The 66173-nt window shown below is 34.2% G+C and overlaps 1 protein-coding gene and 3 pseudogenes across 1 annotated transcript; all 4 read left to right on the top strand.

Moving 5' to 3' along the window:
• The first annotated feature begins 15533 nt into the window (after positions 1-15533).
• On the top strand, positions 15534-18575 carry LOC120170773 (annotated as a pseudogene).
• Positions 18576-33882: 15307 nt separating this feature from the next.
• On the top strand, positions 33883-34569 carry LOC120170745 (V-type proton ATPase subunit E-like). The gene has a single exon (XM_039178626.1). The coding sequence runs from the start codon at positions 33889-33891 to the stop codon at positions 34567-34569; it is 681 nt and encodes a 226-aa protein (XP_039034557.1). The 5' UTR covers positions 33883-33888.
• Positions 34570-35505: 936 nt separating this feature from the next.
• On the top strand, positions 35506-36194 carry LOC120170772 (annotated as a pseudogene).
• A 10480-nt stretch (positions 36195-46674) lies between these two features.
• LOC120170742 lies at positions 46675-47322 on the top strand (annotated as a pseudogene).
• Positions 47323-66173: the final 18851 nt, after the last annotated feature.

Here is a 66173-nt window from a genome sequence, read left to right as displayed (position 1 = left end):
ATGCATTTCTCATTGCATTTTACCCATGGAGCTAACAACACATCATAATGGCCTACCAAACTATGCATCAAAGTCAAAACTTTGCCTAACGCACGAATTATGGAAGGCAAAACAGGAGTTAATTGCACTACAAGTTAAATGCTCAAATACCCCATAGTCATTAGTGCTCAAACCTATGTTATCCAAGAATAACAATTATTCCTTTAATCATTGAGGTAAGCTTGTTCGTGTCAAATATTATAGTTTTTAAGAGTTTTTTAAGAAGAAATTTTCAATATATCATGTCAGTCCTTTTTTAACAAGTAACAACATTACAACAATAATAGTAAAGAGAGCAAATGAAAAGTTTAATGATGATAATGTAAATTTTTAAAATTTTGTAGTTAAAGTGATTATACCTGAACGTTCAGTGACCCATCAATATACTTTACCCTATTTTGTATTTTATAATCACAACTTAACTAATAAATCAAACAAAATATAAAAACATCAAAAAGCAACCATCTTTCCGTCTTTATATATATATATATACATACATACATTATGTGTAATTATAAGTATCTACAACATCTAATGTTGTTCTTAAATTTTTAATTATGATTAAATCCCAAAAGGCTTAATATAAAAAATAAGTGCTGAAATTAAGCCTTGAAAAACGTTTTAGTGTCTAAAGAATTTTTTTTAAAACAGGTGTCTAACATTTTCTCATTTATACTTTGAGGGGCCCATTGTTTATTTTTTTTTAATTTTTTAATAATAAAATATTATTTTAAATTAAAAAAAATCTTTATAAAAACCAATTTTTATTGAAATTATAAAAACCCTAAAAAACTAAAATCTCTCATTTTAACCCCATTATCGATCGTCGGCGGCCATCTACGACCACCATAGTCATCGCTGAACGGTCACCCACCCGTGGCCACTCACGTATTAGTCAATTGTCATCCTTACCATGACAAAAATCCCTAAATCTAAAACCCAAAATCCAAATCCCTAATTCCCAAATTCAATTAACTAAGCCAAACGGTCGCCGACCATTGTCGTCGTCATCAAACGGTTGAGTTTTGATAGAAATTGCATGGTGTTTCGAATGGTGGCGGCGATGTAGCTTATGGACGTCGAAATCGGTTTGAATCAAAGAAAAATGGTGATGGTATCCGACAAACCTTTGAATGCTTCTCCATGAAAAACGGTGGCATATTACGACAAAAGGTTAACGGGGGTTTGATCTGGAATCGACACCGATGCAAACACCGATGGCAATCAACGCCAGTCGGCCGACATCTATGGGAAAGGGTGTTGAAAACATTTTGATATTTCGATATAACAAATTAAGTTAAATGAATTTTAAGATTTTCCAAATGATTTTCTAAGTATATTCGATAGAATTATTCGAATATCAAACATTACTCAAATCTTTCAAAGATCATTTTTAATCCTTACTCAAAGTGTAAAATTAAGTTTTAATCTTAAAACAATTCAAAATAATTTACAAAGTATTTCGAACCATTTCAAAGCCAAAAAATTCCAGATTGCTCAGAGGGAACCGATTCCCCCCCAAGGGGGTATCGATTCCCCTTGAATGGTTTGGCTCTGAGAATTCCAGTATGCTCGGAGGGAACCGATTCCCCCCAGGGGGTACCAATTCCCCCTTGTAAAACGATCGAAATATTTGAATTTTACATTTAGGGAACCGATTCCCCATAGGGGGTACCGATTCCCCCCACGCTCCAAACTGTTTTATTAATTGTTTTCACACTAAAACGGCTATAATATTTTCTCTAATCATCCTCAACATTCAGAAGTGATTCAAGGTGTATTTAAGCAAGCTTAGAAGCCATTGATCAACAACAAGAAACATCAAGCAATTAAAATCAAGAGAGAATAAAAGAGAAAGCATCAAACCTCAAGTTTGAGCATTTCAAGCCTATTTTTCATTCAATATTCATTTTGTTTTCAAGAACACTTATTGTGCTCAATTGTATTTATTCTTGAGTGTTCTTTATTTGTTCTAGAATTGTACAAACATATTTTCCTTGTGAGGTTTTTCTTGTAAGTTTGCAAATTTGTATTTCTCTTTGAGAAAAGAGTGTTCTCAAGAATTGGGGTATATTCTTGAGGGAGATGTAAGGTTATCTCTTTGGCCTCAAAAGAAAGAACAAGTTAGTGAATTTGTTGGAAAATCCTTAGTGTGGATAGCTAAGGTAGTGGACGTAGACTTTGGTTGATAAAGTCGAACCACTTTAAATCGCTGTGCAATTTCATTCAATTTTCTGCAAAAGCTTCCACCAAAATTTTTATTACCAATTCACTCTTGGCCGATTCAGTCAATCGATTAACTCAACAATTGGCATCAGAGCCTAACACATTTGAAGGTTTATTCGCCTCTTGAGTCGATTCGGGAAGAGTTATATCAATAATCAAAGTCATCAATGGCCTCCGCTTCAAACTTCGACTCCGGTCTCGATTCGATGCCCGTCAACAAGCCTCCTTTCTTCAATGGAGCTAACTATGCCTATTGGAAGAATAGAATGATGTACTTCATTCAAGCAAGTGACATGGGAGCATGGAATACTGTAGAAGAAGGATACATCAAACCTCTCATTCATCCAAGGTTGTGGAGTGAAAGAGAGAAAGAATGTTCAGCTCAACTCCAAAGCCATCCATATCATTTTTTGTGCTCTTGGACCAGATGAATACGGAAGAGTTTCATCGTGTACAACCGCCAAAGAAATATGGGACAAACTTCAAGTCACTCATGAAGGTACCGATGAGGTAAAGAAATCTAAAATTAGTATTCTAACGCATAGCTATGAAAATTTCAGGATGGAACCAAATGAAGATATCAAAGCTATGACGGCTAGATTTTCAACGATTTTCAATGGTCTTAAATAATATGGAGAGATCATTTCAAATGAAAAGCTTGTGAGGAAGTTAGTCTACTCCATCCCAAAATAGTGGCAATCAAAGAAGACGACAATCATCGAGTCTAAGGACTTAACGTCCTTAACTCTTGAAGAGCTAACTGGGTTACTCCTCACTCATGAAATGATGCTCGAAGATGAGGTGGACCTCGACAAGATTGACGAGACACCAAAAGAGAAAGAGAAGAAGAAAAACATTGGAGTTGCTCTCAAATCCACAAAAGATGAGAGTGATTCGAATGACGATGACAATGACGAGGAAATGACATTGTTTGCCAAACGGTTCAGAAAAATGATGAGACCTTATCGAGGAAGAAAATTCAAATGAAATGAAGGCCTCAAAAATAAATCGAAAGAGAAGGACCCAATCATTTGCTACGAATGCAAAAAGCCAGGGCATGTCAAATACGATTGCCCACAATTGAAGAAAAAGGGTCAATCAAAGAATAAGCACAGGGCTCATGTGGCTACATGGAGCGATGAAGAAAATTCCGATGAAGAGGAACAAGAAGTAGCTAACTTGTTCTTGATGGCATTTGGGGAATATTCTAAGGTAACCTCTAACTCATCCGATTTTGATGATTTATCCTATGATGAGTTATTAGAGGAATATAATGGGTTGGCTTCGGATTATGAGAAATTATTTTTAAAATATAAAAATGATGTTTCAAAATTTAAATATGAAAACAAACTCATATCCAAAACCAACAACGATCTTGAAAGTAAAATCAAAGATTTGCAAATCAAACTAGAAGAGTTTGAAAAGAAAAATTTAGATTTGTAAAATTTACTTTCAAAGATCAATGATGATCATCAAAAAGAAAATTGATGATCTTAAAATTTTTGATCTTAAAAAACTTCTTTTGAAAAAGAACAAAACAAAATAAAAAAGGTGGAAATTCAAAATCCAACTTTGTTAGAAAATATGAACCCAAAAGAATTTGGGTACCAAAAATCAAAAATTATCTATGTTTGTAGGGAAAGGAGCATTGCTACAAGGCAAGGGAAACAAATTCAAATTCATGGTACCTTGATAGTGGATGCTCAAGACACATAACCGGAGACAAAAGCCGGGTTCATTGAGCTTAACGCCAAAAAGGAGGAGAAGTGACTTTTGGAGACAATTCAAAAGGTCACATTGAAGGTATTGGTACAATAGGTAATACCTCTTCCATACAAATTAAAATGTTTTATATGTGAATGGATTAAAGCATATCTATGAGTATTAGTCAATTATGAGATAAATGATTCAATGTCTTATTTGAAATTAATGGTTGTAAAGTCATTGACATTGCATCTAATCGAATTGCTTGTTGGTCATAGAATAGGAAACATACATGGTGCATTTAGATTCTTTTGATATGACTAATTTATGCCTAGTTGCTAAGGATGAACATGATAGTTGGTTATAGAATAGAGACTAGGACATGCTAGTATGAGTGTTTTGCAACGGTTAATTCAAGGAGACCTAGTAAGAGGGTTGCCTAAGCTAAATTGATAATGATAAAATCTGTGATGCTTGTGCTAAAGGAAAACAAAAGTGAGTTTATTTTAAATCTATTAATGATGTATCACTAGTAGAGTTTTACAATTGATCCATTAGATCTTTTTGGGCCAACTAGAACTACTAGCTTGGGTGGAAAACAATATGCATTTGTCTTGGTAGATGACTATTCTAGATATACTTGGGTTCTATTTTTAAGTACTAAAGATGAAGCATTAGAACAATTCATCCGTTTTCAAAAGTAATCCAAAATGAAAAAGGTTACTCTATAACTAGTGTTAGGAGTGATCATGGAACTGAATTTGAAAATCTTGGATTTACTGAATTTTGTAACTCTAATGGTATTAGCCATAATTTTCAGCACCTAGAACCCTCAAAAAAATGGAGTTATTGAGAGGAAAAATCGAACTTTAGAAGAAATGGCTAAAACCATGCTTTGTGAAAATAATTTACCAAAATATTTTGGGCAGAAGCGACAAATACCGCTTGTTATGTTGTAAATCGAGTAATGATTAGGCCAATTTTAAAGAAAACTCCATATGAAATTTTCAAAAATAAAAGCCTAACATTAGTTATTTTCATCCTTTTGGATGTAAATGTTTTGTTTTAAACAACGGTAAAGAAAACCTTGTCAAATTTGATGCTAAAAGTGATGAAAGAATTTTTCTGGGTTATTCCTTAAATTCTAAAGCCTATCGTGTATTTATAAAAGAACTTTAGTTGTAGAAGAGTCTATACAGTTGTTTTCGATGATAATCCCCTTCCGAGGAAGGATTCTTGTCCAAGAGATTACAACTATGTCAAGGATGGTGAAATTATAGGTGATCCATCCAAAGGGGTAACAACTCGATCTTCTCTTAGAAATATTTGTAATTATGTTGCATTTATCTCATGCATAAAGCCTAAGAATATTAAAGAAGCATTAAATGATGAACATTGGATTATGGCTATGCAAGAAGAGTTAAATCAATTTGAGAGAAGTAAAGTATGGACATTAGTTGAAAGGCCTAGTAATAAATCTTTTGTAGGTACTAAATGGGTATTTAGGAATAAGCTTGATGAGAGTGGTAATATAGTGAGAAACAAGGCTAGACTTGTTGCTCAAGGGTATACTCAAGAAGAGGGCATAGACTATGATGAAACATACGCTCCCGCAGCTAGGATAGAAGCAATTAGAATGTTATTAGCATTTGCATGTTTCAATGAATTTAAATTATATCAAATGGATGTTAAAAGTGCATTTTTAAATGGTTTTATAAAAGAAGAAGTGTATCTGGAACAAACTCCAGGTTTTGAAGATTCAAATTTTTCGGATCATGTTTTAAAATTGACAAAAGCTCTTTATGGTTTACAGCAAGCTCCTAGAGCTTGGTATGAAAGATTGTCAAATTTTTTAATTGAAAAAGGTTTTTCAAAAGGGAAGGTTGACACTACATTGTTTTTGAAGCATAAAGGTAAAGATTTATTAGTAGTTCAAATTTATGTTGATGATATAATATTTGGTTCTACTAATGATGTTCTTTGCCAAGAATTTTCTAAGCTAATGCAAAGTGAGTTTGAGATGAGCATGATGGGGGACTCTCATTTTTCTTGGGACTCCAAATCAAGTAAAGAAAAGATGGCATCTTCATCAATCAAGCTAAGTACGTCAAAGATATGCTCAAGAAGTTTGGACTGAAAAATGGGAAACCTCATGACACTCCAATGAGCTCTTCAACAAAGCTTGACTTAGATGAAGGAGGTAAATGTATAGATGTTAAATTATATAGGTCAATGATTGGATCTTACTTTATCTAACTGCAAGTAGACCGAACATTATGTTTAGTGTTTGCTTATGTGCTAGATTTCAATCATGTCCTAAGGAATCACATTTACTAGCTGTTAAGAGAATCTTTAGATACCTTAAGGACACTCCTAGTTTAGGACTTTGGTATCATAGAGACTCTAGCTTTAGCTTGCATGCTTTTTCTGATGCGGATTATGGAGGATGCAAATTTGATATGAAAAGCACCTCCGGTACTTGCCAATTCCTTGGAAATATGCTAATTCTTGGTTTTCAAAGAAACAAAATTGTGTTGCATTATCTACCGCTGAAGCCGAATACATTTCAGCTGGTAGTTGTTGTGCACAAGTTTTATGGATGAACACACAACTTTTTGATTATGGAATTGAAGTAGGTACCATTCCTATCAAGTGTGACAATACTAGTGCTATTTGTCTCACTAAAAATCCCATCCAACACTCTAGAACTAAGCACATTGAAATAAGACATCACTTCATTAGAGACCATGTCACTAAGGAAGATGTGGTTCTAGAATTTGTTGATACTTTGCACCAATTAGCGGATATCTTTACAAAACCTTTAGACAAGGAACGATTTTGGACACTTAGGAGAGAATTAGGTTTGACCAACCTATCTTCACTGAGTGTTTAAAATAATTTAGCACTTTTAATAATAAATGAAAAATGTTTATAATATAATTTTTGATTGCATTCATTGCTATTAGTTAGGGGGAGTTTATGATTCTTGATGAAAAATTAATTTTATGTTCAAATATCATTTAAAGATTAATTGAATTGTTTGAACATGATTAATTTTCATATATGAGTTGCCAATACCACTAGAGGAAATTAATTTAGCATTTTGGGTGTTTAAAATCGAATTTTAGCATTTTGGTGCAGAGGGAATCGATCCCCCTTGAGGGAGCTGATTCCTCCTTTGAAGGGGAACCGATTCCCCCACAGGGGAATCGATACCCCCCTGGGGTTCTGGTTATACACGGGTAGAACCCTTATTTTTACTCAAAACCCTCCTTTCTCTTCACGTCGTTTCTTCCCTCAACTTTCTCAGTATCTCCATTCTTGCCTCAAATCATCGATTTTAATCGGAATTCACTTCAAAATCATCTCCTAAACTTGCAATCATCATTAAAATCGTGCAAACAACATCAAAATCCACTCAATCTCATCCTTCAAGGTAAAATTTTCTAAACTCCTTATTTATTGATTTTGAACATAAGACTTGTTTTAATTAGTTCTAGGATGAACTTTAGATTGGGCATTGATTATTTAGTGATTAGAAACTAGATATTACAACCAATTTCATCAAAAACACAAGAATTTTCCAAATTTTTAAAATTTTGAAATTAAAAAAAATGTTAATTTCAAATTATTGTGTTTTGATTAAATTATGTTGTTGTTATGAAAACTATACATATATTGTTTCTCAAAACCATATTTTTCAAAAGTTTTTCAAAAACTTTGCCCATTAGGATTGATTTAGAGAATCTTGAAATATTGAGGACTCAATTGAGTTTTGGATTGATTGAATTGCATACATGTGTTTCTAAATTGTAGGTTATCAATTCTATTCTGATTTCCTAAACCATGTCCAATCCTAAACGTGATAGGTCATCATCTAGTCGCTCACACACCGTCAACCAAATCCACATCCAAATCCTCCTCATATTCCAATTTCTAATCCTAATCCCATTGATCCTAACTTGACTATCCAAAATTCGTGTTTCAATCATCCTGGTCCTAGAAATCATCGTTTTTGGTATTATCAATATTTCGACTCTTACAAAATCCGGGAAGAACGTATCCCTTCTTGTCAAGCTATGTTAGCTATCAATTTTAAATATCTTCCTCTTTTACAAGAGTGGAAATTTGATAAACTATTTGACCTTGAACCCATCGTTTGCCATCAACTTGTTCGTATTTTCTATTCTAATGCTGTTTGTGTTAAAAACCAAACTGAAACCGAAACCATATGAATTCGTTCCTATCTCCTAGGACAATTCTATATTGACTCGGCTTACATAGCCAATACATTCGGACTAGATAATGATGGTATTTCAAATGAAAAACAGGTTTTAGGATCTCGTTATAAAGAAGGGATAGTGCAAGTGTCTTAGACCTTCATGAACATTTTCTTCATCTAATGATTTCTTGGTGGTTTAGACCATCCGGAGGTCGTTATTCTACTCTTAGAGCCTTAGATCTTTGGTGGTTACATTTTTGAAAACAATATTAAAATTAACCTACCTCAGATTATTTTTGCTGAAATTGTTGAAACCGTAAATCTTGTTCCTAACAAGAAACTCTGTTCATCTCTTGTTTACGGTTGCATTTTAAGTAATGTTTTCCAAAGCTAGGCTTAGAGTCGGTCTAGATTCCATTTTTCCCCTTAAGAAACAAATTAACCTTCTTTCCTTAACGAGAGCGGATGGATTAAGGATAAGGAAACCGGTGAATGGGTTCGATCTTCTGCAAATACTCCGGGAGCTAGTTCTTCACAAGCTCCACCCGAAGCTGACGAAGATCTCGAGCTTGAGCAATTAATGCGAGACATCGATGAAGCCGAAGATGAGCCTGAGCAGCCCGAGGAGCAGCCCGAAGAGCAAGCACAAGCATCAAATGCCTCCATATTTCCAATCCTTTATGGAGACATTCGATTTTCGATACGCGACCATGGATTCACGCTTTTCTTCTATAGAGTCCACTTATCCACAATGGGAGCTCAACAATTAGAAATTCTTCGGGAGATGGTGCAAACAATAAAGCAACCAACGCGGTATTAATGACCTCACTAACGAAATGGCGCTATGCGAGCTCGTTTCCTCCTTCTGATCTGATATGTGATCTATGTTTGCTTTGATCTCCAAACTTATGTTTTAACATTTGAATATTTGAATGTTTGAATTTGTGGATTGATTGACTTTGAATTTGTTTTGGATTTATGGTTAGAAATTATCTATTTTGGTGTGATTAAATTATTCATTATTGCATCATTTACTTCATGATTAGATATATGACCAATTTGCCATTTCACATTAATTATGAATCTTGATTATGAAACTAATGGCTAACGTTTCTCTTGCTTGTGATCTTAGCAGTTATTAATATAATCAATTGGCTAAATGATTCAAAACCTTGTTTAAATTCTTTAAAAGGTCTTTTGATTTACAAAAGGGGGAGAAGTTAAATGTGTTTTAAAGTGTTAGTGTTAAAGTAAGGGGAGTAATTCAAACTTGATTTCAAAATCTTAAAATTACTAAAATGTTTTGTTATATCAAAAAGGGGGAGATTGTTGAAAACATTTTGATATTTCGATATAACAAATTAAGTTAAATGAATTTTAAGATTTTCCAAATGATTTTCTAAGTATATTCGATAGAATTATTCGAATATCAAAACATTACTCCAAATCTTTCAAAGATCATTTTTAATCCTTACTCAAAGTGTAAAATTAAGTTTTAATCTTAAAACAATTCAAAATAATTTTGCAAAGTATTTCGAACCATTTCAAAGCCAAAAATTCCAGATTGCTCAGAGGGAACCGATTCCCCCCAAGGGGGTACCGATTCCCCTGAATGGTTTGGCTCCGAGAATTCCAGTATGCTCGGAGGGAACCGATTCCCCCCAGGGGTACCGATTCCCCCTTGTATAACGGTCAAAATATTTAAATTTTACACTTAGGGAACGATTCCCCATAGGGGGTACCGATTCCCCCCACGCTAAACTGTTTATTAATTGTTTTCACACTAAAACGGCTATAATATTTTCTCTAATCATCCCCAACGTTCAGAAGTGATTCAAGGTGTATTTAAGCAAGCTTGGAAGCCATTTATCAACAAAAAGAAACATCAAGCAATTAGAATCAAGAGAGAATAAAAGAGAAAGCATCAAACCTCAAGAGCATTTCAAGCCTATTTTCATTCAATATTCATTTTGCTTTCAAGAACACTTATTGTGCTCATTGTATTTATTCTTGAGTGTTCTTTCTTTGTTCTAGAATTGTGCAAACATATTTGCCTTGTGAGGTTTTTCTTGTAAGTTTGCAAATTTGTATTTCTCTTTTAGAAAAGAGTGTTCTCAATAATTGGGGTATATTCTGAGGGAGTTGTAAGGTTATCTCTTTGGCCTCAAAAGAAAGAACAAATTAGTGAATTTGTTGGAAAATCCTTAGTGTGGATAGCTAAGGTAGTGGACATAGACTTCGGTTGATAAAGTCGAACCACTCTAAATCGCTGTGCAATTTCTTTCAATTTTGAAAAGCTTCTACAAAATTTTTATTGCCAATTCACCCCCTCTTAGCCGATTCAGTCAATCGATTAACTCAACAAAGGGAAATGGCTAAGGGGAAATAGGGAAATGAGGAAACATGGGGTTAGGGGAGAGAGCGAAAGCTACTATTCTTTTTTATATATAATTTTTTATTCTAAAATAAATTCGTAAAATTACCATAACGTGACATGTGTCACTTAACGAATATATTTAAAACATTAGACATCTATCTTTAACAAAAATTATTTAGGCAATAAAATGTTTTTCGAGGCATAATTTGGACACTTATTTTGTATTAAGCCTTTCATAACTTCTCCCTTTTTATTCCAAAGTTGCACTTTTTAACTTGGGAAAACAAGTCTCTAAATATGCAACTATGAAATATCCTCTCTTATGTTTGCATACTGTTGAACTAAATTTTGATTTTGATATAAATAAGTATTATAATATTTTAAATGTTAAAATTTGTAATTTCACAATTTTATATATAATTTGTCATAAACGTTTTTAAATCATTTTTAAGTGTGAAAAATATCACAAGTGTTATAGTATATTCACATTTTATAAATATCATTTTTAAGTTCGAAACACTTGATTGTTAGCTAAAACATTTCTAGTCTAGAGACCACTAAGGAATTCTCGATACCAAAATTCTAGAGGACATTTTGGCATAGATACCAAGGTCATAGTCTCAAGATTGAAGGGTGGGTATCGATACTGAAGGCTTAACGACTATAAATTTGACTGTTGGAAGATTCAGTCTCGATACCAAATGTGCATGTGAGCATTAAATGCTCAAAATTAATTAATCCAACGGATTATTCAATCCCCAATGACTCCAAATGATTAGATTGATGTTAGAAGACATAAAAGGAACCAATATTCAAATGGAGAACACAAGAAAGTCAATTGCAAGATCAAACTAGCATCAATAATATTTTAGAGCTAAAATTATCAAATCTTTGTAACACATGATCTTCATTGTTAATTTTGCTCAAGTGTGATTCATGGTGAATGCTTAAATTTGTAATTTCTCTTTGGGAGAGTGTGTAAACAAGGTTTTGGGGTATAAACCTTGTGTGTCTTTGTAAGGTTACACTTATCCTTAAAGGTTTGCAAAACTAGTGGATTGAGAAATCCTTAGTATGAATAGCGGTGGATGTAGACTTGGTTTAGAAGTTGAACCACTCTAAATTGTTATGCAAAGTTTTTTATTTTCAATTGATTCCACCAAAATCATTCAAAGGCTAATTCACCCCCTATTGGCATTAGACGTATAGACTAACATTTGGTATTAGAGCGGGTCACAATCAACAGTTTAACAACCTTGTGAAGATCCTAGAAAAGCTCTATCAACTTATTCAATCAACCGATAAAGATGGCTTCAACTTTTGGCTCCTACAATGTTGAAGATTCTCACTCAATCCATTAGCCACCCTTCTTCAATGGAGTAAATATTCCTATTGAAAGAATAGGATGTTTTTTATCCAATCCATCGACCTTGTAGTTTGGGATGACATCATCGATAGTTCTCCCATGCCTCCAAGAAATCGAAAGAAGTGGACAAATGAAGATAGGAAGCTTGCCCAACTCATTGCCAAACCATGCACATCTTCTTTTGTTCTCTTGGCCCGGATGAGAATAGTAAAGTATCTTCATGCACTAATGTTAAGGACATTTGGGATAAATTATAGGTGACCCAAGAAGTCCAAGATTGGTATTCTAACTCTCAATAATGAGAACCTCAAGATGAAACCCAATGAACATCAAGACATGTATGATCGGTTTACCACGATATCAATGACTTCAAGAACTTTGGAATGGTCTATCCCAATGAAGAGATTGTGAGAAAGATGTTTATCTCATTGCCTAATATTAGTAAGGCAAAGCCAATGCCATTGAAGAAGCCAAGAATTGGAGTTATACACTCTCGATGAGCTCATTGGATCATTACTCACTCATGAAATGAAGCTCCAAAGAAGAATAAAGAAGAAGAAGAGATAAATAAGAAAAAGAATGAGGTGGAAATCGCCTTCAAATTCACCAATGAGAGTAATCAAGACTCAAGTGAAGAGGTGGATGAAGACGAAGAGATGACCAATACCTTCAAGAAATTCAAATGATTCATGACATCCAAAGAAGACTAGAAGCATAAATCGAGCAAAAAGAAAGGTCCCCCGGTGTACTATGAATGCCAAAGAACGGGACATGTCAAATATGATTGTCCTCTTCTAAAGAAGAAGTGATCAAGTAAGAAGAAAGCTTTTGTTGCTACTTGGTGTGATGAGGACATGACTGATGATGAAGAAGATGAAGTAGTCAACCTTTGCCTCATAGCCATCCAAGAAGATTCAAAGGTATCCTTAACTCATCTAATCCAAATTCCTATTCATTTGATGATCTACAAGATGCTATGATAAATTATTATTAGAATGTTAAGTCACGATTTCAAAACACACAAAAATATTCAAAATTGAAGATTGAAAATGACTCACTTTCTAAGACTAATAGTGAACTTGAAAACAAAGTCAAGGATTTGCAAGATAAATTAAATATTTTGAGAAAAAAATTTAGACTTGCAAAATTGCTTTCCAAAGTTCATGAGGACCATCAAAGAAAATTGATGATATTGAGAAAGAAAAAGCTAATTTTGAAAAATTTATTAAAAATAAATTTGAAAGAAAATATTACTTAAAATCAAATTTTGTCAAAAATAGTTTTTACAATATACATGCTTATTCCCCCAAATATTTCAAAGGAAAATAGTTAGGAGTATATAGGTCCCTAAAGGACTCACTGCTACTAAACACAAGGATATCCTATCTCCATGGATACCTAAGATGACTAAATTGCTTGAAACTGACATTAATGGACCCAAGAAGATTTAGGTACCAAAAGTTGCTTAATTGTCTATTATAGGTGTGTTGAAGCAATGGTGAACAATGTCAAGGCATTAAGAGGCTCTAGACACACTAAGGAAGAACACTTGATGAAAGGGAGATTTAATAATCAATCTTAATTCAAGTAGTAAATGATTTTATTTCATGCAATTTTTATACTTTTATGTGATTACATGTGTTTTTGTGCTTGATTGTGTATCCCAAGTTCTAGAAATGATATATTTTATGGCCTTGTATGCTTAATTTAATGTTCTTTGGCCTTAATTAATCCTTGTGGTATGTTTTGGACCTTGTTTGTTCTAATTAGAAAACTCATTAAAAAGTCAACAATATACACTCTAGTAAAGTACCTAGAAGAACACTAAATTTTAGTATCAAATTATATCTTTTAGTGCTTAAATAAGTTTCTATTGTATTCTATAGTCTTAAAATCATTAGGTGCTTAATCCGGAAGCGTTTGAGAGACAAAAATGTCAAATTGACATTTTCAAGCTTTTAGTCTCGAGACCAGTAAATCGATATCGAGACTAAAATTTAAGTAGCCAAAATCAATATCAGTACCCGCCTTTTAGTATCAATATACATGTAAGGGGTCTCGAGACCGCATGTCTCAAGTATCGATACCGGGGGGTCTTTTCGTGTGATTTTGAGTATTTTTATCTAAAAATAGCCAGAATCCCTATTTTTTTAAACCTTAACCGGACATCTCTTAAAATTCTCCCAAATCCTCTATACTCAAACTTGTTTGTACTTAAATTTTTACTTAAATACTTCAACCTTATATGGTTCAAGTGGATTTGCATCAAGGATTCATAAAAAATCATCATTTTTCATCAAAGATTGAGGTAATTTTGTATAAACCCATTTCCCCAAAAGTAGTGCTTTAAAATCATTTTAATCATGTTTTTAAGTTGCATTTAGTTCTAGAAATGATATACATGTTGTTTAAACTTCATATTGCATAACAACATGTTTACTAAAAAAAAATTCAAAAATTCTTTAAAAGGGGTTGTTTAAGTTTTCAAATATGTGCAATATTTTATCAATATAAACGAAGTTGATTGGTCTATTGGGATATTATATGCTTTTTCTTGTAGGAGGTAAACCTATTCAACATTTTTAGCCTAGAACCATTATTTTAGGTTTGTCCCCAAGTGTTGACAAAATTCCCAAAAGAGCATTATTTTTGCCTTAGCCTTTGTTTTGTTAAAAAATGCCTCCTATAACAAACCCCAAGCGTCCTAGGACTAGTAGAACTATCCTCCAAGGTCAATTTTCTAATCATCTACCTTTGAAAATGCTTGTTTTAGCAATCTCGATGCTCTTTACTTGTTTAATAGCTTTTACAAAAATAAGAAAATATGTCCTGTCCGAGCGTACCATAACCCTAATTTTCTCATGTCGAAGTGTATCAATTTCCTATCTTTGAAACTTTCATCTTTTGGGATTGGTTAGACTTGTTTTGCATTTCTCCCAAGATTCATCCAAATCTTATTTGTGATTTCTTTGTCAACGCCATTCTCGTCCATGTCGAAGGTAATGAGGATATAGTTATTGGGATCGAGTCATATCTTATGGGCAAACTTTTACTCTAAGTCCATCCTCCATCGCTGCCCACTTAAATATCGTTGATAACAATGATGATCCTTTCAAAGAAGTTTTTCCTACTAATTTTGAGAGGTTCCCATATGATAACCCTACTCATCTTGATTTCCCGGATCGTCTCTTGCTACTTTTATCTCTTGGTTTTTTTGTCCTTCGAGTGGTAAGGCTACCTATATGTGCACTTGCAACTATGGTGGTTTATAACATTAAGAACAATATTCGCCCAAACTTTGCAAATATCATATTCTTAGAACTTGTCGATGTTGTCGTAAAGAGTCCAACTATTCCAAGACATTTCCCTATGCTTGTATTCTTAGCTATATATTTAGGGATAAGCTTAGAGTGTCTGCCACCCTTAACCTTCCTATTCCCCTCGTTAGTGTCATCGATATCAAATTAGCCCACATGGCAATTGGGATTTTGATGCCATGTCCGGTGAGTGACATCCTTTTAGACCTAACTTGGACGACATCGAGGAGCAAGAGGACGAAATGACGAGACATCGGTGTTGCCGCCTCAAGAGGAGTTACGATGAAGATGTTATATGATCACGTGATGCAAAGACTTGGGAGCATAGATACTCGCTTGGATGCACTTGAGAGCGATGTTCGCTCTATACATCATCACTTGTTGTCTCCTTCTCCTTCACCACCACCTCCGAAAGATTAGGCTTTTATTTGTCATTTTAGGACATTTGCTTTTAGATTTGGGCTTATGCACTTTATGACTTATTTTTTGGAACTTCATGTTATTTATGTTTGACACTTGGTTTGTTAGTACTTTATGGATTGATGTTTGAAATATTGATTGATATTATGCTTTTGAACTTGATTATCTTATGATAAGCATAATTTGACTTTTGATTATTTTATGTTGAATATTTAAGTTCCCTATTACACTAACATATTTTCTCTTTTGAAGCTAAATTGATTTTGCTTTAACAAAAAGGGGGAAATATGTACACGTGTAAATTGTTAGCCAAAAATTGTTTTTCTAAGGGGAGACTTATTTTTCACAAAATATGACAAATCTTTTAAAGGCAAATTTTCACAAAAGTTTTGTTATATTAAAAAAGGGAGATCGTTGAACTAAAATTTGATTTTGATATAACATAATTATTATAATATTTTAAATTATTAAATTTTGTAATTTCATAATATTTATATAATTTATCATAAATGTTTTTAAATCATTTTTAAGTGTGAAAAATAATCACAAGTGTTATTTAGTATAGTAGCATTTTATAAATATCATTTTAAGCTCGAAACACTTGATTTTTAGCCAAAATAGCTTTGTTCTCGAGGCCACTAAGGAAGTCTCGATACCAAAATTCCAGAGGACATTTAAGTATCGCTACCAAGGTCACAGTCTTGAGACCAAATGGTGGGTATCGATACTGATTCAAACAGTATCGATATTGAAGGCTTAACGACTATAAATTTTATCGTTGGTATCGATACCAAATGTGCATGTGAGCATTAAATGCTCAAAACTAATGAATCCAATAGCTCTATTCAATCTCTAGTTGCTCCAGATGGCTAGAGTGATGTTAGAAGACATAAAGGGACCAAGATTCAAATGGAAAACAAAAGAAAGTCAATTGCAAGATCAAACAACATCAATAGTATTTTAGAGCTAAAATTGTCAAATCTTTTGTAACACACTTGTGAGCTTCATTGTTGGTGATTGTTGGTGAGTGCTTATTTTGTGCAAACACATTTTACTTTGTGAGATTTTTCTTTTGTTTGCTAAATTTGTAATTTCTCTTTGGGAGAGTATGTAAGCAAGCTTTTGGGGTATAAACCTGTGTGTCTTTGTAAAGTTATAACTTATCCTTAAAGGTTTGCAAATCTAGTGGATTTAAAAAATCCTTAGTGTGGATAACTAAGGTAGTAGATGTAGACTTAGTTTAAAAGTCAACCACTCTAAATTGTTGTGCAAAGTTTTATTTTTCAATTGCTTCCACCAAAATCATTCAAAAGCCAATTTACCCCCTTTTGGCATTATTCGGTTCTACGTAAGAGTTTAACACATACTTTTTTTACCTATGAAAATATCTTTTACCGGATATATCCTTATTGTCTCTGATCTATAGGACCCAATTTCTTTCATTCACAATGTTAGGATTCGAACCTTAAAGATTTTATCCGCTAGACCAACTAATAGTTGGTATTGCTAGAGCTAATCCAATAGTTCTTTCCGAATCATTTTGGTAGGTAAGTGAGATGATATTGACGCCAACAAGCATGGAAGGGTTTCTCCCTGGGAAATAGAACCATCTGATCCTATTCTAGTTCTAACAACTTGCGCTCACCCAGCTCGAAAAGGAATAGGGTTGGGTTGCCTTCAGGAGAATCGGAGTTTATAGTTCCTGGTAGGTTCTTCTGCATAGCTAAATCTCTTTCCCATGTCATGCAGCTTTATTTGATTTGGTCCTTCATTCTTCTAACAGATGGAGGAGCATCCGACTTTACGGAACCTTTGCGGTTCCAGAGGGTCTTACAAGGTCAAGACATTTCGAATTTTAACCCGTTCTACAACCGTGCTGGTAGTCAAAACATGCATCGGTCTGAAATACAACACTGCTTTCCTTGCTCTAATGGTTTTGATATTGCTGCAATAAGAAATGTTGGTAGAAAGCCATTGGTGAATCTGATATTTCCTATAAAGGTGTTGGCTTTGGGGAATCTTTCCGGTTCCATAAGGTCTTGCAAGGTCAAGAAATTTTTGTAAGCTCTCTGTATGGAAAAAGCTCAACTGCGGAAGAGACTCGAGGAAATGAAAGTCTTGGTGTCGTCCGTAATAGTGGTCGATTGTCGGGGAGTAGAAGGGGATGGTCTTCCTCGATGCAGGGCTATAATACTCGTAGTCCTATGCGACCATCTGCTTCATTTGCTCAAGTTTCCTCACCGTCTTTGGTGTTAATGTTCCAACAAGCAAGCAATCCAATTCTGAACTTTAATCCTGTTCATAAATTCAATAGCCTTGAAAAATACGGGACAAAGTTACTACCGGCTTCAATTGGCGAACATGATTCTCATGGAAGGCATCACGTTACCATGGACTCGTTCTGTCACGCTAATGATTCTGTTGTCGGTTCACCACCTCTTGCCGCTCAACCTGCATTACAGACTAACCAAGAATTAGCTTCCTCTTGTTAAAGTAGTTGCAGGCTTTTCGAGTTCTCGCTGACCAATGGAAGTCTTGATGGTACTAAGGAAAGCAACATGGTGCAGGCAACATTATCATCAGGAAGTGTTTTTTTTTCCTCGTATCGGAGAAAGGTTCACCAGGAGCCTCCGGTGGCAATGAACACAGTCGGACACAATTGCACTAAAGTAAGCAACCTATATGCTTTCAGACAAAAGTTTTTTCGATTTTGCATTGTAGTGTTGTCCCGAAATGGAAAATTCAACTTCTATGCGATTGTTTCGAGTTAATTCCGATACTGATAGTTGTTGACATTGTTCTTCCAGCAAATTCTACAGCATTGTCACAAGAAGTACGATATATATCGACCAAGCAGCCACGGATGCGGCTGATGCCGAGCAGGAAGGTGCCTATGGTTGCTAAAGGTTGCATGTCTTTTTTATTATCGTTTAAAGAATCAAGTAGTTTCAAAACTGAAAACTTGTAATAATTTTATGAAATGCAACTGCCTTATCATGCCTGTGATAAGATAACCTTGTGTTATTAATGTAACACCCCAACCCGTATCCGACCCGAATACGAGTTTGAGATGTCACATTGAATTTTCAAAACCTTTTTCTTACAAAATATCAAAATATTTGAACTTATTTTAGGAAAATACCACAATATCCTATTAAATTGTGTTTCGTATAAAATTTCCAATCGAAAACGTATTTATAAACAGTAAAATACATATGAACAGTGATGAACAATACCTTCTACAATACCCGAATGTTAAAATTTTCTAAATTCAAAAAGGGGAACTGATTCCCCTATTATAGGGAACCGATACCCTGCTACAGTAACTTTCGTAAAATACGTATAAATTCATAAAATTTAAAGCGTTCATCTATGTATATTTACCATTTACATATATATATATATATACGTTTAAAACATTTCAAAATTCGATCAGAGCGTATCCAATACTAATCCTTTATTTATTACATGCCAACAAAATTCTTTCTAACAAAATACATGTAAATTTTATCTACATTTCTGATCTGACATTCGGTAAGGAGAACTGACATGTCTTGTTCCTCTTTACTTCTCTTTTCGCTTTCCAAACCTACGTGTGAAACAATCACACGCTAAGTCGATGACTTAGTGAGGCATATAAACATATAATAAAATCATAAAACATTTCATATAAACAAAAGGCATACCTCTGCAATTACTATCATATAATATAAAAACATATCTCCCATTGTATAACCAATGCACACATATGCATTTATCATGAACATATTTATTAATAATATTATTATCACTAATTCTTTTTTATCATATTAGTATATGTTGAACATTTCCATATACATCATGGAAAACATATATCATTTCATAACAAACACACATAACATCATATAATTCATAACGCATTTCGTATCATCAAAGCATATACATCACATATAGTATATTGTGTTATCTCTTTAATTAGCCCATGGTACACTGGTGAGAACTGAAGGTATGTGAGTACATTGAGGTTGTGCACTAATTTTGTCACCACAACTCGTATAAATTCCCACTAGGGGCACTGAATATTTGTGCCGAAGGACCGTGTAGAAATGTCCCGAAGGACCACTATGTCCTGAAGGACGACATATCACATATGTCCCGAAGGACCACTCCTTAAGAACCATATACATAATACAATAGACCAAATAAGTGTACCGAAGTACCACATACATGTTCCATGGAATTACATATATGTCCCGAAGGACCACGTAGAATTGTCCTGTAGGACCGCATAGACCCTCGACTCTTAGCATGCCAACTATACCTATAGCTCTCGTATCATATAACATGGGCATTTTTCTTATGCTTCTTTATTCATGTACTCATGTCATTTCTCTTGTAATCACATATCACATGTGCATATAATCATGTAGTTTACTTTCATGTCACTTTTCATATGAATTCATATTCATATGTCACATAGCTCGTATCACTTTGCATGGATTCACATAAACATATATATCATTTTATTCATGTCTTATTCTTATATCATATATATTTCATCTATGTTTCATCACCTAACCTCATCATATAACATGCTTTATTCTCTTATGTTCACATGACATATAATGCATACAAATTATATTCACATATGTCTTTACTCATGAATTCATATATCATACAAATCATATCATCTCTTGTTCTCATATGCTTCACATGCATCACATATGTCACATAGCACATATAACACATATCAGTTCATATAATCAAGTATACATACATTTCATGTCATTCACATTCTTATAATCAATACTCTATATACTATAACTATTGTAAATAGACTTATCACAAGTCCAATTCCTTATGATCCTATAAATTAAAATACACTCATAAGAATCATATCGATCATATAACATTTTAGGAGTCATTTCTTACCATAGTAACTTCGTCACTGGCTCATCGCAAGCCAATGTTTTTCGATAGCATAAGTACAATTAAATTGCACTCACCTTAGCCTTGCTTTGATTCAATCCTAATCCTTTGATTATTTCGGAACGTGTTTAGGCTCAATATCTACATAAATATAACATTTCAAAACAACTATCAGAAGCCTAAACTTTAAACTTGATGTTAATAACTTAAACCAGTTTAATGAACCAAAATTCCATTTTTCATTTAGGGGAATCGATACCCCTCAGGGGGGAACTGTACCCCTGCACAATCTGGAATTTCGTTCAAGCCCAGAAAAATCACTGTTCATGCCCGAAAATTCACTATGTCAACTTAAATTCTTCATGTTTCATTCCCTTTTCTATTCTTAACTCAAATATACATACTTAAACTAATTTATATCCATTTATTTCATCTTAAACCTCAAAATTCTATTCACCATATAGAAATCAATAATCATACCAAATTTTCAACATGTTCTAATTTCAATTCTATCACTTCATATCTCTTAATTAAGCTGATGACAGGTCGAATTTAACTTCAAATTCAACTTATCAACTCTATTTCATGATTTCACTCAAAAACTCCAAATCTTTAATCTTCTCTAACTCCTTTATCTTTTGATTTTAAGATAACTTAAGCTTTCCTTAAGCTTAGTTATCATCTAATGATCAAAACCCAACCATTAATTTAACAAATAATCAACAAAAATAAAAACTCACCTTTGAGCTGGAGCTTCACGCACAAAGAAGAAATGAGAAGAAATGAATTCTGAAAACCTTGTTTTTGGTTTCCTTCACCCCCACGTGTAAATAAATATCCCTACTATCACATTTTTAATTCCTTAAATGATCAAATGACCATTTTCCCTTTAATTCCTTTGATAATTACTAATAACTTTCCGAAAATATTCCCAAATACATCATTGAACTATTCAACTATTTTACTTTGACTAACAAATTATGAAATATTTCAATTTGGTCACTAACCCGGTATTGAGGATATTACAATTAACCTTAAACCTTTATGGTGGTATTCTCAATTCCTACTTTATGCAATTTTATTTCATATTCTCTTTCTGGCTCGATTATAGATCGCTCTGCTACATGGTTTAAACCAGAACCGACTCGATTATAGATCGCTCTGGCTCTGCTACAAGGTTTGAACCGGATCGACTCTCGTCTCGACTTTGTCTGGACTTTTGTGGCTTTCAAATAATAGATCTCAGACGAAAGAAAAAGGAAGAACCCAATCGTTTCTCTTAACGGTGAGTGAAAAGTCAACAGCAAATGTGTTGAAAACATTTTTGTATTTCGATATAACAAATTAGTTTAAATAAATTTTAAGATTTTACAAATTATTTTATAAATATTCGATTCAATTAATCGAATATCAAATTATTACTCCAAGTCTTTTAAGATCAATTTCAAACCTTACTAAATGTGTAAAATTGTGTTTTATACTTAATATATTTTTTGAAACAATTTTCACAAAGTATTTTGAACCAAAAATCAAGCCTAAAATCAATTTTTTCAGAGTGATGCACCGATGCACCAATCGATGCACCATGAATTAAATTGAACATCGAATGCATTTCATGCATCGATGTACATACCATGCACCGATGCACTGAGGATTTTATGAAAACATCGAATGCATTTGATGCATCGATGCACCAACCATGCATCGATGCATTCTGGCTATTTTGAAACATCGAATGCACTTGATGCATCGATGCATTAAGGGTCCAACGGTCAAAATATTTGAATTTTACACTGATGCACCGATGCACCATGGGTATGCATCGATGCACTGAAGCTCCCAATTATTTTTAATTAATTTTTTCACACTTAAATGGCTATATTGACTCCACTATTCATCCCCAACGTTCAGAAGTGATTCAAGGTGTATTTAAGCAAGCTTAGAAGCCATTGATCAATAACAAGAAACATCAAGCAACTAGAATCAAGAGAGAATCAAAGAGAAAGCATCAAACCTCAAGTTTGAGCATTTCAAGCCTATTTTTCATTCAATATTCATTTTGCTTTCAAGAACATTTATTGTGCTCAATTGTATTCATTTTTTGAGTGTTCTTTTCTTTGTTCTAGAATTGTGCAAACAATCTACCTTGTGAGGATTTCCTTATAAGTTTGCAAATTTGTATTGTTCTCTTTGGGAGAGAGTGTTCTCAAGAATTTGTGGTATAATTCTTGAGGGTTTGTAAGGTTACTCTTTGTCCTCAAAAGAAAGACAAATTAGTGAATTTGTGGAAAATCCTTAGTGTGGATAGCTAAGGTAGTGGACGTAGACTTTGGTTGATAAAGTCAAACCACTCTAAATCGCTGTGCAATTTCTTTCAATTTTCTGCAAAAGCTTCCACCAAAATTTTAATTACCAATTCACCCCCCTCTTGGTCGATTCTGTCAATCGATTAACTCAACAATTAGTATCAGAGCCTAACTCATTTGAAGGTTTAATCGCCTCTTGAGTCGATTCGGGAAGAGTTACATCGATAATCAAAGTCATCAATGGTCTCTACTTCAAACTTCGACTCCGATCTCGATTCGATGCCCGTCAACAAGCCTCCTTTCTTCAATGGGGCTAATTATGTCTATTGGAAAAATTAAGATGATGTACTTCATTCAAGCAAGTGACATGAGAGCATGAAATGTCGTAGAAGAATGATACATCAAGCCTCTCACTCATCCAAGATTATGGAGTGAATGAGAGACAAAAATGTTCCAGCTCAACTCCAAAGCCATCCATATCATATTTTGTGCTCTTGGACCAGATGAATACGGAAGAGTTTCATCTTGTACAACCGCCAAATAAATATGGGACAAACTTCAAGTCACTCATGAAGGTACCGATGAGGTAAAGAAATCTAAAATTAGTATTCTAACGCATAGCTATAAAATTTTCAGGATGAAACCAAATGAAGATATCAAAGCTATGACGGATAGATACGATTGTCAATGGTCTCAAATCATATGGAGATATCATTTCAAATGAAAAGCTTGTGATGAAGTTAGTCTACTCCCTCCCAAAATTATGGCAATCAAAGAAGACGACAATCATCGAGTCTAAGGATCTAACATCCTTAACTCTTGAAGAGCTAATTGGTTCACTCCTCACTCATGAAATGATGCTTGAAGATGAGGTGGACCATGATAAGATTGAAGAGACACCAAAGGAGAAGGAGAAGAAGAAAAACATTGGAGTTGCTCTTAAATCCACAAAAAATGAGAGTAATTCGGATGAAGATGACGATGACGAGGAAATGGCATTGTTTGCCAAACGATTCATAAAAATGATGAGACCTTACCGAGGAAGAAAATTCAAACGAAATAAAGGCCTCAAAAATGAACCAAAAGATAAGGACCCGATTATTTGCTATGAATGCAAAAAGCCAGGGCATGTCAAATATGATTGCCCACAATTGAAGAGAAAGAGTCAATCAAAGAATAAGCACAAGGTTCATGTGGCTACCTGGAGCGATGAAGAAGGTTTCGATGAAGAGGAACAATAAGTAGCAAACTTGTGCTTGATGACATTTGGGGAAGATTCTAAGGTAACCTCTAACTCATCTGATTTTGATGATTTATCCTATGATGAGTTATTAGAGGAATATAATGGGTTGGTTTCGGATTATGAGAAATTATTTTTAAAATATAAAAATGATGTTTCAAAATTGAAAAATGAAAATAAACTCATATCCAAAACCAATAACGATCTTGAAAGTAAAATCAAAGATTTGCAAATCAAACTAGAAGAGTTTGAAAAGAAAAATTTGGATTTGGATTTGCAAAATTTACTTTCAAAGGTCAATGATGATCATCAAAAGAAAATTGATGATCTTAAAACTTCTTTTGATAAAGTTGGAACAAAACGTTTTGAAAATAGAGAAAATTCAAAATCCAACTTTGTTAGAAAAAGTTTTAAAAACTACAATCATAGAGGTCCCCAAAGAACCTCTAATGGAAAAATCATTAGAAGTATATGGGTTCCTAAAGAGCTCATTACTACTAAAGATAAGGATATCCTACACAAATGGATACCTAAGGGGACTAGAATTTTGGAAACTAATGAATATGGACCCAAAATTAGAAATTAATCTATGTTTTTAGGAAAATGAGCATTGCTACAAGGCACGGGAAACAAATCCAAATTCATGGTACCTTGATAGTAGATGCTCAAGACACATGACCGGAGACAAAAACTGGTTCATAGAGCTTAACGCCAAAAATGGAGAGAGAAGTGACTTTTGGTGATGATTCAAAAGGTCACATTGAAGGTATTGGTACTATTGGTAATACCTATTCCATACAAATTAAGAATGTTTTATATGTGAATGGATTAAAGCATAATCTATTGAGTATTAGTCAATTTTGTGATAAGGCATTCAATGTCATGTTTGATATTAATGGTTGTAAAGTCATTGACATTGCATCTAATCAGATTATGCTTGTTGGTCATAGAATAGGAAACATAGACATGGTGCATTTAGATTCTATTGATATGACTAATTTGTGCCTAATTGCTAAGGATGAACATGATAGTTGGTTATGGCATGGGAGACTAGGACATGCTAGTATGAGTGTTTTGCAACGGCTAATTCAAGGTGATTTAGTTCGAGGGTTGCCTAAGCTTAAATTTGATAATGATAAAATCTGTGATGCTTGTGCTAAAGGAAAACAAAAACGAGTTTCTTTTAAATCCATTAATGACGTATCAACTAGTAGAGTATTACAATTGATCCATATAGATCTTTTTGGGCCAACTAGGACTACTAGCTTGGGTGGAAAACAATATGCATTTGTCTTGGTAGATGACTATTCTAGATATACTTGGGTTCTATTCTTAAGTACTAAAGATGAAGCATTAGAAAAAATCATCACATTTTCAAAAGTAATCCAAAACGATAAAGGTTACTCTATAACTAGTGTTAGGAGTGATCATGGCACTGAATTTGAAAATCTTGGATTTACTGAGTTTTGTAATTCTAATGGTATTAGTCACAATTTTTCAGCACCTAGAACCCCTCAACAAAAGGGAGTTGTTGAGAGGAAAAAGCGAACTTTAGAAGAAATGGCTAGAACCATGCTTTGTGAAAAAAATTTGCCAAAATATTTTTGGGCGAAAGCCACAAATACCACTTGTTATGTTGTAAATCGAGTAATGATTAGGCCTATTTTAAAGAAAACTCCATATGAAATTTTCAAAAATAAAAAGCCTAACATTAGCTATTTTCATCCTTTTGGATGTAAATGTTTTGTTTTAAACAACGGTAAAGAAAACCTTGGCAAATTTGATGCTAAAAGTGATGAAGGAATTTTCCTGGGTTATTCCTTAAATTCTAAAGCTTATCGAGTATTTAATAAAAGAACTTTAGTTGTAGAAGAGTCTATACATGTTGTTCTCGATGATAATCCTCTTCCGAGGAAGGATTCTTGTGTGATTGATGATGTAGGTGTTATAAATACAAATGAAGTTAGACATGACGTTGAAGAACCATCATCAAAGGAAGAAACAAAAGATGAGGTAACTCATGATCCTCTTGAGAATCCAACCATTGAAGAAAGGGAAGTATCTTATCCAAGAGAGTACAACTATGTCAAGGATGGTGAGATTATAGGTGATCCATCCAAAGGGGTAACAACTCGATCTTCTCTTAGAAATATTTGTAATTATGTTGCATTTATTTCATGCATAAAGCCTAAGAATATTAAAGAAGCATTAAAAGATGAATATTGGATTATGGCTATGCAAGAAGAATTAAATCAATTTGAGAGAAGTAAAGTATGGACAGTAGTTGAAAGGCCTAGTAATAAATCTACTGTAGGTACTAGATGGGTATTTAGGAATAAGCTTGATGAGAGTGGTAATATAGTGAGAAACAAGGCTAGACTTGTTGCTCAAGGGTATACTCAAGAAGAGGGCATAGACTATGATGAAACATACGCTCTCATAGCTAGGATGGAAGCAATTAGAATGTTATTAGCATTTGCATGTTTTCATGAATTTAAATTATATCAAATGGATGTTAAAAGTGCATTTTTAAATGGTTTTATAAAAGAATAAGTGTATGTGGAACAACCTCCAGGTTTTGAAGATTCAAAATTTTCGGATCATGTTCTTAAATTGACAAAAGCACTTTATGGTTTAAAACAAGCTCCAAGAGCTTGGTATGAAAGATTGTCAAACTTTTTAATTGAAAAAGGTTTTTTTAAAAGGGAAGGTTACATTGTTTTTGAAGCACAAAAGTAAAGATTTATTAGTAGTTCAAATTTATGTTGATGATATAATATTTGGTTCTACTAATGATGTTCTTTGCCAAGAATTTTGCAAAGTGAGTTTGAGATGAGCATGATGGGGGAGCTCTCATTTTTCTTGGGACTCCAAATCAAGCAAAGAAAAGATGGCATCTTCATCAATCAAGCTAAATATGTCAAAGATATGCTCAAGAAGTTTGGACTGGAAAATGGTAAACCTCACGACACTCCAATGAGCTCTTCAACAAAGCTTGACTTAGATGAATGAGGTAAATGTGTAGATGTTAAATTATATAGGTCAATGATTAGCTCATTGCTTTATGTAACTGCAAGTAGACCGGACATTATGTTTAGTGTTTGCTTATATGCTAGATTTCAATCATGTCCTAAGGAATCACATTTACTAGCTGTTAAGAGAATCTTTAGATACCTTAAGGACACTCCTAGTTTAGGACTTTGGTATCTTAGAGACTCTAGCTTTAGCTTGCATGCCTTTTCTGATGCGGATTATGGAGGATGCAAATTAGGTAGGAAAAGCACCTCCGGTACTTGCCAATTCCTTGAAAATATGTTGATTTCTTGGTTTTCAAAGAAACAAAATTGTGTTGCATTATCTACCACTGAAGCCGAATATATTTCAGCTGGTAGTTGTTGTGCACAAGTTTTATGGATGAAACAACAACTTTTTGATTATGGAATTGAAGTAGGTACCATTCCTATCAAGTGTGACAATATTAGTGCTATTCGTCTCACTAAAAATCCCATCCAACACTCTAGAACTAAGCACATTGAAATAAGACATCACTTCATTAGAGACCATGTCACTAAGGAAGATGTAGTTCTAGAATTTGTTGATACTTTGCACCAATTAGCGGATATCTTTACAAAACCTTTAAACAAGGAAAGATTTTGGACACTTAGGAGAGAATTAGGTTTGACCAACCTATCTTCAGTTAGTGTTTAAAATAATTTTAGCAATTTTAAGACTAAATGAAAAATGCTTAATTTTTTATTGCATTCATTGCTATTAGTTAGGGGGAGTTTATGATTCTTGATGAAAATTAATTTTATGTTCAAATATAGTTTAAAGATTAATTTGATTGTTTGAATGTGATTAATTTTCAATATATGAGTTGCCAATACCACTAGAGAAAATTAATTTAGCATTTTGAGTATTTTTGTCATTTCTGTGCTTAGTGCATCGATGCATTCCTTTGAATGTGCATCGATTCATCATGTTGATGCACTGATACACGTCTTGAATGTGCATTGATGCACATGGTCATGCATCAATGCATCCGTCAGGTTTTGAGGTTTTAAAAGCTTATTTTTCTCATTTATCTCAAACCCTAAAAACTATCCTCTCTAGCCGTTCGTCCCTCTTACTCTAAAAATCTCCATTCTTGCTCAAAATCAACGATTTTTCGTCGGAATCTTCAAGTTTTTCAACTTTCAAACCTGTTTATATCATTCAATCGTGCAAAACAACTCCTCATCTCTCTCAATCCGAATTTTCAAGGTAATATTTCAAAAAACTCTATTTTATTGATTTTTGATTTTAGAAATAGTTTTGATTAGTTCTAGGATGAACATTATATCGGGCATTGACTGTTTGTTGGTTCTAAACTAGATTTTACTACCAATTTCGTCAAAAACAAACAATTTTTCAAGATTTTTCTTTGAATTTCGAAATTTAAAAAAAATCGAAAATTATTTTTGATTTAATTTTGTTGTTTTCATGAAAACTATATTATAATATTATTAAAAAGTTTTCAAAACATGCCCATTAGGATATGGTTTAGAGAACCTTGAATTATTGAGGACTCATTTGAGTTTTGGGATTGATTATGCATACATGTGTTTCAAATTGCAGGTGATATTCCTTATTCCAATTTCCTTTAATCATGTCAAATCCTAAAAGACCTAGGTTATCTTCGAGTCGATCAAACCAAAACCGTCCTCCCGTTCCTCAACCTCCTAATCTCGTTCCTCCTCCACCTTCATCTCTATTAGTATCTTGTTTTAACATGCCTGAGCGTCGTAGAGACGAATTGTACTCTAGGTACAGAAACTCTTTCCAAACTTATAGAATCCGTGAAGAGCGTATTCCTTCGCTTCAAGCTATGGTTGACATTGATTTCGAATACCTTCCGATTCTTAAAGCTTGGAAGTTTGATAAATTGTTTAAGCTTAAACCTATCGTCTATCAACAATTGGTCCGCATTTTCTATTCCAATGCGGTGTGTATTCAAAATGAAACTCAATGTGGAACTATAGCTATTAGATCCTATCTTTTAGGCCAATATATTAATATTGACCCCGAGACTATAGCTTTCCGATTTGGGTTAGATGATAATGGTGTATATAATGAAAGTGAAAATGTGGAATATCCCTATGTTCCAAACTCAAGTGTTAGTACTCTACGATCTCATCACGATCGTTTTCTCCATTTGATGATCTCTTGGTGGTTTAGACCATCCGGAGGTAGGTACTCCACTCCCCATGCTAGGGATTTATGGTGGATATATTGTATTAAAAATAAAATCAAAATAAATCTGCCCCATATTATATTCAGTCAACTAGTGGACATCATAAACATTGTTCCTTCAAAACATGTTGAAACATTGATTTATGGATGTCTTCTTAGTAACCTCTTTATCAAACTTGGTCTAGACGTTCTCTTGACAATCATATCCCACTTCAAAATCAAATTAATCTCACATCCTTGAAGAAAGCGGATTGGAAACAAGACAAGGTTACCAGTCAATGGGTTTTTAGACCCGGAAAGCAAACTCCGGGAGCTAGTTCCTCACGAGCTGCTCCTAGCTCCTCTCGTGATCCTCCTCCTCCAGCTCCGACTGATGACGATGATCCTGAATTTCAACAACTTATGCAAGACATCGATGATCACGTACCTGATGACGAGCCTGCACCGGAACCTGCTCCACAAGAAGAACAAATGCCTTCGTATTTTCGTTCGTTTTTTGAGACATTTGATTTACGGTATGCATCCATGGATTCGCGCTTCACATTCATTGAGTCTCATCTCTCTATCTTGGGAGCTCGACAACAAGATATGAATGATCGTTTGGATACACTCTCGCTTGAGATGAGAGCTCGTTACCCTCCTCCTCCCGATCCTTCAATGGATGAATAGACTTATCTTTCATTGTTTTTGGGTTGATCTTGAATTATTAAAACATTTTGGATTATCTTTCTTTGATCGTTGGATAACTGTTTGATATTTTATATATATTTTGGTTTATTACAACATATGCATCATTTATTTTTTAGTTGCAATATGACCAATTTACCATTTCACATTTTTATTATGAATATTGATTATGAAACTAATGGCTAACTCTCTTTTGATTGTGATCTTAGAACTTAAGCTATATATATATATATATATATATAATCAATTGGCTATGTTTTTCAAAACCTTGTTCAAATCGATTTTAAGTCTTTTTGATTTAACAAAAAGGGGGAGAAATGTTAAGTGTTAAAAGGGAGAAGTGTTATAGTAAGGGGGAGTAATTTTTCTAAATTGAAATTGATTTCAAATTTTTAGAAAATCTTAAAATAACACAAATATTTTGTTATATCAAAAAGGGGGAGATTGTTGAAAACATTTTTGTATTTCGATATAACAAATTAGTTTAAATAAATTTTAAGATTTTACAAATGTTTTTTAAATATATTCGATTCAATTAATTGAATATCAAATTATTACTCCAAGTCTTTTAAGATCAATTTCAAACCTTACTAAATGTGTAAAATTGTGTTTTATACTTAATATATTTTTTGAAACAATTTTCACAAAGTATTTTGAACCAAAAATCAAGCCTAAAATCAATTTTTTCAGAGTGATGCATCGATGCACCAATCCATGCATCGATGCGCCATGAATTAAATTGAACATCGAATGCATTTCATGCATCGATGCACATACCATGCACTGATGCACTAAGGATTTTATGAAAATATCGAATGCATTTGATGCATCGATGCACCAGTCATGCATCGATGCACTCTGGCTATTTTTGAAACATCGAATGCACTTGATGCATCGATGCACTCTTAGTGCACCGATGCACTAAGGGTCCAACGGTTAAAATATTTGAATTTTACACTGATGCACCGATGCACCATGGGTATGCATCGATGCACTGACACTCCCAATTGTTTTTAATTAATTGTTTTCACACTTAAACGGCTATATTGACTCCACTATTCATCCCCAACGTTCAGAAGTGATTCAAGGTGTATTTAAGCAAGCTTAGAAGCCATTGATCAATAACAAGAAACATCAAGCAACTGGAATCAAGAGAGAATCAAAGAGAAAGCATCAAACCTCAAGTTTGAGCATTTCAAGCCTATTTTTCATTCAATAATCATTTTGCTTTCAAGAACATTTATTGTGCTCAATTGTATTCATTTTTTGAGTGTTCTTTTCTTTGTTCTAGAATTGTGCAAACAATCTACCTTGTGAGGATTTCATTTTAAGTTTGCAAATTTGTATTGTTCTCTTTGGGAGAGAGTGTTCTCAAGAATTTGTGGTATAATTCTTGAGGGTTTGTAAGGTTACTCTTTGTCCTCAAAAGAAAGACAAATTAGTTAATTTGTGGAAAATCCTTAGTGTGGATAGCTAAGGTAGTGGACGTAGACTTTGGTTGAGAAAGTCAAACCACTCTAAATCGCTGTGCAATTTCTTTCAATTTTCTGCAAAAGCTTCCACCAAAATTTTAATTGCCAATTCACCCCCCTCTTGGTCGATTCTGTCAATCGATTAACTTAACAAAATGTATGCATTTGGACTTTTGTAATATGTATGTGTGTGTTTATATTTTGATTAATTTATTTTAAATATTTTTAATTATCAAATTCGAGTTAACATTTAAAACTTTGGATAATGTTAGATTAATGAGAAATTATTGATACATATTAATATTTTGGGTAAAGTACACAAATGGTCCCTAGAGGGTGATGCTTTGTTAAGTCCTCTGACTATTAAAAGTTATAAAAGGATCCTCTTATTATAAGGCATTGCTTTTTTAAGTCCCTTAACCATTAAAAGTTGCAAAATAGTCACCGACTATTCATATATTTCAAACTCGTCCTTTTTCATTAAAAAATTGACGATTATTTGAGCTGGACGTTAACTTGCTCACTAGATATGATAAAATCTAATCCTAGAATTGTTTGAGTTGCGTTTTATGGATCGAGTCTCTATTTATATTATGTTTTTGGTACAATTCTTGAAACATTATATAGTCGAACAAGTGCTTAAAAGCAACGACGGTGTCACTAGACATTGATTTTTTCTATCTCAGTCAATAGGTTAAGCTCAGACGGTTGTCAATTTTTTAATAGGAAATGACATGTTTGGAACATATGAATAGTCGGAGGATCATTTTGTAACTTTTGATAGTTAGAGGATTCAACAAAGCAATGTTCCATAGTCAGAGGATCATTTTGTAACTTTTAATAATCAATAAACCCAATAAAAGAACACCCTATAATCAATGAATTATTTGTGTACTTTACTCTAATATTTTAAAGATTCAATTATAAAATTTTAAAAACTATTTAAAAATAATTTAAAATTTTTAGTCAGAATTTTGTATGATATAATTAACCTTTACATTTAAGATTGTAAGCTATGAAAACCATGGTTTTGCTAGTGCCCTTTCAAAATTGACTATTTGTCCCGTTAGAGGTATTCCTGAAATATTTGCAATCGAATAAAAATCTTTGTGAACTAATGTATCAGATCGAATTACAAACTGGAAAGATTTGTACAAGTTATACATTTTCTCATCACTTTATGAAAAAACATTAGATACAAATATATTAAATATCTGTTACTCGATTGGTAATAGTGAAATAGTATCTCTCCCTAAACAAATGTCATCGTACTAAGAAAATATTTTGTCATGAATGAACAATATAATAAGAAATTCATACATAAAATCATAATTATTAATACGGTCTTTTCCACATAGTACGGGAATCTTTTGTTGCCATAGAAGCAGAAGTGACGTGGCGGTGCTGGCCAAACCCATTGATAGCGCTAATGGACGGCCAGTTTTCGATTTGGATTCTGTTTTTCACAGCTTCCGACCACTGATTTTGATGTTCCAACATCCCAATCAAATGTCTGATTCCTTTTCTTTTCAAAAACTTTTAGATTAGAAATCATTTTCACTAATAAACATGAAAAATATTTGCATTGAATGTTTCAAATTCATCAATAATTTTTTTAATAGTACAATAATTATAAGGTATTAGGTATTTAAAATATTTTAAAATAATTGTAAATATATTACAATTTTTAGTTATTACTGTTTAAATATAAAATATATAAAAAGAATAATACTCTTTTTTTACTATTGAATCTATGTAATAAATTACTAGTGTTTATTTTGTGCAACATTTTATGCTTAAATACTCCTTGATTGTTCACTATTATTATTGATTTGAGCATTTTTACATGATTTCTGTGCAGGACAATGACTTCGGTAAAATGTGCTTAAAAGGCCTGAAAATTACATTTTTTGTTATGGAATCAAGGCTGGAACAGTGGGCATGTTAGAAGTTAGTTGTTAAGTATAGTTGAGGTTTAATTCATCTAGGTTCGGGTGGTTGAGTTCTTGAGGTGGTTAGTTTGTTACTTAAGGTTGTTAGTGTAGTTAACAGTAGTTAGCTTAACTACTTAGCATTGTAAGCTGTATATAACAGCAGGTGATGAACTCTTGTATTGTGAGTGTTGAATACAATTTCTAAAATTCACAAGTAGTTGATTTCTCAATATGGTATCATTCGCCAAATGATCCTGACTTTATTTTGTTTTCTTCCGTTGCATGGAAGAGGAGGAGAAAATGTCATCGGCATTTTCGACAGCGGCAACCGTTGCTAAACCGGTGTCGTTCACTACCAGCTTGGATCTAGCGAATCCCGTTGGGTTCTTGAAGAAGGTTTTCAATTTCATTACGGAAGAGAGTGACTTCCCCGCGAAAATGAACGACTCAGATGTATCCAAGCAGATCCAGCAAATGGTGAGCTTCATCCGCCAAGAAGTGGAGGAGAGAGCTAACGAGATCTTTGTTTCAACTGAAGAGGAATTTAACATTGAGAAGCTTCAGTTGGTGGAGGCAGAGAAGAATAAGATCATGCTAGAGTACGAGAAGCAAGTCGAAGTTCGAAAGAAGATTGAGTATTCGATGCAGCTTAATGCATCTAAGATCAAGGTCCTTCAGGCTCAAGATGATGTGGTTAATGAAATGAAAGAATCGGCATCCAAGGAACTTCTGAATGTGAGCCGTGATCAGTGTGTGTACAAAAATCTTTTGAGAGATGTCATTGTTCAGAGTTTGGTAAGACTGAAAGAACCTGCTATCTTATTGCGTTGTAGCAAAGATGATGTGCACTTAGTGGTGTCTGTACTGGATTCAGCAAAATGGGAATATGCTTCTAAAGTTAATGTTGATCCACCGAAGATATTCATCGACGATGTCCATCTTCCCCTGCACCTTCTCACCACAACGCTCATGGTCTTTTTTTGCTTTGGAGGTATTGTGCTAGCATCTCAAGATGGAAATATTGTTTGTGAGAACACCTTGGATGCCCTGTTGGATGTTACGTTCAATAAAAAGCTTATAGAGATACGCAAGTGGCTCTTTGGTCAGGTTGGTGCTTGAAGGGTAGATGTTGAACAAGATCCAGTTTTTATACTGGTGCCAATGGCAAGGCTATCACCGTTATTTCTGCATAGTAGTATAATTCTTTTGTGTGTGTAAACATAAGTTTAATTTTGCATTGATTTTGTTTATTTTGTTGCTTCTATCTCAAAGTTTCATGGGACTTGAAAGCTTCACAGCTAAGAGTCCATAAAAAAATTTCTCAAGGAACCTTGTAAAAGAGGGTGAAGAAGAAAGAAATGAAGTTGAATAAGAAGAACGAAAGGAAGCATCAGCACTTTCGATTCAAAGTGAACGAAAGGAAGCATCGGCACTTTCGATTCAAGAAGAACGAAAGGAAGCGTCGCCACTTTCGATTCATAGTGAACGGAAGAAAGTATCGGCACTTTCGATTCAAAGTGAACGGAAGGAAGTATCGACACATTCGATTCAAAGTGAACGGAAGGAAGCATCAGCACTTTCGACTCAATTGTTCATCTTTTTGTCAAGAAGGTTGAGAAAGTAGGTAGAATGTTAGAAGTTAGTTGTAAAGTATAGCTGAGGTTCAGTATAGTTAGGTTCGGGTGGTTGAGTTCTTGAGGTGGTTAGTTTGTTACATAAGGTTGTTAGTGTAGTTAACAGTAGTTAGCTTAACTACTTAGCATTGTAAGCTGTATATAACAGCAGGTGATGAACTCTTGTATTGTGAGTGTTGAATACAATTTCTAAAATTCACAAGTAGTTGATTTCTCAATATGGTATCATTCGCCAAATGATCCTGACTTTATTTTGTTTTCTTCCGCTGTATGGAAGAGGAGGAGAAAATGCCATCGGCATCTTCGGCAGTGGCAACCGCTGCTAAACCGATATCGTTCACTACCAGCTTGGATCCAGCGAATCCCGTTGGGTTCATGGAGAAGGTTTTCGATTTCATTACAAAAGAGAGTGACTTCCCCACGAAAATGAACGACTCAGATGTATCCAAGCAGATCCAGCAAATGGTGAGCTTCATCCGCCAAGAAGCGGAGGAGAGAGCTAACGAGATTTTTGTTTCAACTGAAGAGGAATTTAACATTGAGAAGCTTCAGTTGGTAGAGGCAGAGAAGAAGAAGATCATGCTAGAGTACGAGAAGAAGGAGAAGCAAGTTGAAGTTCGAAAGAAGATTGAGTATTCGATACAGCTTAATGCATCTAGGATCAAGGTCCTTCAGGCTCAAGATGATGTGGTTAATGAAATGAAAAAATCGGCATCCAAGGAACTTTTGAATGTGAGTCGTGATCACCGTGTGTACAAAAATCTTTTGAAAGATGTCATTGTTCAGAGTTTAGTCAGACTGAAAGAACCTGCTATCTTACTGCGTTGTCGCAAAGATGATGTGCACTTAATGGTGTCTGTACTGGATTTAACAAAAGGGGAATATGCTTCTAAAGTTAATGTTGATCCACCGAAAATATTCATCGATGATGTCCATCTTCCCCTGCACCCTCTCACCACAACGCTCATGGTCTTTTTTTGCTCTGGAGGTATTGTGCTGGCATCTCAATATGGAAAGATTGTTTGTGAGAACACCTTGGATGCACGATTGGATGTTGCGTTCATTAAAAAGCATATAGAGATATGCAAGTGGCTCTTTGGTCAGTGTTGAGTTAATCGATCGACAGAATTGGCCAAGAGGGGGGTGAATTGGCAATAAAAAAAATTCAGTGGAAGCTTTTGCAGAAAATTGAAAAGATTTGCACAGCGATTTAGAGTGGTTCGACTTTCTCAATCAAAGTCTACGTCCACTACCTTAGCTATCCACACTAAGGATTTTCCAACAAATTCACTAATTTGTTCTTTCTTTTGAGGCCAAAGAGATAACCTTACAACACCCTCAAGAATATACCCCAATTCTTGAGAACACTCTTTTCCCAAAGAGAAGATTACAAATTTGCAAACTTACAAGGAAAACCTCACAAGGTAATATGTTTGCACAATTCTAGAACAAGAAAATAACACTCAAAGATAATTATAAATGAGCACAAATGGTGTCCTTGAAAGCAAAATGAATATTGAAAGGAAAATTGGCTTGATTTGCACAAACTTGATGTTTGATGCTTTCTCTCTTGTTTCTCTATGATTTCTTATTGATCAAGGGCTTCAGAACTTGTTTAAATACACCTTGAATCACTTCTGAACGTTGGGGATGATTAATGAAGATCATATAGCCGTTTTAGTGTGAAAACAATTAATAAAACAGTTTGGAGCGTGCCTCATAGGGAATCGGTTCCCTAAGTGTAAGATTCAAATATTTCGACCGTTGAACAGGGGGGAATCGGTACCCCCTATGGGGGAATCGATTCCCTCCGAGCATTCTGGAAATCTCGGAGCTAAACCATTAAGGGGGGAATCGGTACCCCCTTTGGGGGGGAATCGGTTCCCTCTGAGCAATCTGGAATTTTTGGCTTTGAAATGGTTCGAAATACTTTGAAAGATTATTTTGAAATTGTTTTAAGATTAAAACTTAATTTTACACTTAAGTAAGGATTAAAAATGATTTTTGAAATATTTTGATATTCGAATAATTATATCGAATATACTTAGAAAATCATTTTGGAAAATCTTAAAATTCATTTATCTTAATTTGTTATATCGAAATATCAAAATGTTTTCAATAATCTCCCCCTTTTTGATATAACAAAACATTTTAGTAATTTTAAGATTTTGAAATCAAGTTTTGAAATTACTCCCCCTTACTTTAACACTTCTCCCATTTATCATTTTAAAAACACACTTAAAACACACACTTCTCCCCCTTTTTGTTAAATCAAAAAGATTCAAATAAACGTGAAAAATATTTAGCCAATTGATTAGGTATATGTATGCATAAGCTGCTAAGATCACAATCAAGAGAACCGTTAGCCATTAGTTCCATAATCAATATTCATAAACAATGTGATATGGTAAAATTGGTCATATTGCTAATAATGATGTAAATGATGCAATAATGAATAAATCACACCAAACATATAAGTTCACACCATTCATAAATTCAAACATTCCAAAATATTCAAAATGTTAAAACAATAAGTTTGGAAAACAAAGTAAAACATTTAATCACATATCCGGATCAGGAGGAGGAAAACGAGCTCGCATAGCGGCCATTTCGTTAGTGAGGTCATTAATACGTGCGTTGGTTGCTTCATTATTTGCACGCATTTGCCGAAGAATTTCTAATTGTTGAGCTCCCATTGTGGATAAATGGGACTCTATAGAATTAAAGCGCGAATCCATGGTCGCATATCGGTAATCAAATGTCTCCATAAAAGATTGAAAATATGGAGGCATTTGAGTCGATTGTTGTACTTGCTCTTCGGGCAGCTCAGGTTCATCTTCAGCTTCATCGATGTCTCGCATTAATTGCTCAAGCTCGAGATCTTCGTCAGCTTCGGGTGGAGCTTGTGAAGAACTAGCTCCCGGAGTAGTTGCAGAAGATCGAACCCATTCCCCGATTTCCTTATCCTTAATCCATCCTGCTCTCGTTAAGGAAAGAAGGTTAATTTGTTTCTTAAGAGGAAAAACGACATATAGACCGACTCTAAGTCCAGCATTGGAAAACAGATTACTCAAAATACAACCGTAAACAAGAGATGAACAAAGTTTTTTATTAGGAACAAGATTTACGGTTTCAACAATTTGAGCAAAAATAATCTGAGGTAGGTTGATTTTAATATTGTTTTCGAAACAATTTTACCACCAAAGATCTAAGGCTCTAAGAGTAGAATAACGACCTCCAGATGGTCGAAACCACCAAGAAATCATTAGATGAAGAAAACGTTCATGAAGGTCTAGGACACTTGCACTATCCCTTCTTTTATAACGAGATCCTAAAACCTGCTTTTCATTTGAAATCCCTTCATTATCTAATCCGAATGTATTGGCTATGTAAGCCGAGTCAATATATAAGAATTGTCCTAGAAGGTAGGAACGAATTCCTATGGTTTCGGTTTCAGTTTGGTCTTTAACACAAACGGCATTAGAATAGAAAATACGAACAAGTGGTAAACGATGGGTTTAAGGTCAAAGAGTTTATCAAATTTCCACTCTTGTAAAAGAGGAAGATATTTAAAATTGATAGCTAACATAGCTTGACGAGAAGGAATACGTTCTTTTCGGATTTTGTAAGAGTCGAAATATTGATAATACCAAAAACGATGATTTCTAGGACCAGGATGATTGAAACATGAATTTTGGATAGTCAAATTAGGATCAATAGGATTAGGATTAGAAATTGGAATAGGTGGAGGATTTGGAGGTGGATTTGGTTGACGGTGTGAACGACTAGATGAAGACCTAGCACGTTTAGGATTAGATATAGTGAAGGAAATCGGAATAGATTGGATAACCTGCAATTTTAAAAACAAATGTATGCAATTTAATTAATCCCAAAACTCAATTGAGTCCTCAATATTTCAAGGTTCTCTAAATCAATCCTAATGGGCAAAGTTTTTGAAAAACTTTTGAAAAATATGGTTTTGAGAAACAATATATGTATAGTTTTCATAACAACAACATAATTTAATCAAAACACAATAATTTGAAAAACAACAAAAATTTTTTTAATTTCGAAAATTTAAAATTTTTGGAAAATTCTTGTGTTTTTGATGAAATTAGTTGTAACATCTAGTTTCTAATCACTAAACAATCAATGCCCGATCACTATTTCAACCTAGAACTAATTAAAACTAATCCTATGTTCAAAATCAATGAAATAGAGAGTTTAGAAAAATTTACCTTGAAAGATGAAGATTGAGGGGATTTAGATGTTGTTTGCACGATTTTAATGATGATTGCAAGTTTAAGAGATGATATTTGAAGTGATTTCCGATTAAAATCAATTATTTGAGGCAAGAATGGAGATTTGAGAGTTTGAGGGTGAGAAACAGCGGAATAGGTTTTGGGGTTTTGGGGTGTTCTTGCCCGATTTTAACAGAACCCCAGGGGGGTATCGATTCCCCTATGGGGGGAATTGGTTCCCCTTCAAAGGGGGAATCGGTTCCCTCATAGGGGGATCGATTCCCTCTGCACCAAAATGCTAAAATCCGACTTTTAAGTACATAAAATGCTAAATTAATCTTCTCTAGTGGTATAGGCAACTCATATATTGAAAAATAATTATGTTCAAACAATTAAATTAATCTTTAATCAATATTTGAACATAAAGTTAATTTTTCCATCAAGAATCATAAACTCCCCCTAACTAATAGCAATGAATGCAATCAAAAATTACTATTATGAGCATTTTTCAGTATTTATTAAAAGTGCTGAATTATTTTAAACACTAAGTGAAGATAGGTCAGTTAAACCTAATTCTCTCCTAAGTGTCCAAAACCTTTCCTTATTTAAGGGTTTTGTAAAAATATCTGCTAATTGATGCAAAGTATCAACAAATTCTAGAATTACATCTTCCTTAGTGACATGGTCTCTAATGAAGTGATGTCTAATTTCAATGTGTTTAGTTCTAGAGTGTTGGATGGGATTTTTAGTGAGACAAATAGCACTAGTATTGTCACACTTGATAGGAATAGTACCTACTTCAATTCCATAATCAAAAAGTTGTTGTTTCATCCATAAAACTTGTGCACAACAACTACCGGCTGAAATATATTCCGCTTCAGTGGTAGATAATGCAACACAATTTTGTTTCTTTGAAAATCAAGAAATCAACATATTTCCAAGGAATTGGCAAGTACCGGAGGTGCTTTTCCTATCTATTTTACATCCTCCATAATCCGCATCAGAAAAAGCATGCAAGCTAAAGCTAGAGTCTCTAGGATACCAAAGTCCTAAACTAGGAGTGTCCTTAAGGTATCTAAAGATTCTCTTAACAGCTAGTAAATGTGATTCCTTAGGACATGATTGAAATCTAGCACATAAACAAACACTAAACATAATGTTCGATCTACTTGCAGTTAGATAAAGCAAAGAGCCAATCATTGACCTATATAATTTAACATCTACACATTTACCTCCTTCATCTAAGCCAAGCTTTGTTGAAGAGCTCATTGGAGTGTCATGAGGTTTCCCATTTTCTAATCCAAACTTCTTGAGCATATCTTTAACGTACTTAGCTTGATTAATGAAGATGCCATCTTTTCTTTGCTTGATTTGGAGTCCCAAGAAAAATGAGAGCTCCCCCATTATGCTCATCTCAAACTCACTTTGCATTAGCTTAGAAAATTCTTGGCAAAGAACATCATTAGTAGAACCAAATATTATATCATCAACATAAATTTGAACTACTAATAAATCTTTACCTTTATGCTTTAAAAACAATGTAGTGTCAACCTTTCCTTTTGAAAAACCTTTTTCAATTAAAAAATTTGACAATCTTTCATATCAAGCTCTAGGAGCTTGTTTTAAACCATAAAGAGCTTTTGTCAATTTAAGAACATGATCTGGAAATTTTGAATCTTCAAAACCTGGAGGTTGTTCCACATACACTTCTTCTTTTATAAAACCATTTAAAAATGCACTTTTAACATCCATTTGATATAATTTAAATTCATGAAAACATGCAAATGCTAATAACATTCTAATTGCTTCCATCCTAGCTACGGGAGCATATGTTTCATCATAGTCTATGCCCTCTTCTTGAGTATACCCTTGAGCAACAAGTCTAGCCTTGTTTCTCACTATATTACCACTCTCATCAACCTTATTCCTAAATACCCATCTAGTACCTACAGTAGATTTATTACTAGGCCTTTCAACTAATGTCCATACTTTACTTCTCTCAAATTGATTTAACTCTTCTTGCATAGCCATAATCCAATGTTCATCATTTAATGCTTCTTTAATATTCTTAGGCTCTATGCATGAGATAAATGCAACATAATTACAAATATTTCTAAGAGAAGATCGAGTTGTTACCCCTTTTGATGGATCACCTATAATTTCACCATCCTTGACATAGTTGTACTCTCTTGGATAAGATACTTCCCTTTCTTCAATGGTTGGATTCTCAAGAGGATCATGAGTTTCCTCATTTTTTGTTTCTTCCTTTGATGATGGTTCTCCAACTTCATGTCTAACATCATTTGTATTTATAACACCTACATCATCATTCACACAAGAATCCTTCATTGGAAGGGGATTATCATCGAAAACAACATGTATAGACTCTTCTACAACTAAAGTTCTTTTATTAAATACTCGATAAGCTTTAGAATTTAAGGAATAACCCAGAAAAATTGTTTCATCACTTTTAGCATCAAATTTGCCAAGGTTTTCTTTACCGTTGTTTAAAACAAAACATTTACATCCAAAAGGATGGAAATGGCTAATGTTAGGCTTTTTATTTTTGAAAATTTCATATGGAGTTTTCTTTAAAATTGGCCTAATCATTACTCGATTAACAACATAACAAGCAGTATTTATGGCTTCCGCCCAAAAATATTTTGGCAAATTATTTTCACAAAGCATGGTTCTAGCCATTTCTTCTAAAGTTTGATTTTTCCTCTCAACAACTCCATTTTGTTGAGGGGTTCTAGGTGCTGAAAAATTATGACTAATACCATTAGAATTACAAAATTCAATAAATCCAAGATTTTCAAATTCAGTGCCATGATCACTCATAACACTAGTTATAGAGTAACCCTTTTCATTTTGGATTATTTTTGAAAATGTGATGAACTGTTCTAATGCTTCATCTTTAGTACTTAAAAATAGAACCCAAGTATATCTAGAATAGTCATCTACCAAGACAAATGCATATTGTTTTCCACCCAAGCTAGTAGTCCTAGTTGGCCCAAAAAGATCTACATGGATCAATTGTAATACTCTACTAGTTGATACGTCATTAATGGATTTAAAAGAAACACGCTTTTGTTTTCCTTTAGCACAAGCATCACAGATTTTATCATTATCAAATTTAAGCTTAGGCAACCCTCGAACTAAATCACCTTGAATTAGCCATTGCAAAACACTCATACTAGCATGCCCTAGTCTCCTATGCCATAACCAACTATCATGTTCATCTTTAGCAACTAGGCATAAATTAGTCATATCAAAAGAATCTAAATGCACCATGTAAATGTTCCCTATTCTATGACCAACAAGCATAATCCGATTAGATGCAATGTCAATGACTTTACAACCATTAATTTCAAATAAGACATTGAATCCTTTATCGCATAATTGACTAATACTCAATAGATTATGCTTTAATCCATTCACATATAAAACATTCTTAATTTGTATGGAAGAGGTATTACCTATTGTACCAATACCTTCAATGTGACCTTTTGAATTGTCTCCAAAAGTCACTTCTCCTCCATTTTTGGCGTTAAGCTCAATGAACCGGCTTTTGTATCCGGTCATATGTCTTGAGCATCCACTATCAAGGTACCATGAATTTGAATTTGTTTCCCATTCCTTGTAGCAATGCTCCTTTCCCTACAAACATAGATTAATTTTTGATTTTTGGTACCCAAATTCTTTTGGGTCCATATTCATTAGTTTCCAAAATCCTAGTCCCCTTAGGTATCCATTTGTGTAGGATATTTTTATCTTTAGTAGTAATGAGTTCTTTAGGAACCCACATACTTCTAACGATTTTTCCATTAGAGGTTCTTTGGGGACCTCTATGATTGTAGTTTCTAAAACTTTTTCTAACAAAGTTGGATTTTGAATTTCCACCTTTTTCAAAATGTTTTGTTCCAACTTTATCAAAAGAAGTTTTAAGATCATCAATTTTCTTTTGATGATCATCATTGATCTTTGAAAGTAAATTTTGCAAATCTAAATTTTTCTTTTCAAACTCTTCTAGTTTGATTTGCAAATCTTTTATTTTACTTTCAAGATCGTTGTTGGTTTTGGATATGAGTTTGTTTTCATTTTTCAATTTTGAAACATCGTTTTTATATTTTAAAAATAATTTCTCATAATCCGAAGCCAACCCATTATATTCCTCTAATAACTCATCATAGGATAAATCATCAAAATCGGATGAGTTAGAGGTTACCTTAGAATCTTCCCCAAATGCCATCAAGCACAAGTTAGCTACTTCTTGTTCCTCTTCATCGGAACTTTCTTCATCGCTCCATGTAGCCACATGAGCCTTGTACTTATTCTTTGATTGACCCTTTTTCTTCAATTGTGGGCAATCATATTTAACATGCCCTGGCTTTTTGCATTCATAGCAAATGATTGGGTCCTTCTCTTTCGGTTCATTTTTGAGGCCTTCATTTCATTTGAATTTTCTTCCTCGATAAGGTCTCATCATTTTTCTGAACCGTTTGGCAAACAATGTCATTTCCTCGTCATCGTCATCGTCATCGTTATTCGAATCACTCTCATCTTTTGTGGATTTGAGAGCAACTCCAATGTTTTTCTTCTTCTCCTTCTCCTTTGGTGTCTCGTCAATTTTGTCGAGGTCCATCTCATCTTCGAGCATCATTTCATGAGTGAGGAGTGACCCAATTAGCTCTTCAAGAGTTAAGGACGTTAAGTCCTTAGACTCGATGATTGCTGTCTTCTTTGATTGCCACGATTTTGGGAGGGAGTAGACTAACTTCCTCATAAGCTTTTCATTTGAAATGGTCTCTCCATATGATTTGAGACCATTGACAATCGTTGAAAATCTATCCGTCATAGCTTTGATATCTTCATTTGGTTTCATCCTGAAATTTTCATAGCTATGCGTTAGAATACTAATTTTAGATTTCTTTACCTCATCGGTACCTTCATGAGTGACTTGAAGTTTGTCCCATATTTCTTTGGCAGTTGTACACGATGAAACTCTTCCGTATTCATCTGGTCCAAGAGCACAAAAAATGATATGGATGGCTTTGGAGTTGAGCTGGAACATTCTTGTCTCTCCTTCACTCCATAACCTTGGATGAGTGAGAGGTTTGATGTATCCTTCTTCTACAGCATTCCATGCTCCCATGTCACTTGCTTGAATGAAGTACATCATTCTATTCTTCCAATAGGCATAGTTAGCTCCATTGAAGAAAGGAGGCTTATTGACGGGCATCGAATCGAGACCGGAGTCGAAGTTTGAAGCGGAGGCCATTGATGACTTTGATAATCGATATAACTCTTCCCGAATCAACTCAAGAGGTGATTAAACCTTCAAATGAGTTAGGCTCTAATACCAATTGTTGAGTTAATCAATCGACGGAATTGGCCAAGAGGGGGTGAATTGGCAATTAAAAAAAATTCAGTGGAAGCTTTTGCAGAAAATTGAAAAGATTTGCACAGCGATTTAGAGTGGTTCGACTTTCTCAATCAAAGTCTACGTCCACTACCTTAGCTATCCACACTAAGGATTTTCCAACAAATTCACTAATTTGTTCTTTCTTTTGAGGCCAAAGAGATAACCTTACAACACCCTCAAGAATATACCCCAATTCTTGAGAACACTCTTTTCCCAAAGAGAAGATTACAAATTTGCAAACTTACAAGGAAAATCTCACAAGGTAAGATGTTTTCACAATTCTAGAACAAGAAAAGAACACTCAAAGATAATTACAAATGAGCACAAATGGTGTTCTTGAAAGCAAAATGAATATTGAAAGGAAAATTGGCTTGATTTGCACAAACTTGATGTTTGATGCTTTCTCTCTTGTTTCTCTATGATTTCTTATTGATCAAGGGCTTCAGAACTTGTTTAAATACACCTTGAATCACTTCTGAACGTTGGGGATGATTAGTGAAGATCATATAGCCGTTTTAGTGTGAAAATAATTAATAAAACAGTTTGGAGCGTGGGGGGAATCGGTTCCCCCTCATAGGGAATCGGTTCCCTAAGTGTAAGATTCAAATATTTCGACCGTTGAACAGGGGGAATCGGTTCCCTCCGAGCATTCTGGAAATCTCGGAGCTAAACCATTAAGGGGGGAATCGGTACCCCCTTTGGGGGGGAAATCGGTTCCCTCTGAGCAATCTGGAATTTTTGGCTTTGAAATGGTTCGAAATACTTTGAAAGATTATTTTGAAATTGTTTTAAGATTAAAACTTAATTTTACACTTAAGTAAGGATTAAAAATGATTTTTGAAATATTTTGAGTAATGTTTTGATATTCAAATAATTATATCGAATATACTTAGAAAATCATTTTGGAAAATCTTAAAATTCATTTATCTTAATTTGTTATATCGAAATATCAAAATGTTTTCAACAGTCAGGTTGGTGCTTGAAGGGTAGATGTTGAACAAGATCCAGTTTCTATACTGGTGCCAATGGCAAGGCTATCACCGTTATTTCTGCATAGTAGTATAATTCTTTTGTGTGTGTAAACATAAGTTTAATTTTGTATTCATTTTGTTTCTTTTGTTGCTTCTATCTCAAAGTTTCATGGGACTTGAAAGCTTCACAGCTAAGAGTCCATAAAAAAATTTGTCAAGGAACCTTGTAAAAGAGGGTGAAGAAGAAAGAAATGAAGGTGAATAAGAAGAACGAAAGGAAGCATCAGCACTTTCGATTCAAAGTGAATGGAAGGAAGTATCGACACTTTCGATTCAAGAAGAACGAAAGGAATCGTCGCCACTTTCGATTCATAGTGAACGGAAGGAAGTATCGGCACTTTCGATTCAAAGTGAACGGAAGGAAGTATCGGCACTTTCGATTCTAAGTGAACGGAAGGAAGCATTAGCACTTTCGACTCAATTGTTCATCTTTTTGCCAAGAAGGTTGAGAAAGTAAGGAGAATGTTAGAAGTTAGTTGTTAAGTATAGCTGAGGTTCAGTTCAGCTAGGTTCGGGTGGTTGAGTTCTTGAGGTGGTTAGTTTGTTACTTAAGGTTGTTAGTGTAGTTAACAGTAGTTAGCTTAACTACTTAGCATTGTAAGCTGTATATAACAGTAGGTGATGAACTCTTGTATTGTGAGTGTTGAATACAATTTCTAAAATTCACAAGTAGTTGATTTCTCAATATGGTATCATTCACCAAATGATCCTGACTTTATTTTGTTTGCTTCTGCTGCATGGAAGAGGAGGAGAAAATGCCATCGGCATCTTCGGCAGCGGCAACCGCTGCTAAACCGGTGTCGTTCACTACCAGCTTGGATCCAGTGAATCCCGTTGGGTTCTTGGAGAAGGTTTTCGATTTCATTACGAAAGAGAGTGACTTCCCCGCGAAAATGAATGACTCAGATGTATCCAAGCAGATCTAGCAAATGGTGAGCTTTATCCGCCAAGAAACGGAGGAGAGAGCTAACGAGTTCTTTGTTTCAATTGAAGAGGAATTTAACATTGAGAGGCTTCAGTTGGTGGAGGCAGAGAATAAGAAGATCAAGCTAGAGTACGAGAAGAAGGAGAAGCAAGTCGAAGTTCGAAAGAAGATTGAGTATTCGATGCAGCTTAATGTATCTAGGATCAAGGTCCTTCAGGCTCAAGATGACGTGGTTAATGAAATGAAAGAATCGACATCCAAGGAACTTTTGAATGTGAGCTGTGATTACCTTATGTACAAAAATCTTTTGAAATATGTCATTGTTCAGAGTTTGGTCAGACTGAAAGAACCTGCTATCTTACTGCGTTGTCGTAAAGATGATGTGCACTTAGTGGTGTCTGTACTGGATTCAGCAAAAGGGGAATATGCTTCTAAAGTTAATGTTGATCCACTGAAGATATTCATCGACGATGTCCATCTTCCCCTGCACCTTCTCACCATAACGCTCATGGTCCTTTTTTGCTCTGGAGGTATTGTGTTAGCATCTCAAGATGGAAAGATTGTTTATGAGAACATGTTGGATGCACGGTTGGATGTTGCATTAAAAATCTTATAGAGATACACAAGTGGCTCTTTGGTCAGGTTGGTGCTTGAAGGGTAGATGTTGAACAAGATCCAGTTTCTATACTGGTGCCAATGGCAAGGCTATCACTGTTATTTCTGCATAGTAGTATAATTCTATTTGTGTGTAAACATAAGTTTAATTTTGTATTCATTTTGTTTCTTTTGTTGCTTCTATCTCAAAGTTTCATGGGACTTGAAAGCTTCACAGCTAAGAGTCCATAAAAAAATTTGTCAAGGAACCTTGTAAAAGAGAGTGAAGAAGAAAGAAATGAAGGTGAATAAGAAGAACGAAAGGAAGCATCAACACTTTCGATTCAAAGTGAACGGAAGGAAGTATCGGCACTTTCGATTCAAGAAGAATGAAAGGAAGCGTCGCCACTTTCGATTCATAATGAAAGGAATGAAGTATCAGCACTTTCGATTCAAAGTGAACGGAAGGAAGTATCGGCACTTTCGATTCAAAGTGAACGGAAGGAAGCATCAGCACTTTCGACTCAATTGTTTATCTTTTTGTCAAGAAGGTTGAGAAAGTAGGGAGAATGTTAGAAGTTAGTTGTTAAGTATAGCTGAGGTTCAGTTCAGCTAGGTTCGGGTGGTTGAGTTCTTGAGGTGGTTAGTTTGTTACTTAAGGTTGTTAGTGTAGTTAACAGTAGTTAGCTTAACTACTTAGCATTGTAAGGTGTATATAACACTAGGTGATGAACTCTTGTATTGTGAGTGTTGAATACAATTTCTAAAATTCACAAGTAGTTGATTTCTCAATAGGGCATGAAATGGCTGACATGGCAGTTTGTCAGCAGCTTCTAGAAGGTCCAATCAGCAGTGTACAGTCAGTAATTCTAGAAGGTGGATGGACGGTTGAAGCATTTCAATCATTTTAAATTCAAGTTTTTAGAATTTATCTTCTTATTTTTAGATTTAAAATTCAAACAATAATCCTTTGTATTTTAAGCTTATTTTAGGGGTTTTATAAGGCTATAAATACCCCTTGGGGTAAGCCTAATTCAACATTCCATTCATCGAATTCTTTTTTTTTTCTTTTAGATCATTGCGATCTTTCTTTCTTTGTTTTTATAAAATTCTCTTTTTAGTTTTTGCTTTGCTTACTTTTAAAGCTTTTATGTTTAAAATGTTAAGTATGACTTTTGTCATGCTTAGCTAATTTTCTTTCAAGCTAAGGGCTAAAGCGATGATTCAATTCCAACGTGAGAATTAAAAAACACTCAAACAACTTCGAAATTATCTCTCAATTTCTTGAGTTTATTTTCAAAATCAAAACGATTTCTAAACCAAAGATTGACGTTGGTCTGCATGTTGTTATGGTTAAACGTGTGGAGGAATGATCGATTTATTGAAAGTACATTCGACTTCCTGGGAACACACTTAGCAAAATTGTTTGCTAAGAGGGAATTGAGATCGGAATCAATTATTATTGCAACAACTTAACCCGAGTTGGTCTTTTATGAACTTAAATGATTTTCGATCTACAACATTGTTGTTGCAGTTTCCAAAGTCGAAATCAAAGGTTGCACTTGGGTATTCGGTATACAAAGAATAGTCATAAGGATTGATCATTGTAGACAAATAACCGACGTGAATCCCGAAGTAAAAAAATTTTCAATGATCCGAGGAAATCGAGTCAAAGCGAAAGTCCAAGGCTAATTTTACCATATTGAATTTTTTTTCTTTTAAATCTTCTCCTTAATCTTCTTTTACTGTTCTCTTTAATCTTCTTTACTTTCTTATCTTTATTTTACTCTCTTCATCTACAAACCCCTCATCAGTACTTAAATATCACTCAATCCACTTCTTGACGTAAATATTAAACAAAGCATGAATAAATCAGAAAGTTTCCTTAGTCTCTGTGGGATCGATCTTTACTTCTCCTTTACTACATTATTTTTCTTTATTTATATTTGAGATGAATAAATTATTACGAAAAACGACGCGATGTCAATAAACTTATAATGTATTAATATCAAATCTATGATGCTGAGATCGAACTTAAATTTTTTATTAATTTCTTTTAAATAAATAGTTTAAAATCATTTATTGATATCTATCACTCTTAAATACCGATCAACCCGAACGAGTCTGGGTTTTTTTTAAAAAAATTTGGTTTGAGTCAGGTCGGGCTTTTTAAAGGTAATGTTCGGGTCGGATTTATAGTAAAAAATCTCCAACCTAATTTGACCCAAAAAATATATAATTTTACCTTATATATTTAGGAATAATTATAATAATACCCCTTTTTATATTATTTTTTCAATTAAATATTATTTTTATTAAATAAAAATAATATTTTTATTATTTTCAATCAGATCAGGTCCAGATTTTATCTCAAAAAGTCGGATTGAGTTCGATTTAGCTGAAGTGTGTATATTTTTCGAGTCAGATCAAGTTGAATGGAGAGTATAAAATTTTTAAGTCATATCAAATTAGCTCAAACTCGACCCATGCCCATCGTTACCCATAAAAAAGAATGGGGTTGAGAGGCGCAAATACTACAACGATAACAACGTGGGAACTGAGAAGACAGCCGCAGTTTTAAAAGAAAATTTCTCCACTCTTCCGTCCTCACACTGCCGTGGGATTTTGTAGTTTCGCTTCTTTTTCTATTATTGTTGTTACGGTAAATTACACTATTTGGTACCAAATTATTATTATTTTCATTAAATCATTATTAATGTCATGTTTATTATTTAAATCATTGATCATTAAAAAATTAATGTAATATTGAATTAATTTTGTTATATTATTTAATTTTCACATTATTTCCTCGAACTTGATTTATTTCAATACTATTAGGACATAATTTTAAGTTGATGACAAAGTTCAATTTAAACATATTTTTTAATAAAATTTAGCCAAAATTTTAACTTAATTCAGTATCACCATTGCTTTTTAAATTATCAATAATTAAAATAAAAAAATGACATTAATAATACTTTTATAAAAAAATAATAACTAAAGTAAAATTGGTTGCAAATAATGAAGTTTACCCTTGTATTATTATGCTCGCCGCCCAACAGAATTGAACATTCGACTGTACGTCGCCTTTTGTGGTATTTTTTAGAAACGGAAGCTTCTTTCTTGAGACACGTATCGTTTACTATTCTAGTCTTTTATAAATATAATAGCTCGCATCAAGTGATATTCGTGATAAATGAATTGTTGGTATTTTTTGATAATATGAGTTCGATTACTATGAGCGTCTAATACCTAAATTATTAGATATGATATTAAAAAAATTAAAAGTTTAAATACTAAAATATATCAAAACTAATAATTTAAATACTAAATGTATAATTTATCCTAACAATTAAATTATGATAGTCGGTACCAACTAAACTGATAATAAGGTTGAGTCTACCATGAGAGATATTCATTGACATGCACCATTTAATGACATGTATTGAAATGCATCATTAATATAAAATAATGTAAAATTCAAAAATAGTCACAAAATTTTTTAAATTAATTTTATTTTTCATTGAACTTTTAAAAGATATAAAATAGATATTAAATTTTGAACTTTGTTAATAAATAAATAACAATCGTTAAATATTATTAAAGGGTGAATAACATATTAAATTAATGAAAATATATTATTTAGTCCTTCTATTACAACTAAAAATTCATTTTAATATTTTTCAATACTTTAAGTAGTAATTTTAAAAAATTATTTTTTTAAATATATCAAAAAATATTTTTAAAATTTAAAAAATATTTTCACAAAACTCAGTTCTCAAACAATGAAATTAATTTTGATTAAGAAAAAAATATTTTATAACTAATTATTTATTTAATTGTTATTGTATTTTTAAAATAAAAATTTTATAATTTTCAAAGTCCGAAAATTTATATTATCAAATAATAAAATTATTTTTTATTAATGATATGATTTAAGCATTTAACTTTTATTTAACAAATTTAAATGTAATTTGAAAATCATACATCCATAATTTTATAATATCATATCAAATAATTTTTTATTTATATAGTACAAATTTAATATTTATAATATAAAATTAAAAGAAATGATATTTATTTTACCTATATCTATTTTGTTTTCAATTCAACAAACCTAATAAGAATTATTTCAATTAAAATTAAGAGTAAAATTAAATTTTAGTTATAATTGAAGGGTCAAATGAGATATTTCTTAATGGTTTTGTGCCAGTTTTGTAACGAAATTAAAATTTAATATTCATTATGTAAGTTTTAAAAGTTAAATGTTTAAAAGGATAATTTTGATATAGTTTAATGACTATTTATAAATTTTGTCCTATAAAATTAATGGTGAATTACATAAATGACCTGCATTTTAGAATTTTTCTTGATAAATAAAAATATATCAATAATAATATATATCTACATTAAAATAAAATTTAATGTTAAAATATTATATTTAAATTATTTTTCAAATTCAACCAAAATCTAACATTATTTATCAATCGGAAAAGTGGGCTTGATTCTAGAAAAAAAAAATTTGCTAAACCAGAAAAAGCTAGAACTTAACAACTTCCATGCACGTCTTCTTGAAGAACAGCAGCCATCTCCCCCGGTGGTTGCGCCAGCTCGGTAATGGCTATAGGACGACCACGACTCAACCTTGCCAAGAAATCAGTAGCACAATTCTGATCCCGCTTCACGTGCCTCAACTCAGTAGATCAATCCCGGTGCTTCAGATCATGAATCGCATCAACTAAAGCATTCCCCGCTAGCGCCTCCGATCGAGAAAACCAGATCTTCGTCACTTCCACATTATCCGTTTCAATCATAATCTGTCGGAACCCGAGATTCCATGTAAATTGCAGAATATCGTGCAAACCCACGGCTCTGCCGCTAACACTGAACAGCGCCCAAGGCTGCGCGAACCCAAATATCCATTCACCCTCCGAGCCGCGAATTAAACCACCAGCAGCAGCCCGACTATCTGAGGATTGAACGGCTCCATCACAATTAGCTTTCATCCATCCCTCTCTCGGCTTTTTCCAACTCAACGATTGAGTCCCATTTTCAATTCTTGGCGTTGCTGCAGACGACATGGCTCTCGAGTAATCGGCCGATATCCGATTGCACCTCGTGAGAAAATCCTCTGTTTGGCAATAATTAGGATCAAGAATTACGCAGCACCGATGCTTCCACAACTTCCAGCAAATGACAGCGAACCTCATGCACCAATTCTCCCCATCAATTGCCATACTGCCACTAGAGAAAAGATTCAATTCAAACCAGTTCACATGATCATTCAGCTGGAGGAAATTAAAGAGATGGTTCCTTCTAATAATCATGGATCAAACATTCCTCGCGAAAGTGCAATGTCTCAAAACGTGCTCCACCATCTCATCACCATTGTTACATATCGAACAGGTCGGGGAAGCAGACAACTGTCGACGATGTCGTTCCACATTGGTGAGAAGCCTCTCCTGGATCGACAACCAAAGGAACATAATAACTAGCTGCGGTAACTTCAAGTTCCAAAGTTTCTTCCAACTGAAGGCCGTATTCGTTTCCTCGTAGGCATGAAGGAACTTATACGCCGACTTGGTTGAAAATCTTCTATCCGCTTCCCATCGCCACCCAGGGACATCCTTACCACGATAAGGGTGGGGGGCTGCACAACCGCAATCCGGTCAACAATATGTGAAGGGAGATTCCTAGAAATCAACTCCCAATCCCCTTAAGGCGTTGTCATCGCACAAACGGGGGAGGGGGTCGGAGAATTATCGCCCATATAGGAGAAGACAAGGCGATTCTCTCCCTCCAACCAATTATCATACAAAAAATCCGTGTGCTTACCATCCCGAATATGCCAGGCAATGCACTCAAGCAGATCACTCCAAATACATGCTAAGCCAGACCATAGCCGAGAGCCACTTCGAGCTTTTAGATGAAACGGGAGAGTATCCTCCCAACCGTATTTAGCACGAAAGACTTGCACCCACAGCTTGTTTGGTTGGGTAATGAGCTGGAAACCAATTTTTTTTATAGGAAAGCCCCATTTTGATGGGACGTCTCATGAAAACCAAGACCACCATCCTCCTTTGTCCTCTGAATAGTATCCCATTGCACGAGCGAATCACCATTACTACCTTCCGATCCTCCCCATATAAATCGCCGAATAAGCTTTTCCATTTCATTGCAAATATTTGTCGGAATCCAGGTGGATTGCATGGTATACAAAGGAATCGTCTGTAGCACCGCCTTAGCTAGAGTTATACGTCCCGCAAGTGACAATGTCTTGGCTTTCCATCCCGAAAGCCTTCGCTTCATTTTCTCTAGCGGATAGCTATAAGTAGCCTTCGTTACTCTAACATGAAGGATAGGAACTCCGAGATAGCTGCCCAAATCACCAACCTCCTCGAACCCGAAACTCTCAGCAATGTCATCCCTCATGATTCTCGAACAGTTTTTGGAGAAGAAGATTTGCGCCTTAGCGACTCTTATACGGTGGCCTGAATATGCACAAAAGCGATCAAGAACTCCCTTAATAACCTCCACTTGATCCAAGTTAGCTTTAGTAAATAGGACGAGATCATCCGCAAAGAAGAGGAGTATGAGGCCCAGGCCATTCCTTGACAGACGAATTTCTTTCCACCGACCCAACTCCGCCTCCCGGTTCATAGCCTGGGATAGACGTTTCATACACAACACAAACAAGTATGGCGACAAAGATGATTCTAGAAAACTTTTAGAGAAAATAATAAAACCTAATAAAAGAATTATATCAAGTTACCAACCTTAAAATCTTCCCAGTGCGGGCAACTAATAAATAATATCAGAATATCAGAACTTCAATTAGCCAAGGAAGAGACCACTAATTAGAATGTCAGAAAGGGGTTAATAATAGAATTATATTAAATATTGAGAACAAATAATATCAAAACCTGATTTGTACAAATACCCAAACTTTTTGGATCTGTTTTAAATTCTATAAATTTAAATAATAAATAAAATAATTATTTATCTCGCGATTCTAAAATTTAAATATTTGGTAAACTAATGTTTGAAAAAAACACTTCTAAAGAAAAAATAATTGATTAAACATATATTATATAATAGAACATATCAATTATTTGAAAATATTAAAACAATCTTAATGGTTCATGAACCAGCCACGTGATTAACAATTTAAACGGTGTAAATCTAGAAAAATAAATTACAAGTGTATAGACTTGACCGTGGAAAATAATTAATATATAAATTATTGCCTTGGTTAAAAACGTGATAATAAAACAAAATTCCACGTCGCCATGGCCCAAAATAGTGCGTCCGAGTCCCACCAATGACATCGTTCGATCACATTTAACACGTAACTAAAACTTTATAGGTTCCAGTCAAAAAGCCACGTGTCGTCCCACGGCAAAACTGAATTCGTACGAACAGCCGACGATCTTTGACTGATATAACGCGTGACGTCACCTTACATTTTGTCTGCATTGCTTTCTCACGTGTCTTTTCACACCCATGGTAAATAAATATTTGGGGGAAATAACTTATTTGGTACTTCATTTATTTCCATATTTTTTTTGTCATCCAACTAATATTTTTAACAAAACCATATTTAACGTTTTGTTCCTGATTTGATAAGTCGTCGTTAGATTTGATAATTAACTTAAGATAAAATAACCTCAGTGACAAAAAATATTTTATAATATACGAATTTAACCAAGTTTTTTTGGATTTGCCAAAATGACCAACAAATTCGCAACGCGAATTCCAATTTCGCAACCCAGTTTCCAATTTCGCAACGCGAATATGTAAATCACAACACAGAAGTCAAATTCGCAACGCGATAGTCAAATTTGCAAAGCGAAAGTCAAATGTTTTTACGCGAAACACAATATTAATTTCGCAACACAAATGTAAACAGTATTATCGTAAATCATCTCTAACCTAAAACCCTAAAGCACAACTCAGTCCCATCTCCATCTCTCACTCTCTACGGCGACATTCGTCCCCATCTCCGACGAAATCCATCCCCATTTCCGACGAAATCCGTCTATCTCCATCTCTCAGAGCAACCCTCATAACCATTCACGGTCAGAAATGGAAAATCAACCACCGAGGGTTAGTTTTTTTAATCTCTTATTTTTATTTTGAATTTTTTGTATTATTATTATATTAACTATTTTACTGAGATTGCTAAATTCATTCGGTTGCTGCCAATACTGCTAAACTGTTTAGTCTTTAACCCTATGAAGTTAGTATTTGTCTTTGTTTTGTCTTTTGTTTTGTCTTTTTGTTGAAGAAACCCAAATTCGCAACGCGAAAATAAAATCGCGTTGCGAATTTAAGTTTCAGAAACTTCTTTTATTCTGCAAATTGAAACTTGAATGAATTGCATTACTTCAACTAAAAAACAAAGACAAATACTAACTTCACAATGTTGCTAATTTAAGTTTCAAGAATAAACTACTACTCTTTATGTTGTCCTTGAACCTACAATAAACCTATATGTTGTCCTTTTAAATGTTTATATAAGTGCTTACTTCTGGAATGTTATCTGATGCATTTTGTGAACTATGATGGAATAATGACTTGGGTGAATACCGTGCTAGTTTGAAACATATTTGGCTTTGTTTTCACTGTTTAATATCATGTCTGTTTATAGTGTATAATTTGTAGTTTTTGGTATATCTAACTTGGTATGTTTATTGTTTTTGTAGAAATTTTTTTCGGTTGCATTGACCTTAAGGAATAAATTAAGCCTAGCCACTAAAATTGTGTCGACGCTTACACCTCTACAAAGAAAATTATTTGAGGATACTTGCTTCGGGCCATGGCTGAAAATGCAACATATGGGTGGAGATGCTATGTTGAAACATTTGTTTCTTCAGACCATGACTAACGATCTACCCGAGGGGGTACAACGTGGTGATGAGGAGATATGGTTTCATTTTCCTCCGGCACCGGCGTATACTTATTTTGGGCGGGAGGAGTTTTCTTAATCACTGGACTACACTTCGGACACGATGATGTAGGTCGGTACACTAGTCATATCACCCGCCCATCATGGTTATATCGGGTTTTTCCTGAGCTGGCAAAGTCGAAGCCGAGTATATACGTCGACGACTTGAAGAGATTATTGGATAAATATGGTTTTACTCGGATGGATGACCTTGATGTTGTTCGAGTATTCCATTTATTACTTTTGCATGCCGGCTTTTTAGGCAAAGAGGGCAGACAACCAATCTCCGAGGACCTAATATTATTGGTAGAGGACCTAAATGCATGGAACCTGTTTCCGTGGGGTTCATATCTATGGAAAGCTACCTGGAAGAAGTTGTCGTCTGCCTTTGAGGACCGAAAAAGTTTGCGGGGCGATGGTTCTAAATACACTTTGACAGGCTTTACTTGGGCCTTTAAGGTAAGAATTTCTATATAATGTTTCAAAAATTATAATTAATTATTTAACAATTACTAATGTTTGTGTATTATATTATTTTGTAGATTTGGATATTTGAGGCTTTCCCCAACATGTGGACATATGCGATAAAAAGATCAAATGATATTTCTAGGGCTATTACCTGGAAGAGGATCCGCATGTTGGATTGGGAAGATTTACTCCTATATATGACGATGAATGATGTAAGTTAACACACAAATAATACCATATATAAACAAGTTATTACTAGTACAAGTTTAACTTTGTTTGAGCTTTTATATTGTTAGGAGGCCAACTATCCATTACAGAGGCTGACACCCACAAAAGCTGAGCTTGCCACTGATTGGTGGCAAGCTAGTAAGCGATTTTTTGATGGGACGGATAATGAGCACCCCTCACTTCGAGAGCCATCACCTGATCGGGCCGATTCTACAGCTCGACACCCGGAGCCATCACCTGATCGAGCCTCTTATCCACCTCCATCATCACCTAATCCATCACATCATCGAGCCTCTTCTCCACCATCACCTCATGATAGGCGACCGGCAAAGAGGCCAAGATATTTATCTCCCTGTTCTCCACCTCCACGGGATGAGTTAGGGGAATTACGTGATGAGGTCGGTACTTTGCATCATGAGGTCGGTACTTTACGTGAAGATAATGGTGCATGGCATGATGAGGTTCGATCTTTACGTGGTGAGGTGGATTTTTTATGCGATGACAATGGTGCGCTACGTGGTGAGGTATCTTTTTTACGTGATGAGGTTGCCGCTCTACGCGAGATTGTTTCATCGTTGCAGAATGAGGTTCATACTCTACACAATAAGGTAAATTTGTTTAATACTATACTAAAAAATGCAAATAACCTTTTTTCAGCATTATTTATTTACTGATTTATGTATTAATTTATTTTCAACGGCCCGATAAGGTAGATATTTTACGTCGGGTTTTTCTTGCACGACGGGGTTCACGCATCAGACGTCGTGCACGTGCCATTACGTCTCCATTCACCCCACTAGTGCCAAGACTCCGTAAGAAGAAGCCCGATGCACCTATCATCATTTAAGAGGCGCCTCCTATCGTTCAAGAGGCCTCTCTCATCATCGAAGAAGCCCCTCCCACCGTTCAAGAGGCCCCCGTCATCGTTCAAGAGGTCCCGCCCGCCGTTTAAGAGCCCGATTCATATGGTGTCATATGTCGACATATTGATAAACCCCCTCCCGTGCCCGATATGATGGATGCGAGTTGGCTTTCGTATGTGTTACCGGCCAGTACCATTCCTCAGCAGGAGAGTGAAACACTACCGGACACAATTACGAATATTACCCTTTGGGCTAAGACCGCAGTTGATTTTTATCTACATGAGCGGAGCAAGGGGTGTTATTCTGACCTATGCCAAATCGACGATGTTATTCATTTGTTTCTTTATCAGTCTTGGTGGGGTGTTTTATTAGGGGTTGAAGATAATGACTATCTCGAAGGGGTGGTAAGTATTATATTCTTCTTATATTGTATTTTGATTAATTTTTTTAAATTATTAATAAATTCACTAATATATTTTTTTTTTTATAAAACATCATATTGATGCATGGGTGTCACGTCTTCTAATAATAAGGAAATTGAAGAAAAGAGGTACTCGATGGACTATTATGCCGACGTCTTTTCACGCAACTCACTTGAAGGATTAGAGAGATGCTTCATATAAGTTGGCTAATGGAAAAACTAAACTTTATCCTGCATGGTGGGAGGTCGATAAGGTTAGTATTTATTTTTTTTGAATATTTTAAAGGTTTTCATAAATTTTATTTGATGTGCGCAATTATTTATGATTGCAGTTGTTTATCTCTATTTTGGAACATCGTCATTGGCTTCTCGTCGAGCTTCAGCTCCCATCCCTGAAGACAATTGTATATGACAGCATGTTGAATTACATACCATTGTCTGATTTGAGAGATATTATTACAAAGGGATGGAGCGATCATTTGGCTAAATACTTGAATACGATTGATTATTGGACAAATTCTGGAAACAAGAAGACAAAGAATTTCAAAATTACAATGATCAGAGACGAGACTGCGCCACAACAAACGCAGGGAGCCAGAAGGGATTGTGGTCCTCTCGTATGCTTGTGCTTGGAACGTTTGACGACATGAAGTATACAGTATCTACCTCCCACAGATAGAGATAGAGCTGCAGTAGGCTTGTAGTTTCAGTATTATATGGCCAGATCGATATATGCGAGACGCTGCCTACCTGCATCCGCGTGCTGAAAGTTGTACATAAATAATTGGTAAGTTTGAGCAAGTGTTGTTAACATATATACTCTTTAATTGGTTTGAAAATATTTGGTTAAGTACCTATAATTCAATAATTTGTTGTTTGTTGGTTTTAGATAAAGTGTTGTTTGAGCAAATGTTTGGTTTCTGCAGGTTAATCCTGAAGTGAGCTGCGTGAAATGTATTTGTGCATAAACAACAGTCTGGGGTACACTTTTTTTCTTTGTTTAATTGAATTTTACATTGAAAGTTGATTTATTTAATTGATGAGGAAATAAGATTTTTTTTGATTAATTGATTTGTAAAAGTTGATTTGTTGTTTCTAAAAAATTCAATCTGTATTATGTTTGAAGGCAAAAAAGATCTGTTGAAGGTACAAATTCGCAACGCGAAAGTCAAATTTGTAACGCGATTTTTGGTTTGCGAATTTGACTTTCGCATTGATCGCAATATACAAAATCAAGGTATATACAACATCAAACACATTTCAAGCTATAAATACAAGCTAAGGACACTTGAAAAAGCAAGAGAACAACTATCCAAAAAATCAAACACAAGAGAAAATCCCAACATGATCAACTGAACAGATCATATCAATGTTCAAACTCAAGTTGTAGATTTTGATTTCCTTTTGCTTGGCACCATATGAGATTTTGATTTTGATTTCCTTTTACTTGGCACCATATGAGCCTTGGATTTTGATGAGCATCGGAAACATTTCGGACTTATGATTTGGGTGGTACTCAGAAGCATTTCGGACTTATTATTTTTGTTATTATTACAAGTTGTAGCCCTCAATTATCGGGATTTTTAGTTGCCATTTGTTGCATTTCTCGTATACCACCCAGATCATATGCCCAAAACGTTTCTGACGCTTTAAAGTTGACCAAAAAATACGATGGTCAGGATTTCCCTCGCGTTTAAAGTTGAAAAAAAAAATTATACATACAATGTTCAAATAATGTACCCATAACAATGTTCAAATAATGTACCCACAACAATATTTAATTGATTTGTTGTTTAATTTTCAATCTGCATTATGTTGAAGGTAAAAAAGACCTGTTGAAGGTAAATTCGCAACGCGAAAGTCAAATTCGGTTTGCGATTTCGCATTGCGAATTTGACTATCGCAACGCTTATTTCGCATTGCGAATTTGACTTTCGCGTTGCGAATTTGACTTTCGCATTGATCGCAACATACAACATCAAGGTATATACAACATCAAACATATTCCAAGCTATAAATACAAGCTAAGGACACTTGAAGAAGCAAGAGAACCAACTATCCAAGCAATCAAACACAAGAGAAAATCCCAACATGATAACAACTGAACAGATCATAGCAATGTTCAGACTCAAGTTACTAATGAATGTCTAACTGAAAATGTATGCATTCACACATAAAATACACATAATACAACGTTTGCATTTAAAAATCACCTAAGTTAATAAGTCCCAAAAGGTGAAGCCGGTTGTGATTGGGATTTTAATTTTGATTGCGATTTTGATTTCCTTTTGCTTGGCACCATATGAGCTTTGGATTTTGATGAGAATCCATTTTTTGGTAGAGGAAAAGATGATTGTGATGACACTGGTGATCCACAGGTCAACCTTGTATGACTACTTTCCTTGCACCGACTACATGTCGATATCCTCTTCTCTTCACCCTTAGACGGTATACGATCGTGATTTTTTGGTCGGCTAGGTATCCTGCTGTCCATGACTGGTGGCAAAACTGTTTGTAAGTCATCTGGTATGTCCCACTCAGAAGGATGTGGACATGGGTAGACAATCTCGGCATAAGTCTGTCGATATACTTCTGTAGTGTAGCAATCCATAACGTATGCGCTTGAATCATCTTGGTTTAGATGAAGAGTAACTTTTATAACATGGCCACACAGATAACCAGATGTTTTCCATTTCTTACAACTACATGTCTTTGCATTTAGATCGACAAGCCCATTTAATTTATTATCCAATACTTTAAACAAAGTGTTTGAACATGGTTCAACTCTCCAGGACGTTGACTTCACAACACGTTTCGTTATCTTTTTTTTCAGTCCATGGTGTAACACGACGTTCCAATGTTCTTGTAAATTTAAATAAATAATACTTAGTAAAATATATGATAAGTTATGAATTTAAAGAAATAATACATGCATGGTTTCTTTTCTTGTAGTACCACTGTTGAATAGAGGCTCGAAAAAACTCCATTAACATAGTAATGGGTAATTTAATGACGACTTAGAGCGTTGATTGATTCTGCACTATTAGAGGTCATGAAACCATATCTTGCTCCAAGTTGATGTACTCTTGACCATCTTTCAAACCCGACATCTTCTAGTGTTTGAGCACATTGAGGCAAAACAAGTCTTAAACAATTTATATGCTTATTAAAATCCACTTCCCGATAAGCTTTTACAGCCTTCCAGTATGTCTATTTGTGATTTTTATACCAGCAGACATTGATTTTAGATTTCTGTACAAATGAACACCACAAGGTCCATGAAAAAACATCTGGGAAACACCTTCTAACAGCGTTGTCAATTGAGTTTACCCTATCAGATATGATTTTCAGATTGCTAATAGGACCTATGTAATCCCTAAGATGTCCCATAAACCATGTCCATGAATCAGAGGTTTCAGATTTGTCAACCCCGTAAGTTATTGGCAGTATCCCGTTGTTAGCATCCATGGCTACTGCTAATAAGTTTACTCCAAGGTATCGACCTTTCAAATGTGCTCCATCAACTATAATAATTGGGTGCATGCAAGTAATAAACGAACGAATCTAAAAAAATCATATACACAAGAAATATAATCATTTAAATTTGAAATGCATGCAACTAACAAAAATGAGTCAATAAAATTATAATTATTTACTAACCGTAGCACCAATGGCGATAAACAGCAACTCAAAGCATCCATCTCTATCTGTTTTGATATGAGTTACCGACCCAGGATTTTTCAGCTTTAAATTATGACAATAAGCCGGCAGTTGGGCAAACGATGCTTCTGGCGACCCCCTCAATAATTCCAAGGCATAACATTTGGCTCTCCAAGCTTGAGAATATGAGATACTAATCTTGAACCGAGCATTCATGTCAGTCATAATTTCATGTCCCCGATATACCCTTCCATTCAAAAACATTAACTCAGCCAGAAAACCACCCAACACCTTTTTGTTTGCCTGTCTATAGTGAGGAAAAACTTGGGTTCTTGAACATGTATGTTTATCAATAAAAGTCCTAACTTGAAATATTTTGCAATCTTTTATCCTCTTTGTAATCATACTCCACGTACAATTTTTGTCAATCATACACCTTGTTTCGAAACGATCTTTGCTTGATTTGTTAACTCTTAGTTGATAGCCATCTTCCACAAATTTCGTATACAAAGCTATCTTCAAGTCTTCCTTTGTATCAAAACAATCATCTTTCTTGATACGAATAACTTTTGTGTAACAATCAACTGATATCTTTACCAACTCTTCTTCCGGTATCTGAAGTAATTCTGGCATATTCCAGTTATACTCCCGTGGCATTTTATTCTTTTTCCTTTCTTCGGGGACTTCTTCTTCTTCTTTTTCTTCTTATTTTTCTTCTTCAGGGTTATATGAATTACAGAATGAATGTTCAACATGTTCATTCACAGTCGTAACTTCTTCCTCATTATCATCAACAATATCTTCCTCGGCAGCGGCTGTTTCATCATCAAAATTCGGGTATTGACCAATATCAAAATCATTACATGCAGGGTTTGTTTCTTCTTCCATCACATCATCAAAATCCGAGTATTGACCAAGATCAAAGTCCGGGTATTGACCAAGATCAAATTTCGAATACTGACTTGTACTCACAATTTTTTATGTTTGCTCATAATCGTCTAACTTGTCAATACGAAAATCGGAATTTGGTGCTGAAAGTTGATTGGGATTTGGATTAGGAAAAGGTTGTGGGTTTTGAGATTGTGTTTGGTATTAGAAATGTGGTGAAACAAAATTTGCTTGGTGATGAAATTGTGGTGGAACCATTAAATTTTGGGTTGAAGAACTTAGTTGATTACTACCCGCTACTGACCCAACTTCACTACTTCTAGGTTCAACAACATACAATGTAACATCATCTTCTTGCGAAACACTAATGTAAGCAATGAATCGTTCAACATCTTCATTGTCGGTTAACAAATAAACTTTACCTTTTCTCAGATAAGATAACCTAAATCCACTTAGAGGCTCTAAATTCAATTTCTTTGCAACACGAAACATTAGAGTTTCATAAGTTAACTTTTTTAATGACAGTTTTAGTTGAAGATTCATGGGTAAAGGCACATATTGTAAAACACCATGAACATTCTCCCATGACCCTCCAAAACACAAATCTATCCAAACATGATCAACATTAGATGAATTCATTCTAAAAATTGTAAATAAATTTACTAAACAAACGAGCTATAACTAGATATTATCACTAACTTAGAGAAAAACATACCTTTATTAAGTTGATAGTTGATAATTTGGGAGAGAAATCATTGAAAAATTATATAGAAATAAAATTATGTAAAAAACAATTAGAGATGGGGAAGGGTGTCGTTGGATATAGGAACGGATGTCGTCGGAGAAAGTGATAGATGGAGATGAAATGAGTTGCGATTTAGGGATTTAGGTTATGAGTTGTTGCTGCTGCGTTGTTATATACCCAAAACATTTGTGTTGCGAAACTAAATTCGTGTTGCGAATTTGAAATTCAGTTGCGAATTTGAAATTCAGTTGCGAATTTGAAATTTCGCGTTGCGAATTTGACTTTTGTGTTGCGAATTTGACTATCACGTTGCGAATTTGACTTCTGTGTTGCGATTTACAAATTTGCGTTGCGATTTACAGATTCGCGTTGCAAAATTGGAAAATCACAATGTGATTTACATATTCGCGTTGCGAAAAATTGGAAACTGGGTTGCGAAATTGGAGTTCGCGTTGCGAATTTGTTGGTCATTTTGGTAAATCCAAAAAAAGTTTGTTAAATTCGTATATTATAAGGCATTTTCGGTCACTGAGGTTATTATCTCTTAACTTAATAGAAATGATGATATGATATAGTATAATAATAATTTTAAACTGTTTATGTATTCTATCAAATTAACACTTATTTAAAATAATACAATAAATTCTCAATATTTAAAAATACTATCATTTTAATCCGTGTTCTTTATAGCTTTCACTATCTTAACGCAGTCGTCCATCATTCCTTTATCATTCGATCTATTCTTCGCTTTTCGTTCACCTTAAATTTTATAGTCAGTCTCTTGTGTTGTCGCAACAACGCCGTCATTTATTTGACAATTTCTCCAGACTCTCATCATAATTTTATTCACTGACCTTACGTGGGATTGTCTCAGAAAAGACGGATTAATATACAGTTAATATATGACGTTACCGGATACATTAAAAGATATTTAATAAATTCGGTTTAGCGCTACCGGAAATGTTGAGTAATAATAATGTAGTAGGTCTAAATCATGAAAAATATTAAAAAATTTGGCAACCGGCAAACTTAACTTATCGGTTTGTGTATATCCAATTTAAAAATGTATCGATCCATATCAATATAACAGGTAAAAATATGACAAAACCGATCACGAAAAGACAATACCGGTAAAGCCCTACCGGATATATTTAAAGTGTTGATACTTTAATATAAGTATCGACACTTTGTGAATTTAAAAGAGAAGCAGTTTTAGCGTCTATAAAGTGTCGATACTTTATAAAAATGTATCGATCCACAACGATATAACAGGTAAAAATATGATAAAACCGGTATCAAAATGATAAAACCGGTAAAGCGCTACCGGATATATTGAAAGTGTCGATACTTTAATAAGTACGTGTAATAAATTATCGATACTTTTAAAGAAATAGGTAATTATCCTATCGAAAGTATCGACACCTGACATAAAAGTATCGACACTTTGGTAGTTGTATCGATTATATATAAATAACATATCCGATGAAAATATAAAGGCCATAGCTAAATATCGTCTGAAAATAGATAGAACGGACGAATTTTTGAAATCGAAGCGTAATTGTTGCTGCATTTCAGAAGGCGTTTCTAAAGCGAAGTTTGTTTGTTTGTTGCTGCAATCGAATCGAAAAGTATGTTGTCGAAACCCTAGTTTTTTATTATTACAGTAATCGTAAATAAGGTTTTTATGTGTTGTTTGAGGTTTTGGAGTAAAGAAGCATTTGGGACCGATTACATGTACAAAGTGATATTCAAGGTAAAATATAAATGTCGATACTTTTATTAAATATTATAGGTAGAAAATGATATTATAGGTTGTATAAATGTGCCGACACATTTTGTAGTGGCCATTCAAATTCTTTTGAAGAAAACCGTTTTACCACAAGAATAGTTATCTATATTTGCATATTGAATAAAGTGTATGTAATAAGTATTTGATTTGATTTGCGTAAACTGATATATGAAGGAAAAATGGAGTCAATGGGTGGAAAATTGTTGGTGGCGCAGATGACTTTGAAATTGAGGCCGAGACTCGAAAGCAACCAAAGGGTGGATATATGTACTTCTAGTAAGTATCAATGTCTTTTTGTTATTATTGTTGAAATGGTAATTGGATTAAAGTTGCAACGCCCTCAACTCATACCCGACCCGGATACTAGTCCAGGATGTCACATTGACTAAACAAAACCATACTCTAAAAACCGATAAAACATTCAAACTTATTTTATTAAAATACAATAATATACATATGTTAATACAAGTTTATCAAAATAATCAGAGCATACACCACTTGACACTTTGATTACATGCCAACATTCATTTACATAACAAAATGACCCACTGCTCAAGTTGCCTCTGATCTGATAGTTGCAGGAGTAATGTTGTCCAGCTGATTAACATGTCTCGCCTACTTTCTTGGATCCTACGTGTGAAGCACTCACACGCTAAGTCATCGACTTAGTGAGGCAATATAATAATAATAATAACAAAGAAATGTAATGGAAATGACATAATTAAATGGAATAATTAAATGGAATGAGACGAAATCAAATGCTTAACCATGCAGTTTATATCACCATGTTCTTTACTTGTAAGCATAATATATTAACATTCATGAATTCATATTAATAAAATTATTAGCCCATGATACCATACT

Source organism: Hibiscus syriacus, unplaced genomic scaffold, assembly GCF_006381635.1.
Source record: "Hibiscus syriacus cultivar Baekdansim isolate YM2019G1 unplaced genomic scaffold, ASM638163v2 tig00111792_pilon, whole genome shotgun sequence".
Lineage (NCBI taxonomy): Eukaryota > Viridiplantae > Streptophyta > Magnoliopsida > Malvales > Malvaceae > Hibiscus > Hibiscus syriacus.
The sequence above is the reverse complement of the archived record's forward strand: the minus strand, read 5'-3'. Positions and strand labels throughout refer to the sequence as shown.

Bases quoted from the DNA above. Each gene is read 5' to 3' on its own strand.
- LOC120170745 (XM_039178626.1), top strand. From the start codon at position 33,889: ATGAACGACTCAGATGTATCCAAGCAGATCCAGCAAATGGTGAGCTTC.